This window comes from Ambystoma mexicanum, chromosome 10 (assembly GCF_040938575.1).
Source record: "Ambystoma mexicanum isolate Mex_15411 chromosome 10, UKY_AmexF1_1, whole genome shotgun sequence".
NCBI lineage: Eukaryota > Metazoa > Chordata > Amphibia > Caudata > Ambystomatidae > Ambystoma > Ambystoma mexicanum.
In genome coordinates, this window is record NC_090932.1 from 808,703,187 (window position 1) to 808,775,275 (window position 72,089).

The following is a 72,089-nucleotide window of genomic DNA, read 5'->3' on the forward strand; positions in this document are numbered from 1 at the left end:
GGTCTGGTTGGGCACTCGTGTACCACCATGAGAAGGTGGCAAAGATCGTCATGGCATGTGTCATGCTACACAAAATGTGCATCAGACAGAATGTGCCCCTGCCCCCTGAAGCAGAACAGCAACCACCTGACGAAGAGGATGAGGAGGGTGGGGATGGGGCAGCACCTCAGGGAGGAAGCGATGCACAGGAGGGACGTGACATGCGTCGGACTCTGATCAACCACATCTTCTAGCACACATGGATGGGGGGTGTCACATGGAGATGGCACTTGGGGCACTGGGTGTGTCAGGGACATGGACACTGTAGACTGTTAACCAATGAAGCACACGTACGCAATAAGCAATGTCCACACATGTGATTTCTGCATAACCAAAAAGTGTATTGAAAAGGTAAATCTAAGTGAACACACCCACCACCCCACACATCCACTCCCCCCTCCCCCCTCTACTCCCCAACACACCCACTCCCCTCTCCCCCCTCTACTCCCCAACACACCCACTCCCCACTCCCCCCTCTACTCCCCAAAACACCCACTCCCCCCTCCCCCCTCTACTCCCAAAACATGGTGTGGATGACTGTGCACAAGTGCATCATGTGGCACCAGTACACAAGACTGCGTCTATTGGCATCCCCCGCTCCCAGCAGCCGGTGCACCCCTGTCGGAACACCGCAGGTTCCTGCCCGATCTGCGCTTGGGGCTGGTTCTGGTTGAACTGGCAGCCGAGGAAGAACTGGGTTGCTCACTTGGACGCATGTCCCGCATTGTTTGTACTAACTCGGAAAGTACGTGCCGCACCACGACCAGTTCAGCACATATGTCCTTAGAACTGGACTCGATAGCAGACCTAAGAGTAGCAGCACAATCACGCATTTCCCCCCTAGTGCTGGCGCATTCTGTGACATGCTGTGTCAACAGGGCTGTAAATTGCTGTTGGCGCGTAATGATTTCCTGCATTGCCTCTTGGGTGTTGTGGCCTGTGGCTGATGGTTGTGGCGTGCCCATTATACTGCTGCCCTCCTGCACATGTGCGGTTGGGCTGGGAGTAACCCTCAAAGAGTTTCCAGGAGATAGCCCCTGTATGATGTTGTCATGCTGGCTGCACGGGGACAGGTAGGTGGAATGCAGGGGGTCAGTGGGGGGACTCACAACATTATCAACATCCCCTTCCTCGTTGTCCGAGATCGCTGCGGTGGCAGCAGTTTCACCGATGGTGCTGCTTTCTGCGGATCCAGTGCCTTCGGCGGACAACACTGGGCAGATGGTGGATGTTGGTGGCGCCGAAGTGGTGGACTTGGTAGACATCGGTGCTGTGGCCTGTGCTGTGCTGTGGGACATTTCCTGTTGTTGGGGTTTCCTTGTTCCCCCTGAGGTGGAGGGACGGTGTTGTGCCTCTTCGGCCCTGGCCTTCTTAGCAGAGGTTGCACCTGTGTCATCATCGGCGCTGTCCAAATGTGAGCCTGTGGTGGACCAAAGGAGGGAGAGGGTTAGTGATGGGTCTACGGGCATTGAGCAGGCATTGTGATGGCTGAATTCATTTTGATTGCTGGATGGTTCACATTGGAGGCAGTGACATACAGGTAGTCTCACTCTTAGGTGGCTGATGCATGGATGCATGTGGGTAGCTACAGAAACGGGGAGCATTATGCATGTGTACAAGGTGGAGGTCAGCACTGCCTGTAGGCAGTCTTGTGCTAATGTGTCCGGTGGACCCTGGTATGCATCATTGCACTTCCCAATCATCTGGACATCATCGTGGTGAGATTGGCATAGTTGGACTTGAGGCACCTACCTGCATCGCCTGATGTCGGGGCTCCTCTCTCCATGTCCCCAACTCCCTCAATGCTCTCCGTGGCTATGGTGGCGGCACATATCTCCTCCCACGGCTGTAGTTTTAGGGGCGACTCAGCACCTCCACCAGTCGCCATGCCGAGATTCCGATTTGCCGCCAGTATGCTCCTGACGCGGAGACGTAGATCGTCCCACCGCTTGCGGCATTGTTTGGCAGTGCGGGGTGTTGTGCTGACAGCACTGGCGCTCTGGGCGACCATGGCCCATATTGCCTTTTTCCTCTGCAGCGGCGGTCTGGTCATCTCTGTGGCGAACACAACATCAGCATGCTCTTGGAGTGTTTCGGCCAACATTGTTAGCTCATCCCTTGAAAAGCGCTCCTGGCGCAGCCGATCTCTGCTCTTTTTCAAAACTTTAGTCATCGTGATGTCAAAGGGGTGGTGTAGGAGGTTTGTGGAAGTTGTGAGGGTCAGGTGTCTACTGGTAACAGAGGATGGCAATGGATTGTGTTTTTAAAGATGGCCTCCGTGCTCTTTCCCGTTCCTGTGCGGTGACGCTACTTTCGGATCCGCTTATTTAGGGTCACCGCTAATAGCGGTTCCCGCTAATTTCGGTTACCGCTATTAGCGGTGACCGCTAATGTCGATGGCTAGGGTGGCGGAGGTGCTATTTGCACGGCATATGATGCCGGTAAGTGGGATTTTACGCCCTTTCGCGGCATGGCGGTGATTCCATTACCAGCACTGCGCAATGCTCATGCCCGAGAACTCGTAATGTGCCGCTTTTAGCGGTCTCTGGCCAGCACGGACAGGTTATTTGCGCCATGCTGGTAATGGCCGATACTTACCGCCAGGGTCGTAATGAGGGCCTATGTGTTTTAATCACTTACAAAAGACACACAGAAAGACATATGCATCCACGTACATTTTTTCAAACAAATGTTGAATTTTAAAACTTAATTTCTTTTCTATACATATACACATTTAGAGTAATAACCACTTTTTTCAATACCCATTTATGGAAATAAAAAATATATCCTAATACATAGTTATTCCTTGCTTTAAAGCACTTCTCATGTCATTAAGAACATTAAATGTGTACACATCTTTCTTACAATAAAACAATTGAGTATTTACATATGTTAATTTTAGAAATGTAGTAAATAATTAGGGTTCAACACGTGTCTCTATTTCTAATAATTCTTTTTGTAACTGTATATGCATATTATATTACAGTGAACATATCTTACATACATTTGGCACAAACAGGAACATTCTAAGCAGTGTACTTTTTGCTATTAAAAGAAAGTAAAGATATTTTCAAAATATTACCTACTAGCAGGTGGACCGGTGCATAGTAATTCCTAGGGCTTGTAGTGCCGTACCCGTACGTGTACGGCTGAAGCATGTAAGCTTCTTACTGTTGAGATGGCATACACTCATCAACTTACATGGGAAATTAAGTTTCTGTAATTGTCATGAGAGATTTGCCACGATGTGACGGACGCCATTGCACACACTATTGAAGAGACATGCACCGTTTCCTGTCCCCCGCATTACTACAAAAGAACTGTATTGTGTCACCCGCATGACTTCAAATGTGAGTGCTGCTACTGTCAGCTAGAATGCTGATAGTGTGGGAAGTTTAGGAACAATGAACTGCTGAAGTTTTAATGAACTGCTGCACTTTAGGAACAATGAACGTAAAACTAGGGCAGAAATACGATGCAAAGAGCCATATGGCAGCGGTAAGCATTGCAGACTGCTTACAAAATAACTAAATCTGGAAAAATGTATATTTTATACTTGTTACATTGTCTACACCATGGAACCTACCCACATGCCGAATTTCAGATATGTAGCATTTTGGGAAGTATGCTGAACATTTCGAACAGACACACACACACACATATCCACAAATGTCCCTTTTATATATATAATACCCTTGCATGTGGCTTTGCCCACGTGGATTTGGGGATTTGGTACAACAGTGGTTCTCCCCTCAGGTGCTAGGATTACCAGAGAGTTAGGTGACCTCACTTTGGAGCAGGCCACGTAAAACTGCCCATGCGAGAAGCAGTCTTCCTTTAGGTCAATCCCTGCTACCTTTAAAGTTTACCCCTGAAATTTGTTGATGGTAATGGCGAAACAAACCTTCAAGGGAAACTGAAGTCTTCTGAATTCAAATGGATATTCTGAAGGTATAAGATGTATTTGTGGTATAAAAACGGACTCCCCCTGGCCAGAACCGGTTAGCACCATAGCCTCAATCACATTTCTGTTGAGAAGTTTCACTCACAACCTGGTGCCATTACAGAGCTAAGGTGGGTTGAGGTTCTGCAATAATGTCACAGGTGCTCCCATTTTGAGTAGATGTTTGTGTTCGGGAACAACAGGAGGATTTAAAGTGTTCAAGAACTCAACAGGATTGTGGACTGCGTCATCACTTTGAACCTTGAGTTTACAGAGCTGTAATGCACTTGGACTCCTCTGTGACAATTAATAAGTATCTTATTGATTATGGCAGCCATGCTGTTCTTTGCCATTAAAATGGCACGCTCACATAACCATTCTGTAGATTTCTTGATTAGATTTTTTATGTCAGGGTACATTTTGGATGTGAGGTCTGCTAGGGAATTGACAACTGTGCCCAGGTCGGAAGGGATGACAATTTGCTCTCAAATACGGGCCACTGTCCATTACCAATTTTAAGAAGCAGTTTGGAAACTTACTTTATTACGAAGATTGAAAATGTAAATGTTTGCTTTTCTAACATCTTCGGTTTGAGAAATCTGGGTATCCTTAAAAACAATTCACCCCCCCTTCCACCTCCCTTTACTGGATTTTCAGAAAATCGTAAAACACGTGCTTCTGTATTTTTGAAGAAGAATCTAAATACCAATTTTTCACGTTTGTAACATCTTCTGTTTTTGAGATATCGGAATCCTCCTAAGAAAAATCCTCTGCCCCTTTTTACCCCCTTTGGGATGGAATTTCCAAAAATCCCTCCTTGGTGGGTACTGTGAAAAACCTGAAGGTGTTTCATGACTAAGTCCCCGGGGATCCCTTATTCAGGTGGCCAGGGAAAGGCCATCGCTATTGGATCCCATCCCTGGGGGTGGACAAGCAAGGGAGGATCACCTGGGTAGGGGGTACTCGAGGAGTGGGGAGGAGACACCAGAAGGTGAGACATGGTATCCCCTATTTCCTGACAGTTATTCACCCCATATTTTCTCTACCTTTAAGGGATACTACAACTCCCATAACTCCCCTGTTTTCCTAATCACCTTTAAGGGATACTACAACTCCCATAACTCCCCTGTTTTCCTAATCGGCTCAACTACTGAGATGAGGAAGAGGAAGACTGAGACTAGGAAGATTACCACTAGTAACATGTACTGGCCTTGTCCCACTAATAAGGCCAGGCAACCTCAGGCACTCAGTCACAATCACACACACTTGAAACTCATGGACCGTTTTTCAAACTATAAACGGTGTAGAACGGGAATACACAGAGAGGAAGGTAGAGTCTAAGAAGGAATGGAAGCTGGATGGCGAGATGGAGCAGCAGCTGACAGAGAGCTGCAGAGAACAAGGCCAGGAGAACGGGATACTGAGATGCTGACAGGCTGCAAGTTGAGGCAGGAGAAAGCGTGGCAAGCAGCCATGTCTCCAAGAAGCCAGAAGGGAGTCGGGGCCTGCTAGTCCCTTTTCTCCATGTACCAGCTGACTGCGTGTTTCCACCCTTTGGCCGTGAGGCCGCCCTGGAGTGTCTGAGGGGCAGGTGGGCTAGACCCTGACCTTGATGCGTTGAAAACTGAAGGATGCACAAAGGCAATCAATCACAATCTGTGAGTTCAAAGAAAGAGAGAGCCAGTTTTGTAATATGCACGATTGTGAAAGCTGCCTTGTTACACGCAAGGCTACGTGTTGAAGGATAAAGGCACTGGATTGAAAGCTTGGAAGTATTTAGCCGGTGAGGGAGCCAATGAGAAACAAAGTAACAGAGCGGTGTTGTGTGAGAAGGCACGTTATTGAATGCTTAATGAAAGATAAAAGAACAGTGAATAATGAAAGTGAATTATGTTGAAAGCTAGTGAAGGGAAGGGCACGAGGGGAAGAGAGCATGCAGAGATCCCAAGAGGCTATTGTGAAAGTGAATTGACATTTTTGTAAAACGAGGAACATGGTCCCATCCTAATGAACTGTTTGCTTTTGTGAAATGAGAACCAGAGTGGCAGTGGGCCTGTTCTGCCAAGTGCAAGTGGCATGGATATTAATAAACAAACCCTATTGTCAGAGTGGTCACGCATAGGGGGAGAATATTATGCGGTTGCCAAGGTCTCTGGCAAAGTGAGAATAGTAAGGACACTGCTGTCGGAATAGTTACATATGGGGGTGATAATACTATGCGGTTACGAACGGTCCTGACAGGTGAACATTGTAAAAGAGAAGTACAAAGGTTGGGGAAGGGTGTTTCCCGAGCACTGAGAAGTGGAGCTGTTTAGATGGAAAGTGTTTCAGCCATGTTTAAGTGTATGAAGACAGGCAAGGCCAGCCTGTGAAGCACTGAGAAGCAGAGCTGTTTGAAGTCAGGTGAGGGAAGCCCGAAAGAATCCCCCGAAAGAGAATTGTGATGATGCATATTGAAGTGACATTGAAATAGGTGAGGAAAGCCTGACAGATTCATGAGAGATCTTTGAACTGTGCATAAAACCCACCTTGAAGGAACTCTGTAAGAACCCCATTGAACTGAACTTGGAGAAAGGAGTGGTGAGCCACTTTCATTGCCATTCTGACATTTCTTTTAATACACTCTTTATTTCCTTCCATTTTCCCACACTCAGTTATTGTGAAACGTTAGGGCAAGTGTAGGTTTCTGACACAGACTTTTTACTTTGTTTGACTGAATGACTTGGACCATTTTATTTTAATTTGATGGTAAAGGATACTCCCATTATAGAATTCGAGCCAGGTAGGAAGTCTACAACCCCAGTTAAACTTACTAAAGGTGTTGAAACTTGTACCTTTTGTGTCAGTGTCCTTACTTGTGATACCCTGCCTGCCTCACAGTGCCTACGTCATGAAAACAATGTACCTTGCATATTTCACATTTCTAGGTTCAATGGTTTGAGCAGGGCATTGAGGAGTCAGTTAAAAATTCACCCCCCCTTTTTACCCTCTTATGGACGTAATTTCCCAAACTCCTTCCGTAGTGGGTGCCTACGTGATGAAAATAATGTATTTTCCAAAATATACGTTCCTAGGTTAAACGTTTTGAGCTAGGTGTTGATGAGTCAGTCAGTCAGTCAGTCAGGACTTCTTTTATATATAGATTTATAATGTAGATATAATCTTTTACCACAGCACTAAAAAGTAAAGCTTCACAAGTATTAATATGATGCACATGTAGCTATTTACAGTTTTCAACAATGTAAGCATTGTTATGAACTATTATAAAATGCTAATATCACAAATGTAGAAACGTAAGGGTGGCCCAAATATGGGCAAATACCTAGGGTGCTCTTATGTCTGATGCCATTAGTTAAATAATCTTTGATGTCATAAATGATGATATTAGCGATATCACCAGTGATGCCATCAGTGATGCCGACAGTGATGTCATAGATGTAATTAGTGATGTCACCAGTGATGCCATTTGTGATGTTATCATTGTGGTCATAGACTACGCAACAGATGGCATGAAGTTAAGGTGACTTTACCTTAATTTCAGGTGTTATGTTGCACTATGTTCTCACCTTAACATCCCTGCAACAAATGTTTTTCCCCTGAATATATATATATATATATATATTCCGTGAAAACACATTGTTAAAGGGACGTTATGGTTAAGTTGCGCTAATAAAAACCTATCAAATTAAGTGAAAAACATTGTTAAAGGGACCTTATGGTTAAATTGCATTAATAAAAACATATCAAAACCAGTGGAAAAAGTGTCTTAAAGGGATATTATGATTAGAATTAATGAAAAATCCCAGAAATTCGCCAGTTATGGTAAGCTAAGCAACCATAACTTGCGCCACCACCGTGCACTGCTAAGATTAACACCCATGACATCACTGATGACATCACACATGTCATTGATGACATCACTGATGACATCACATGTCTGGCCCCTTGTTTTTCTTCACTGACATATCTTGGCCAGGTGGTTTTGTTCACTGACAGTTAGAAACTGAAAATTCAAAAAGTACTATATTTGTAGTCGTTACCCTTCTGATATGTTCTTACAGTACTTTCCTTAGGGTTCAGTCAGAGCTTGTGGTGCATATGATATGATAGGTTATTTATAACGTGCTTAATACCCAGAGGTTTCTAAGCGCGGACTCAGGATCGAACCTGTGTTGCTCTGTGTCGTCTTGTTTCTAAGGCAAGCAAGTTGCCCTGAGCTATCCTCCCGAGCCATGGGGGAAGAAGCACGTCTGAAACACAGCAATCAATTCTGTACATTAAGATAACCGTTTAGGTTATGAACAGTTTCTGATGATACGGCTTCCTTGCTTTACTTTCCCTGTATATGCCTCAGATTTGTATGCATTGTGGTTTTTTATGTTTTGTTTGCAGTAGTACAAGTGTGCAGTAAGAAATGAATTATTAGCTAGTTATTGCATGTTTCACAGTATGCAAAAGTGTGATATGGAAGCATTCATTATTTTACTATCCAACATTGCAAGATTATAAATATTGCACCTCTATGGTGCATGCTGCAGCCAATGCCTATGGTTTTGTATGAGTAGGTTCCTGTACTAGAAAGAACACTGCAATGGAATGTTGTTTAGAGCAATAGATTGTTTAATAAAGTATTTAGTTCATGATACATCACCCCTGGCAGTTTTTTGCCAACATTATAATCACAACATCTTGTAGGCACTTTTCATCAAAACTAAGTGCACATGTGATGTCATTAGTGATGTCATCAATGACATTTGTGATGTCATCTTTGATGTCATGAGTGTTAGTTTTAGCGTTTTAGCATTGCACAGTGGTGGCGCGAGTTATGGTTGCTTAGCTCACCATAACTGGTGAATTTCTGTTTTTTTTTTATTTTACTTGTAACCAGAATATCCCTTTAAGACACTTATTCCACTGGTTTTGATAGGTTTTTATTATACTGCAATTTAACCATAACGTCCCTTTAACAATGTTTTTTCACTAAATTTGATAGGTTTTTATTAGCGCAACTTAATCATAACGTCCCTTTAACAACGTTTTTTTCACTGAATTTCACAGGTTTTTACCAGGATACCATTAATTTGTGTACATGTGGCATACAACATACTGACCCCTAGCCCAACATGATAGCCACATAGTCTGCATCCACACTGCCCAAAAGCTCAGGGGTTATCTTACATTGTTGTAGCATGCAGCGAACCAACAGAAGATGTTTAAAGGGCAACACATATGTATACGACAAGACAAAATGAAGCAAGTCTACAAACTGTGTACTTATAAAAGCAGAAGTGCAATTACATAGGTTGTGCAACATAATGGAATGCACCAAGCCGAAAAATAACCTGTGTATCTAACAATATTACCTCAGTGCAGCTTTGCATGCACAGTGAGAAGAAACTGTCACAAGGAAGTCCAACGTATTAAGAAGAGAACCATAAGAAAAAATAAGTACACTATATTTCTTCCTGTAACAGTGGAGTCTGTTGTGTGTACATGACTAGTAAACAAGTATAATTTTTTTTACACATGAATGGCAAGCATCCTGGAGTGGCTCGAGGAAAATTTCCCCCATGATGAAATGAGTGACGATAGCAACTCTAATGGTACACAGTGCAATTTTTAAAATAGAAAAAGTAATGCACATTGCTGCATATGAAACATGCTTCTTTTTTAACAGTACATACTGCAAATGGGCCGGAAGCACCAGCTAATGTGCAAGAAGATGGGCACAAACAGACCCAAAGTGCAAATGTGGGAAATTAACTGATAAGCCTGTGTGCAAAAATGAATCAGCTGAACACCAGGTTTGCAGAATTTTAAGCATTTGTAGAAAGGCATACAATGGACAATATTACGTACCACTGCCCCACTTGTACCTGTGCCCCTTCACCCTGTCCCAGCCAACCATCCCCACAAATTCCCTTTAGTCAAAGACACTATGATGAGACCTCAATCCCTTCCTCCCGTGATGACCAGCCTGTGCAAAACCCCAATTCCCCTGTATATGTTGCCCTTTTCGCTACCCCTTCCCTTTCCTAATTGAATGTTTTTGGTCTGTGTTAATACATTTCTATGAGTTTACTGTTGATGTGTGTTTTTTTTAAAAAAAAAGCCCTGTTTGGAGTCCGTGGCAGCGCGATTCTCTGGCCTGTCCGTAATCAAAATGGAGGTAGCCCCGAACTGCGCGCCTGTCCGGGGGTGTGCGCAAAATCATGATGGACTTTTATATGATTTGGGGGCCCAGGCCCTGTCCTGCGGACACCTGGGTGCATGCGCATCCGATCCCCTGCCCTCCTAACACCGCGCCTGTCCACAGATGGCCGTACAATTGTGGCGTACTTTTAATTAGTTTGGTGGTCCTGCCCCTGTCCTACGGACACCTGTCACATGCTCATCTCATCCCCTGTGCCCTCCGACCACTGTGCCTGTCCGAAGATGTCTGTACAAACGTGACATACTTTAATTCGTTTGGGGGTCCTGCCCCTGTCCTAGGGACATCTGAGCGCATGCGCATCTGATCCCCCCTGTGCCCTCTGAACACCGTGCCTGTCTGCAGATGTCTGTAAAGTTGTTGCCGTACCTTAAATTAGTTTGGGGGTCCCGCCCCTGTCCTATGGACACCTGGGCACATGCGCATCTGATGCCTTGTGCCCTCTGTACAACGCGCCTCTCTGGAACTGTGTTGCACTTTAATTAGTTCGGGGATCCCGCCCCTGTCCTACGGACACCTGGGCGCATGCGCATCCCATGTAATAGCTGTCCTACGGACAGCTGTCACATCCACGAACATTTGCGATGTTACCATGTGACCGCACCCACGCTCAGCGTCGGTCTGTATCCACGGACACTGTTTGTACCCCCGGATACCTAAAAGGCCACACCCCACTGCTGCTCCTCATTCTGTTTCTGGCTGACCAGGGCTACTGAGCACTGCTGCAGGTTACTGTGTTGCTGGTTTCCTGATTACTTGGATAATGGCATCCATGGCTGCTCCTGCTGCTGCCTCTACTTCAGCACCACCCCACCCCCACCACCACCACCACCACCTTCTGGAGGGCATGAAGAGGGAAACAGGCGAGGTGATGCAGAGGGAGCTCAAGAAGAGGGAGAGGATGAGGTAGTGGAAGTCCCTACTACCAGCTGCAAATGTTAGTCTTGGGTGTGGAGGCTCTTTCCCACCATTGGGGGGGTACCCAAGGCACGTGCAGCCAAGGTTCACTGCACTGAGTGCAATATGGTACTCACTCATGGCAAGCCTGGGCTGTACAGCTACGGGACCACCTCCATGTGGCGACATCTGAGGTCGAACCACAAGGCAGCAGTCCGGAGGGTCATCCCTGTCGAAGGCGGTAGTAGGTTGAGTTTCCCTATCACATCCTCCGCATCTGCTCCTGTCACTACAAGAGACACTCCTGTGGGGCAGAGGGTTACTGTACTTTGTATGTACTGTGATGCAGTACTCTGCAGGGGGGAACAGTTCTGAAGTGCTTTCGAGGCTATGGTCCGAGAGCACCAAGAACATTGCCCCCCTACCTAAGTGAGGCCCACCCAACATCTTCCTTTCTCCGCCTGCCCCTTCATCCCTGTCGTTGGTGCTCCTTCCCTACCCTCCATTCCCCTCCCTCCCTTCTGTGTCATGTCAACAAAAAGCTAAAGAAATGTACAAAACACACACATAAAAAAGGAAAACGTCTCTTTTCCGAGATACCTTTCACAGTTGAAAAAAAGAAGTAGCAAAAAAATGGTGCAGGCCCCTGCGCAGCCTGTGAAGTCCGCTGACATCTAAAAAATGTGGGTGGTGCCACCATCTGAACCATTTAACTCTTTTGCAGGAGCAAAAGGTGGCTCTGAAAAGAGCCTTTTTGTTTTGTTTTTTGTTTTTGGATGGTTTTTTCAGGATTTAGAGAAAAAGTAGGCAAAACATACTGGAAAATGCTTGCGATAGTTGCAAAAGCGACTGCAAAGCATTTTGAATATTTCGCAAAAAAAGCTGACTGCCAGTATCAGTTAGATGGACTCCATCTCTGTGAAAAGTATTGGTGTTACGAAATGTTGTGTTTTCATTGTGGCAAGACGACATGCCAACATCTCTCAAAAATGCGCAAACAGCCTTGTTGACTTTACCTCTCGCTTTCTCCATTTGCAGACCAAATGAAGAGGAGTGCAGCCACATCTGTCTCTGGGCAATGAGTGAAAAAAGTACTTGGGAGTTAGGAAACATGTCCATGACTTTCCCAATTGCCTCCTTCATTGCAAACTACAGTGAGATTCTGGTAACATGGCCTAAACTGTTCCCTCCACAATGAACAATAATAATGGCTGGATGATGGTGCATCACCAAAGTGGCGCAAAGGGGAAGCAAGTCCACCCACTTCATGCTGTGCAATCCATATCAGTGCACATCCGCATGATCAAATCCAAGATGTGCGGCCACTCCACAGTGCTCTGCGTACACCTGCAACCAATGTATCCATGAATCCCCCAAAATCCACACACTCTGTCTCCTGAAAGACACAGCCATAGCCATAGCAATCTGCACTCCTCTCAGCAAACAGACCTTCTGCCACACTCTCTACTTGCACACCACACCCAGTGAACCTTATTGGCCAATCCCATGGCCTCCACAGTCCCATTTCCATGCCTGCCATCCTCAAAAGCCCCAGTTGTGGCACGTGCGGTCCACAGACTACTGCAGTGTCTGCAGATAAATCGGCTAATTCAAGGGGGTGGGTACAGAAATTTAACCCAGGGTAGGAGATTTTCACTTTAGTGGTGGCTCTGCAAAGAGCCTTTTTTTAATGTGCTTGTAAACAAATGCATTGTGTTTTGTATGTTATTTTGGCCTTTTCTCTTCTTTTCTTCATTATAGTCATACATGAACCTATTCTAAGCATCCCGTAGATTGTAAAAGAAAATGGCATTTCCAACGGTGGACAAAGAAATTGCATCTGCAGTCAAAAAGTTCACACTAAGAGAAATAATGTTCTCATTGTGGAAAGAGAACATCACAGCAATACGCAAAAATGCAGGCATGCCTCTGTTTACAAGGCACCTTCCACCATCCATACTGCTCTAGGTGGTATCTGTGAGGAAACCACCCTTTTGCACTGGGAAAAAGCAGCATCACTGTCTTCACCAAGTCCTTCAGTGCACAGAGCAAACTTGGAGCACTGATATAACCCAAATGCAGTGCTCCACAATGCACCACTACACCATCAGGAGTACTGAAAGTGGCCATATCTCTGCAAAGTGCAAGCACTCCTTGCAAATTGCGGCCAGGCACACCGCACCACAAAGCCTCCACTCCCTGAAAACCAAGATTGGCAACTCTTCTACCAATGCATATGAACCGAGTTCCTGCAATTTACCCTGCATAACCTACTCAATAATAATACTCTCATTTGTCCCATCTCCTGACATCAAGTGTCAGTTACTTACAATGCTGTGTGCTTTGAAAGATTTCTTTTAATGCCCACTTGCATAACAGTTTCAAATCGCATATTTCAATTTTAGTAGCACTCTCTATAATTGTTTTGTAAAAAAAAAAAAAAGAAAACCTCATTAGGAACATTTCCAAAGCCTGTTCAAGGACAAGCTCCTATGTGACACTTCAATATATTACCACAAAATGCATGCTTGCCCATATCACCCATTGTAATTTGCAAACTCTTATTTTCTTCTTTCAGTCTGTCACTTTTAAAACCACTTCTCCCAATAACACACCTGCAGTAATACACCCACAATGCACAAAGAAAACAAAAAGTGCATGTATGTTACCAAAGCATGCCAAGTAAATAGAAAGCAAAATTAACAAAATGGACTGCGTTTACAACTACTTATTTCAGCACCATTTGAAGGAAACCAAATAAATGCATGAGTACATTTGCAACAGTGCTAATCTGTAAATTTAATAAATAAATTGAAAGGAACAGGAAAGGATGTCTCAAACATACTGCAATGGCACTCAAGTAGCAAGCACCTATGTCTGGGAAAGTTAATAAAATTGCACACACTAACATTCTTCTTTATAATCTGTACATATGCTTGTGCTTCTGCCTTTTTCTCAGCATACTTGGACTTGCACTACTCCATTTCCAATGCAAACAGTGCAACAACAACTCTCACACTTGGAAAACTGCAGCCCTGTAGGGCATAATTATCACAGGACCACCAGCCCCAATACCAACAATGCTGATGCTCCCAGGTCCCCATTCCTATACAGTGCTGTACAATTGCACACGCATAAAGACTAACATTTTCCAACACCTGACTTTCCAGGTCATCATGGCCTGTAATATCCTAGTGACACTGGGAAGCTTTCACCCAAACAAGCATTAGGAATCTAGTGGCAACCCGTCTACACCAACAGCTGTTTTATAACCACATTCGTAATCATGTGCAATGTTACCAACTCTTCTTCCCAACAAATCCCCCTACAGTGTAAAATAATGTGCTCTCCTACTACAATTATTTTGCCATTAACACACATACCCACTAATGTTCTTCTTTCGCAATTGCAGTGAAGAACAGTCTCCTGAAATCCAGAAACGTCTCTACTAGATGATAAACCCAGAAGAAAACTACTCTTCACATCCAACAAAGTAAGTGCAGCAGTGTAGTAGTATTCTTCCTGTTACTCATATAGTGCAGTGTTGTTTTATGGTAGCCTACAACATTCTATTCAATCCAACAGCATTTGCTTCACTCTTACTCATTTCACCTCAGGAGGTACACTCTTTGTATTCTCATCTGAACACCAATATCGTAACACCCACTAGTATCGTGAAAACATCATACTGTCCTTACTTATCCATGCACAGTAGACTGTCATACACACTGAAGCAAACTTTTCACACATCAACACACACAGCTACTAGTACAACCTTCCCAACCAGAACTAACAGCCAATTGCTCAATCACACACCCCTCTAGTTATGCCTACTTGATATTCAGACACTCATGCGCAGTGCACACAAATACAATGCACAACTTTGAAATGCACACTTTCCTTTTTTCTCCAATAGACAGAAGAGAATGCCTACCAAAAAGCAACTCTGTAGAAAACAAGGCAAAAATAGAGCAGATAAAACTAAAAGCATGCAAAATAGTCATCCACCTCTAGCAGAATTTCTGGAAAATGTTCAAACAAAACAGCTAATACAGTCACTGAACAAAACTGAACCAGCTATTAGGAAAAAAAGTATGGCCCCTCTTCCAAAATGTAAAAATAAAAAGAAATGTATTAAGAAGAATAAAACTACCAGTAGTGCTAGCACTGCATCTACCAATGTTAACGTAGCCACAGTGAAGCATTCCAAAAAATTACTTTTACAAAAACAATTCCACCATTGAGTCCTTCAGAATCTTATAAAAACAGCTGAGAAATCAGGTTCAACCCTTAAAACGTACCGCAGAAAACTAATCCTGGAAGCTCTTATTGACAGTGCAATTCTCCTCAAAAGAAAATTGTTTATATTAATTTTAAACAGAATGAAAGCACCGACAAAATTAATCAGTAAACTACAAAAAGTACTTCGCAACATGCACAATATCAACATAGATACCTTTGCAAACTTCTGTGCAGGTGAGTGTATTCAAACAACCAGCACAGAGCCATATTTCAATGAAGAGGCATACAAACAAGAGCAGACAAACCCAATTGCCATACATTGCAGTGGCTGAGGGTATGAAATGGTAGACAACACCATTATGGCAGAAGAAACCCTAATTGAAAGAATGTCCCCAACAAACTTTCAATCAACTCTCCATTCCACCGAGCCAGTCCGTCCTGTCTACAAATGGCCCTGAACCTCAATGTGTAACGTACGAAAACAATCCTTCAAATCTTTGTGGCAATTCCTCAATCACTATTTAAAAGCGAAAGAGAAAATGAGAATGAAAACGTTGCAAACCATGGACTCCTGTCCAGTGCGCAAATACACAGGACTGCAAGGACATTCATTAGCCTGCATTTCCGGGTCTGCTTGCAAAAGCACCTTCCACCACATCAAAATGTTAGTGGCACACCATTCCACTATACAGAATCTTGTCCAGAGACTGTACTATGCAAAAAGTCCTGCTTTAGAACTGGAACATTTTAATCACATTCTCCTACATGGCACAGCCAAAGAACTCCTTGAAGAAATATACCACATCCAAATCAAATATTTTGGAAGTGAAGAGCAGTTAGAAAATCCAGTAACTTTAGAGAAGAGAAGCGACAACCGTACAGATGCCAACCTTCTAATACACACGTACAAAAAGAAATAATAAAGTTTAAAAGCACATCTGCTGAAGTACCAAACCAAGTATGTGTGTGTTGTTGCAGAACTTTTTATTCAAAGAGCACCAAAACTGTAGATACAACATACAAAATAGAAGACATCGAGGAATCCCAATGGTTCCAGTTAGCTCTCTACCTTATAGCAGAAAACAAATACGAAATTACTAACCCCTCAATACTTTGCACATACTGCACTACAGAGCTTGATAATAACCAAATGCCTTCACGGGCTATCGCTAATAACTTGGAACTATTCCCACTCCCAAAACTGCTCCAACAGCTTAATTTGTATGAGAGCATTATAATCCAAACAGTACACCGATTTCAAGTTATAATACGCCTTCAACCAACAACAGCCAAGTTGCCTCCTTCTGAATTACTAAAAGGCATTCGTGGCAAAGTAGTTTATTTGCCATTGGATCTAAAAGAAAATGTAGACACTCTGGGAGTGCAACGGCCAATAGATCAATCTTTGATTATCCTAGTGAATGGTGTACCTACGAAAGACAAAAGAATTTGGCAACAACTAGTAGACTTGAACAAAGATAGAGAAGCCCTACAATATCTTAAAGAGAACAATGAATACTACAAAGAAATAAACATTGAAGAAAACCTAGGGGAAACCACTGAAATAATTCAGTATTCCTAATCAACTGGCCAATTTGAACGTGTAGATCCTATTACAGCATCCAATATTTTACACCAGTATACAATTCACCCACTGCACTCCAAAGACAGCATAGATGACGCACTTAGCCACCCCTACGCCATTGGCATCATGTGAGCTCCTCTAAGTTAAGTTCCAAACCTCACCTAACAGTACTATCACACTACATATCATTTATAGGCTTCCAGGACCTCCTGGGTCTTTCGAAGAAGATATCACAGCCCTAGCAGCCGACACCACCAAACCCACGGCACAAAATATCATTTTAGGAGATTTCATCCTCGGTTTCAAGGACACAAGTGACACTCACGCCATCTCTCTAGCCTCTGCACTACTAGAACAAGGCTATACTCAAATTAGTACCAAACCTACACATGAAAAAGGAAGGATACTAGACTGGGTTGCGGTTCTAAATTGCACCATCACCCCACTAGATCCGACTCCACTAGTATGGTCAGACCACCACCTTATCACCTTTGAAATGTATATCAACAACTTGGAAAAGAAAAAGCCCATCATTGCTCCCCCCTGCCTCACAAGAAATAAACGTAACATCACAGCAGATGCTCTAGTTCCTTTGGTAGCCCCCCTACTCAATGCCCTACCGGATACTAATGATCCCAACACTCTAATTAACATATGCAATGAGACCATGACCAAAGCCATTGATGAGATTGCCCCGCTAAAACTTCGTAAAAGCAAACCCATAGCCCACCTTAACTCATGGTTCACTCCAGAGCTAAAATTACTCCGTACTGAAAAAAGAAAATGGGAATCACGCTGGAAATCTTCCCCTGCACCTGAAAACAAAACTAACCTGGCCACCATCACTGCCACTTACAAAAATAAGATAATCCAGGTCAAAAAAGAAACCTATAATGACAGAATAGCCCAAGCCAGTTCCAGTACTAAAGAACTATTCAACATTCTAAGAGAACTAGAGAACCCCAACCCACCACCAGATACATGCACCAAGGATAAAGCCTGGTGTACCAGCATTCAAAATGCCCTCTCCAATAAAATCAAAGGACTGCAGACCAAAATAGCTGACAAAAGATCCCAACTAACAGTCACTACACCAGCCCCTACCCCTCACATAAACTCAGGTTTCACATTAAAAAAGTCACCATTCCAGAAGTCCACAAAATTATTGTGTCACTTAAACCATCTAACTGCAAGGGCGACAGCTGCCCAGCCCAGATTATAAAAGATGCAGCTAGAGACCTTGCCCCATTCATCACTAAACTTGTAAACTCCTCCTTCTCTAATAATGCCGTCCCAAGTAACCTCAAACAGTCCTGGGTTCTACCACTATTAAAAAAACAGACCCTTGACCCGGCTATACCCACTAACTATAGACCAATTTCAACAGTCCCCTTTCTATTGAAAATATTGGACAGAATAGCCTACTTGCAAATACAAGATTATCTTGAAGCTCACAAATTACTCGGCACCCATCAATCTGGCTTCAGACTTCAGCATGGAACAGAAACCGCACTCGTCGACCTCAAAAGCCAGATTGATGAACTAAAAGACAAAGGAAAGATGGCCATCCTACTCGACCTTTCTGCGGCCTTTGATCTGGTGGATCACTCCATACTTTGTAACCACCTATCCTCTGCGGCCCATTTCTCGAGTTCTGCAGTTGCTTGGATCCAATCTTTCCTCGCCAACAGAACCATGCGCGTGTTCTCACCTTCAGCAGCTGCTGACCCCATCCCCATCACCTGCGGAGTCCCACAAGGATCCTGCATCTCGCCCACTTTGTACAACATTTTTACAAAGCCACTATTTGACAAACTGGACCGTCTGGGTGTCACCTACACAAATTATGCGGATGACACCCAGATACTCCTACCCATCTCAGGAACCTATGATATAGACGTCGCATTCAGGCATGGATGGCCACACATAGCCGCTGCCTGAATGATGATAAGACTGAATTACTCCTAGTCAGAGCATCTAACAACCTCCTCAAACTAAGTCCTCACTACACAAATATCGTCATTGATGGGAACAGCATACCCATTGCCAAACATGTAAAAACTTTAGATTTCTACCTCGATGCCCAGTCTAACCTAACTAAGCAGATTAACATGACCTCATCGGCCACAGCCTACACCGGCAAGTTGATCAGAGCCTGTAGACCTCTACTATCCCCCACTAGCTGCCTTACTTTGGCGAGAGCGCTCATACAATCCAAATTGGATTATTGCAACAGTCTTTATCTAGGAGCGAACAAAACCATCTTAAATAAACTACAGATCATGCAAAATAACGCACTTAGAGCCGCGTTGAATATTCCCAAAAGAGAGCATATATCAGAATTAGAAAGCACCACAGGTGGCTCTCTATACAGGACAACATTGCCCTAAAAACTATCTGCCTCACTCACAAAGCGCTTAACCACCAAGCCCCCCCCTACCTCACTGATAAGTTCACATGGAAGGTATCCAACAGAATCACCAGATCCTCCAACATACCATGTCTGGTGGTGCCCAGATACATTCCAAAAAGAGCCGGAGGCTCTAGCTTCCCAGTATTAGCCGCCCAGCTTTGGAACACTCTCCCCCAGAATATTCAAACCATTCAAACCTTTAACAATTTCAGAAGTCATGTTATCACTTGGTTACTAAATAAAACATAAAACAACAGCTTTTTGATACCACTAACCATCAGGTGTTGGACACATACTACTGCTATGACCTAATGTATAACAATGTATAATATGTATAATGATTAATATGTATAATGATCAATATGTATGTATGCACCATTGTATAACCAGGTTACTTTACCTGAATGTTCAAACTGTACTCATGCACATAACTGTCTATTCTATGCCTGTAACCATTACTTTCTTATAGCGCCCAATTACCTCCGGGTCAGGTGCGAGATATAAATAAAATAAACAAACAAACAAACAAACATATCAAACGCGGCAAGCCAAAGGATCTCCACTCAGCATATGGGAAAAAAGTGTTGAAGCACAAGCCTTTCCTCTGCTCTTTCCTACTGGAACAAGGGGAAGGTATGATGAATGATGCATACAAATAACAGCATCTGAATACCGCTCTTTACGAATGTATTCTGAAGACCGCAGATTCAGACAAAATGTTGAATACATATTCCACCTCCTGATTGAAAGTGAACTAGCAACTCTATGTTATGGAGTTGCACACACTATTTTTTAAACATGTCTGCTACGCATCTACTTCAAAAGATACAAGACAAAGATGAAGTTTTGCAGTCAAGTATCACAAATCTCTTTGCAAACATGTGTGGTACGAAAGAATACTGGTTCTGACATCACGCAGATGTACAGTGTATGCTACGGAACCTTGGCCCACCCATATGGTTTGTCACTTTAAGTTGTGCAGAGTATGCATGGGAAGGCTTGCTCAACTTCCATACACATAGCAAACGAAAACAAAGCAGGGATAGGCATAAAAACACCAGGATAATTCTGCTCTCTTGACCCTGTAGATGGATCAAGGTACTTTCAGCAACGCTTTATTGTCATGCTGCGCTTCATCTGTGATAAAGCAATTCCTCCCCTCCGAGAAGTGCAACACTTCTTTTGGAGAAAAGAATATCAATCCAGAGGAGCACCACACATCCACATGCTTTTGTGGATAAAAGATTCTCCTAAATTTGGTCAGGACAGTGATGCCACTGTTTTGCAGTTCATTCACAAAAATGTAACTTGCGACATCCCTTCAGAAAGCACGCATACTGATCTACATACACACATTTTACGGTTTCAAAGACATAAATGTGGCATGCAGATATAAAAACAAAGGCAAATACTACACCAAATGCCACTTTGCTTTTCCTAGACCAGTTTCAGGAAAAGGACAAGTAAAGAGCTACATGTCTTCGAGTAGAGCGCTCGCTTTGACACCTGTGCAGAGCCTGTTGACGCAGGTTCGAATCCCGGCAGGGCCAAACTCAGCCTTTCATCCTTCCGAGGTCGATAAATGAACACCACACACCGTGGGTAATAATAAGCAGCGCTCAGATACCTGAGGGTTCGTAGCACTATATAAATGCTAAATTATTATTATTGTTATTATTATTATTATTCTGTTAGACACAGTGTGAAAGGGAAATCGGCTAAGAACACATACTGCATTAAAAGAAGCAAAGCTTCAAAGTACATCAATGATTACAATGCAATCATTGCCCCCTTGTGGAATGCAAACATAGATATACAGTACATTGCAGGCAATTCCACTACTGTCGCACATTATGTCACAGCCTACCTAACCAAAGCTGAGAAAACAGAGCTGAAAGACCTCTGGGATGACATATCATCTGACAATACACTGTCACAAATATTATACAGCTTTGGCATAAAAATGTTCTCCCATAGAGAATGTGGTTGCTACAAAGCTGCAGACCATTTAACAGTCACAGCCTTAAATGGGAAATCTGAAAACATAGACTGGCTAAGCCTTGGTCCTGCTGCATCCAAAAAAGGAGTGCTCAAACCATACCAAGACATAGGGCCTCATTACGAGTATGGCGGTAAGGCAACAACGGCACCGGTATCGGTACCGGCACCGTTGTTACCATACCACCATACTACGAGTTCTGCTCGAGGGTGCCCTTGCAGCCACTTGGTCTGACCAGGTGGCCGTACCGGCACCCGCAAGCAGAACTTGATGGTAAAACCAGTACCGTTATTAACGGCATCAGTGCTACCACCCTCCCCATTCACATTGAGCCCTATGGGCTGAATGGGGATGGGGAGTCCCCTATTACCAGCACCCACGAATGGGCAATTACCGGGTCTGCCAAACTCGGCATGACCTGGTAATTGCCCATTCGCGGGTGCCGGAAAAAAATGGATACCGGCGGCAGCCGTGCCTGTACTACAGGCAAGGCTACCGCCAGCCTCGTAATGAGGCCCATAGAAACAATAGCCAAAAACGATCCCAATAGCCCGGACATTTTGAAAAACAATTTATTGGACACATACTACCCAAACAGGAGTACTGCTTTGGAAAACATGTGCTTATACCACATAGCCCACAATTTCTCATACAAGAATAATATTAAACCAGATAAAAAAAGGTAAATACATAGGGCCTCATCACGAGTCTGGCGGTAACCCTTAAATGCGGTAGTAGCGCTATTACTGCTGCATTTAAAGGTCCGCCAGATCATGGCTTTGGCGGATTTCCCCCCAGCTAAAAGCTAAAAGCTGGGGGGAAATCCGCGGCAAAATTGCGATTTTCGGCGCTATTACCGCCGGCGGGAAATCCGCCGGCGGTAATAGCGCGAAATTTCCCCATGGGACAATGGGGAATGAGGAACTCCGGAATGGGCACAATGGGGAATGGGCACTAACTGCTCCGCCAAACCCGTGATCCGGCACTAATAGCGCCGGGGGTTTGGCGGTAGGGCTAATACCGCCCAACTCGTGATGAGGCCCATAGTCAAAACTTGTGAAGGCAGCCTCATTAAACTTACCAAACCCAGCCTCATTAATTATATAAAGCTATCATTTAAAACTCCTCAACATAGAGAACTTTACTACATGTCCCTACTCCAACTTTTCAAACCATGGAGAAACGAAGAAGATTTATTAGGCATGCATGACTCCTATGAAGATGCTTTCAATGCAAATGAAAGCAGTATTACAAATATCAATTTCAAGCAGTACAAAAAGATGTTGGACAATGAACGCCAACAAGAGGAAGAAGTTCAAGCACAACTAAATGAAGACACTCCTGAGGGCAGTCAACCTTCTGTTACAGGAAACCAAGGACCACCTGCAGAACCACTCATAGTAAATGAAGCAGAATTAGCCATGACTGAAGTAGAAAACACCATGTGTCAATATGAGGAATCTGAAGAAAATGTTTGCTCTGCTGAAATCAATTCTCAATGATGAGCAATGTAGCATTATCCTGGAAGTAACTAAAGAAATTGAACATGGTGTGCAGCATGAAACTAAAACTTGTAGCTGTTAAAATTATAAACCTGTACTCCTGTATGTAAGTGGTGAAGCTGGTTCACGCAACACATCTTAATAAAAATCATCAGCAAGTTCCACCAAAAATTAACAAACAACAGGCTTTCAGATGTTGTAACAGCCCCCACAAGTTTAGCTGCCTACAACATAGGTGGTGTTACTTTACACCGACTGCTGCTCCTTCCAGTAGAACACCAACATAAATTAGAGTACTACAAACTTTCAACAGAAGCTGCTATGGAGCTATGCAGAATTCTGAAACAAATGAAAATGCTCCTAATAGATGAGGTGAGCATGGTTTCCAACCTAATGTTGGCTTTGATTCACCTCAGATTGCAAGAGGTCCTTAAAACGAACAACAAAGAACTCTTTGGAGGAAAACACATTATTGTTTTTGGAGATCTCCTACAATTAACACCAGTGAAAGGTGAACCTATTTTTAAAACCTTTGGATGCAAACTGTGCCATAACACACTCGGCAGCATAGCAAATGCAAATCTCTGGCATCATTTCCAATACAGAGAACTAACTCAAAACATGCGTCAGTCTGCAGAACTCACCTATGCTAACATTTTAAAAAGCATTGGGACTGGTCTTCTTAGGATTCACAATCTATCTTAAATAGTAGAGTCATCCATGAGCTATACGGGCATAACACATCTGCTTCTGATGTCATGAAAGCATTAGCACACAAAAAATGTGAAATGTATGTCCATAATGCCAACCCTAGCAAACTGTACACAATTCACTGAGACAACGTTAAAAAAAAGAAATGCAACCAATAGTGCAAATTAACTCCACAGACAAACTGGAAGTGCACAGCATGACACTCCCTATGTGTCAACAAGTTACAGCACAACTAAATAGCTTAGAAAACTGTATCTCTAACACAACTAGTTTGGAGAAAATGTTAACATTGTGTTTAAACTGTAGAGTAATTCTAAAACGTAACCTTGATGTGGAGTAAGGTTTAGTAAATGGAGCACTTGGTACAGTTGTGGTATCCAGACATAACCACGTGACAACAACATTCAGTTTGTCAACATACACTTTGACAAACTTTCAGAAGTTAAAAGGATAGGACACCCAACAGCATGATTCCTTCTGTTCAAAGACATGTATATATGCAGAGAACAGTTCTCTCTGTTTCTTGCATATGCAGTCACTATTCATAAATCGCAAGGTCTAACCCTAGATCAGGCATTGATTGACAATGGCAGCACAGTCTTTAAAGAAGGTATGAGTCACGTAGCACTGTAACAGCTACGTACACTTGACTGACTATTTCTAGTCAATTTTGATACAAACAAAGTCAAGGTTGACATTCCTTGCATCGTGGAGTACAACAGACTACGTGCACTCTACACACCCCATCCTGATATGTACCCTGTTCCTCAAAAAGAAAAACTTGTTAAAAGAAAAGTAATGCAAACAGAACTGAGAGATCTCCCAACAGTACCACCAAAGAAAGTGAAAGCAGCTGCTACTGCTTCAAGTAGCACAGCCACAAAAGGATGTAGTGCAAACGCACATCCAACAGCACAAACAAAGAGAAATATGTCTTCTAAAAAAACAAGTGGAGCTCCAGCAAAGGACACAGATACAGAACTCTCGGGTCCATTCAAGTTTTCCAACACAACTGGTGTAAATTGCTATGCAAATGTAGCAATCAATGTTCTGTTCCAATTGCCACCAATTATTCAAAACATTACTTGAACGGCGAGGAGCAGTTTTGTTTGCAAATGCTCCTCCTTCAAAGAAATGCAACAAACAATCCTGATAACACTTAGAGTGTCTCAGGAATAAGGCAGGATTTGGACTACTGCGCGGGAGTGGTGAGATTCACCATAAACACACAAGAATTTCTAATGTACTTACTGCAAGTGCTAGAAAGCAAAAATATAACTATATGTGGAAACATACATGCACTCTCTGCAACCATATTGAGTAGGAGCAAGTCCCTAATGTTAGCTTTGTGTATGTATCTATACCTAATTGTGAATCCATTCCATTCAGCAGCTAGTGCAAAATGCAAATCATGGCATATCATGTACTGTTTGCAATTCAGACAATCGTTCTACCTTACACATAAATTCACATAGCCAATACGTAATAATACGGCTTTTAAGATACAACGCAGATAGTACCAAAAACAATTGCAAGCTTACTAGCTTCGCACACGGGCAAGTATCGCTTGGCAAGAAAACCTTCCCAACAGTAGGCATAATCTACCACACGGGTGCCACAACCAGTGCAGGTCACTATACTGCATACATTAAAAAGAAATGTGGGTGGTTTGAATGCAATGATACTTCTGTTACTCTGAAACAGAGATTACCAGCAAATCTAACAAATGCCGACTTAATATTCCTCAAACCTAAATGTACTGACTTACCTGTAAAAGTAGCATAACCTACTGCCCAATAGACACCAACAGGTATGTAAGTGCAAAAGAAAAATACCCTTCTGACCTGTGAAACTATAACAACTTAGCATACACCAACTGTTACGTGAGTACATTCAATGCTTTTTCTAAAATGGAAAACAGTTTCAATAGGGCAACAAATGTGCATGTTGTACATTTTTCATAATGCTATACAGTTTTTTCCCCCAATGACCCAATGATTGTAGACACAGAAAAAACAACTGTGGAAAACATGCACTAATATTGTTTCACGTATATTACTTAAAATGTACTGAGTATGAGGGTCTGCAAACTTTATTCACTAACCTGTAAAACTAGCATCTGTTAGAATATGCCAACTGCTGTCTAACTGTGCCCATACCAATGCAATGAATTCAGCAACTGGCATATAACTGCACCCAGAATACTGCAATATCACTTGCCAATAGGGAAAAACTTGAAATGCACCAACAGGAATGCATGGGTGTATGGGCGTATTATGCTATAGTGGTTGTGGCTAGTCCCTAGACTCTTGGGTGCATGGCCTACGGCCTCTGGCCACGCACCCAAGAGTCTAGGGTCTGCCAACAACCACAACAGCATAAAACACCCATGCACCCAAGAATCTTTCCACTAACCACAAGAAAAACATGACATTTTGCTCTTTTTCACCAACGCCAATATCACCATATCATCTAGATAATACTCAACTAGTCTAACAAGCCGGCGTGCAGTCATCAAATAACCCCAAACATGTTCCTCCAAGTGCCCACCAAACACTACCTATTGCAATAGTTGTAGGCAAATTCTTGGTTGCATGGCCATATGATACTGCAGTGGTTGTGGCAGAGCCTAGATTCTTCGGTGCATGGCCTATTTTTAACCTACACAAACATCCTCATATCATCTACATTCCACTCCTCTACCCTAATGAAGCCTGCCTGCAGTCACCAGATAAGCCGCCCGCCCAAGGCCCTGTCTGCGGACTATCGCAGTGTCCGCGGCCTGCCGTGCCCTACACAGTCTTCTTCCACCTAAACAAATACATATCAACCATCTTTCACTCCTCCACCCGACCCAGCACCTCTTCCCAACACCAGATGCCCCAAAACATGTTTCCCAGCCCTGTTCCCCACCGCAATATCTGCAGAATGCCACGACTGTCTGCAGATGCAACATGGCGGGCGTTTTGGAAAAATATGACGCACATCACGCTTTTCACCAGCCAATCAGTGGGTGCATTGAGTGTCCGTGGACATTACGTCACCCTCTAGGCCAATTGGAGTCCTGTCCACAGAGTAAACAGGGAAATGGGTCAGCACAGCAGACCCAGATATCACTAATTGTATGGGACCTACATTTTGCCTATTTTAAAGAAAACTACTGGCCGGATTTACACCAAATTTGCAAACGCACGCTTTCGGGACCAAGCCGCCTGCTGCAAATTTGGTGAAAATCCGTCCAGCGGTTTGGACTGTAGGCGTGTACAACATTTCTTTACCATTGCATCTATGGAATAAAAATCATTTTGTGACCCCCCTATAACTTTAGCCCCCCCTTGACAAAACCTTGCCAAACTGGCCAAAGAAAATCATAGCGGCCCATATACTTGTTTTGCAAAGTTTGGTAAGGATTTGTCCAGGGGAAGCGAAGTTATAAGCCGCCCAAAAAGTGCTCTTCCTTTTAGTTGAGCAACTTAACCATAACTACACGCCCGCTAGCGCAGGCTGTGCAATATATAAGCACACACACACTTACGTTTATCAAACTCAGTGTGAGGAAAGGATTAGTCAGCCTAGCTAGAACTTGGTCTTGTGATTGGGCATGTAAACAAAGATCTCTGCATGAAATGTTTAAGTGGCACTCAAATGTATTAATATGCATTTCAAATGTGGCTGTTGCATATGATTTATAATTATAATTGGTTTTTATAACACACTTAATACCAAAGAGGTTTCTAAGTGCAGACCTGGGATTTGAATCTGTGTTGCTCTGTGATGTCTTGCTTCCAAGACGAGCGCATTGCCTCTGAGGTATACTACCCGTGCCACATAATATATTCCGCACAGAAAGGTGAAAACACTCCATGACTTCTGTTATAGTGAACACAAAGGGCCTCATTACAGCCATGCCAGTCTGGTAAAAAAAAAAGTGCTGATAACAACGGTTGCCTGCACCTTTTCAGACCCACATACTCTGTGACTGCCGGTATGGGCAGTGAACTACCAGCAGTCCTGACCTGCTGGCAGTTTAGCCCCTACCGGCAGATAATTCACTGAAGCACAGGCAAAGTTAACAGCAGTGCTGGTGCTTCAGTTGTTCCATTCCCATGGAATCCTAGGGGACTCAACAGGAATGAGAATTTAGCATACTTCCGGGCGGCAGAAACAGCAAAGGTTGGTCCTAACGGCAACCTCATAATGAGGGCCAAAATCTGTATATACCATATTGCAGGATTTATTGAGGGAATCATAACGTACTTGTGAAAACAGCCAGGCACCAAACTCAGACCAGAAACAGCTCACTATACGAAGAGTATATGTCAAATAGTCAGTGAATTGTTGATGACACCTAAATCCCTCTTGAAGTTTAAAATTGATCAGGTTGTTTGTGTGGTGGTCACGCTGACAATAGCCAATGCTCTTAGCAATGATAGAGATAGAAACATTGAGTAGGATTGGAAAAATAGGCCAATCTCTGTGATGCCCACATATAATGTGCTCCAGAATATGGGGATCTGCACCCTGAGTAACCTGCCTGCGTGCTCATTATATATGAACATAGTCTGGCAGACTCTCGAGGTACGAATAGACCTTACATTTGTTTTGTCCATTTTATCATGTTACTTGTGGGATTATGCACAATTGTCTTAATTTTCATGTCCCTGCCTGCCACTAACTGATATATATAGATCAGAAAACAGAATTGTGTGTTTGTGCACCAACTAGGATAAATCAGTTATTCACGCATCCTAAAAACAAGACCGTACTGTTCCATCAATTCCAATTCACTGTGCTCAAATTCTCTACTATTTATTTTCACACAAAGGACACAAACCTGAATCTAATCCAGTGTTGTTGTAATGTGATGCATCTAAAAATAATTCGATGTTATGCCTGTTTGCCAACACTTGTTTCAACCTGGAAAAGGTCTTTCTCAATTGAAATCATTCACATGAAAAAGTATTACACAGCGGTGCATTCAGAAAAAGTAGAGGAGTAAAAAACAAACATTCCAACAAAATGACTGTGTCGATCAAAGAGATATACGTTATACAAAAATCAAAACATATAATAATATTTCATAGACGGGAAAGAGGAAGACAAGAATGAAAAAGAAGAGAAACCCAAGATATAATCAGTATGAACTGGATGTGTTCCATACTTCCTTGAATTGACTAAAAAGTTAGATATATTACCTTACAAGATCCTAATCTGGTATTCATTTTACATTGACTTGTAAGAGAACATTCTCAATATTTTGAAACATCAATTGTGAATGTATCTGAAAACATAAAGGACAACTTTGGGATCAAGATAGATTCTAAATAATCCATTTTGTAAGTAGTCATCTTAGGACATTTTGGAATTGTAATACATTTCACGCAGGTATGTGTATAAAAGAGTCATATGTCGTAATTCCTGGAGGAAAATGTATAGAAATTCCAGTTTGGATTTCTAGTCTCATTATAAATTAGTAAATATTTGCATAGTGATGCTAAATCCTCACGAACGCGTCCAATCTAGAAATATGATTCTGATATATATCTTACTTTAAAATTGTGGGTGTTTTAACATGTCTTATTCGGCTATATTATTGGCGTACTGTGTGGTTCAGGCCGCCATTTTGTTTATTCATACCGTTCATGAGGTCATCACTGCAGAAATGCAAGACTTGATCCTGCGGTGACGTTTTCACTTTGAATAAAGAAAAAGGGATTTTTTCTTGCTGTACCGCATTAAAGAGATTAAACTCTTTATATCCCAATCCCATTATTGTTAGCAAAGTGCCAGAAAGAGGTAGTTTAATTTGTAGCCAAAAGTGCATGAAGGGGTCACTATATTTGGCCACATATTTACAGCACTGAGATTTATAAAAAAGGATAATCCTTAAAAGAGACATACGTTGTCAAAGAGCAGTTGTAATATTCTTCTAATATATATCATCTCAATAATATTGGTATAGTTTAAACAATATTCATGGGACTTAAATCCAAAGAGACGTTGTCAGTCGTTAACCAAAACATTTGTATATAGAGAGAGAACATTATAGGCTGAGGCTGCTTTAATTTTGCTTTAATTCGTTGTGCTCCCGGACCGCGAAGTGGAGCGTCTTCCAGGGCAGGCTGTTGCTTGCTGTTCCCTTGCTGTTCTAGTGAGTGAAGACTCCCTCCTGTTTTAGACTTTGACCTCAAGTCCACCGAGATCTATGATTGCTCTGAGCTGCTCTGAGTTGCCTAAACCCAGTATTCATGCAACACATCGGCGCAGCTCAGGACTGTGGACGTGTGACTTTTTCTTGAAACTGTAGAGGTGGAGGCTGATCCCTTGGGTCCCAGCCCGTTCTTAAGCTGAGGTTGAGGTGAAAATTGCATGGGGAGCCTGGATCTCGGAGAAAAGAAGAAATGCTGGACGTAACAGGAAGCGATTGGGGTCAGCAGCCTCTCGTTGCCTCTCATTTCCTTCACATGCTGAACTGTGTGAACTCTGCACTCTGCGAATTCTGAGAAGTCACACTTTTGAGGATTGATGTGAGCACCTCTTTAGAAGAAAAAAGTATAGGAAAGACAGGAAGTCTGTTCTCCTGGATACATGTGAGGACCGCGCCAGGAGTGTTGCTGGAGCTACTGCTGGCTTACCGGCCAGGCAACTTTCTGACTTGATCATTGCTAGTTACTGTTAGTTGCACCTAGGCTACTGCACACTTTGTTATATATAAGACAGGTGCAGGAGTGGGCAGCTCCAGGAATCTAGTTTTTGTGACGGACTGTAGGTTGCACGGAAGGGGAGGACTTGGACTTTGGTCTCCCCTTAAGCCGTCAGGCGTTCCCGATGTTCAGACCTCGCTGAAGGGCAGAAACCCTTGAAATGTTTAACTGTGGACACTGATGTTGCTATATATTTTAAATGGGGGTATATGAACCTACAAAAGCAGCCAGATGCATAGGGAAGAGAAAAGAAAGTGGGTCAACGAGATCAGTCTGTAGGAGCCGCACTCTTCGGGGGGTTTGTTTGCTTTGTGGGGGGCAATGAACCCGTCTCTGTTGCCTCTTCGAAACCTGTAGCAGTAGTGGTGCGAGAATTGGTGCAAATGATTTATAAAATTTGCCCGTTAGCCCGTCGGGGCCCGGTGCTTTGGTGCTTGGTAAGTCTTTAATGGCTTGGAGGATTTCCTCTTGTGTGATGGTTAGGTTTAAGGGTTCTCTCAGTGTTGCGTCTACCCAGCACAGTTCTATATCTGCCAGATATTGCTTTAATCTCTCTTGAGTGGAGGTGAAGTTGGTCTTGTATAAGTTTTGATAAAAGGCGCGGTCATGTTTCGGCTATTTCATTGTCTGTGTGCACCATGATGCCCTGAGAGTTTCGGATTTGCTCTATCTGTTTTGGTTTGCGGTCCGCTGCTATCAATCTCGCGAGGAGGGCACCTGTTTTCTGTCCTTCTCCATATTGGCGGATGCGGTGGCCATGTGATAGAAATTTTTGTTCTCGATCAGCAGTTGCTCTGAAGTTGTTGAGCTCTTTCTTCAATGCTGCCAACACGTGTGGTTCTGGTGTTGTGGTCTGTAAGTGCTCGAGCTCTTTTAATCGGACCTCGCTTGATGCCAGCTCGCGTTTTATGAGAGTGAGGTTGCCCTGTTCTTTGGTCAGACAGATCCCTCTGACGTAGCATTTCAAGGAGTCCCACAGGGTTCCGGCCGATGCCACCGAGTCTTGGTTGAGTCTGAGGAAGGAGATGATCTCTGAGCGGAGTTCATCTGCGAATACCTGGTCTTGTAAGGATCCGGGTTTGAACCTCCAGTGTCTTCTCCCCTCTGATGGATCTGGTGGGGTACATTCCACTGTGACTGCCGAGTGATCGGATATTGTTCTGGGTAGTATTTGTCTATCTGACCATCGGACTCGGCTGTGTGCGCAGACCAGTATGTAGTCAAGACGGGAACTTGTCTTGTGGGCCCAGGAGTGGAAGGAGTAGTCACGGGTCTTAATGTGTTGGCATCTCCATATGTCTACCAAGTCGTAAGCTTTACAGATTTTGATCACCTGGAGGGCTTTAGGGACGGTCGTGGATGATGAGTGGGACCTGTCCCAGTGAGGGTCTAGTGCAGTGTTCATGTCGCTTGCCCATATGATTGTTGTGGACCTCGCATCTCCTAAGTGCGTCATTACCCAGTCGAAGTTGTTGTATCCATCTGTGTTTGGCCCGTAGGAGTTTATGATAATGAATTCTATATTTTCCAGGGTCGCATGTACTAGGAGTGTCCTTCCTTCTTCGTTGTTTTTGACTTAGATTAGTTTGAATTTTAGGGATTTGTGTATGAGGATTGCCACTCCTCTAGGATATGAAGAATACGAGGTGAAGTATCGATGACAGCCCCAGTCTCAGGCCCAGCGGTTCTCTGTGCCGGGAAGAAGGTGGGTTTCCTGAATCAGAGCAATGTCTATTTTGTGTCTCCGGAGGTACTGTGTCATCTTTCTGGACTTTATCGGATTATTGCCCCCTTTAATGTTCCTGGTAGCTAACTTTATTGTTATTCATGATAGACTATTTGGTGGCTTTTGGAACAAGGAGGCTGTTGATTGTAACAGGCCAGGTTGCTACAATATTGTGCCCAGGTTTTAGCCCGCTTGTTCGGAGGCTGATTTCGGCACATCGACCAGGTGATCTTGGATACAGACGGGGGGTTGGCATCGGAGATTAGTTGTTCCGCGGTGTCTAGCCTTTCTCCATGCTTATCTAAGCGATGTTGTAGTTGGTCAACTTTTGTAGATAGGGAATCCAGTTTGCTGTCGATGTTTCCGATGCCGGCCTTTAATTCAAGAACGATCTCTCTGATGTCTGTGGTCTGAGTGGGGTCTTCGTCTTGAGGCGTGGACTCCTCCTGCCTCTCTCGTCGATCGTTTGCTTTTGGGGTTTTGACTATGGTTCGTGAATTGAAAGTCAATTTTCTTTGTGACTTGTGGGATTTCCCCATCCTGGTGGCTTTGTTGTTCCCAAATCATGTATGGTGCCTTGTCCGTGGGTTTCCCCCTTGTTACTCTTGCTTCAGGGAAGTGCCTGGTGGGCTCACCGGGGGTTCTTTAGCAGAAAGAGCTGTCTCTGTGATGGGCGACTGTAGCAGGGATGGGCTCTCTGATGGTCTCTAAGTGTTCGTCTCCTTATGTTGTCTTGCGATTGGAGGGAGGGAGTCCCGGCCGTTAGCTGTCTTTCTTCTCGCTCATGTGGGAGTTTGCTAGTGTTGCTTGCCTGACGAAGGGTCGGGGCTCCCGGGCTGGCGAGACCACTGGTGTTTAGTTGGGGCTTAGGCTGCCCCCGTTGATCGCCCCCGTTTAAATATTATGCTAGATGCAGCTCTGGGCAGTGGTGGTTTTACTCCGCAGCCTTTATTGAGTTCCTCGTCGTTGAGGATGGAGAGCCGCAGGTGTTGGGGGCTGATGCGGGTCTGCTTGTTGCCCTAGGTGGCATGGTCGGCTAGCTTGAGGATCTCAGTGGCCTGGTATGTGAGCCGGTAGCCAGGTGGACAGGGCATTGGGTCTCACCCGCTCCCCGCAGATCCCCCTCTGTGGTGGGTTGTGCGCACGGCCTGCTGGAGTCTGCAGGTCCGCCTGGGATGAGCGAGTCCCTGCCGCGGTACGGGTCCTCCCACTCAGCTACCCCTCGCTGGGGGGCTGAATGATTGGGTTGGGCAGGGGGTGACTCCTTGGCAGTGGACCGGGCTGCATTATTGTGCTTGGCCCCGTGTCTGGAGCTCTCTGTGTCTGCTTGGACTTCGCTGGGGGGGGCGGCTTACCTGAGGTGACTGCTTCTGTCTGCGTCTTTCTGCAGTGGAGTCCGGCCCTCTAGTCACAGGGCGAGCTGGGGAGTCGCTGGCTTGGTGATGGCCACTGGGAGGGCCTCGGTCCCTGCGCCTTGGAGTCTGCCCGTCTGGTGAGCCGCGCCGGAGCTCCACTCTCCCGATTGCCTCACTGGGTTGGTGCGGGCCGCCGTGGGGAGATGACGGGTGCTGGGTCTGTCCCAGGGCTTGCGCGTGGCTTCTCCGGGTGGCCGTTTGGCAGCTGCGGCCCCGCGAGGTGGGCCTCTGCATGCTGCAGATCTTTGTGGCTAGGATTTTGGGCACTGCCTTTGCAGTACGGGCAGCACCAGCGATCCACCCCTTGTTGCCGCCGCTCTCAGGATGTTGCCACGGGGAGCCACTCCGGCGCGTCCCGCACAAGGCCTCAAGCCCGTCAGATGGTCGTGGGAAGTCTTACTGTTGCCGATGAACCTCGGTCCGATGTGTATCGCCCAGGGACGTCAGCCTAGTCACGGGGGGGGAGGCGGATGGCCCCTGGAACCATTATATTTTGCAGGATTGATACGGTGCGCTCCCGGAGCTCACACAAGAGCCGCCATCTTGGTTGCGCTCTAGCGCCCTCTGTTTGTCTGATCCATTTAATGTTGAGAAGAGCATTAGACAGGGATGTGTCTTGGCACTCTACTTTCCTGCGTATCTATCAATGAGGTAATTAGTGACCTCATTGAATATTGTATGGATCCACCCAAGCTCGGTACTGATAGAGTGCCGGCACCTTTTTGGCAGCTGTTGCAGTCCTTTTGTCCAAAGCACCTGTGGGGCTTAGGCAGAGCTTGGCCGTCTTTGGGGGCAAAAACAAGAAGTTGGGTTTGCAGATAAATATTAGTAAAACTAAAACCATGGTTTTACGGCCCTCTCATTGCAAGTCCTGCCCATTGAGATTGGAAATACAGGGCCAAAGGTAGGAGCAGGTAGCCTCACATGATTATCTGGGGCTACAATTCTCTGAGAATTGCTCCTGGACTTTTCATTTTGTAAAGGTCAGAACTAGCCTAGAGTGAAGCTGTGGGGTTGTGAGAAGGTTTCGCGAATAGCCATGAGGGTGGAGAAATCTTAAAATCGATCAAGGTGTACAATGGACAGGCCAAACCCTCAGCTTTATTTGGGGCAGAGCTATGAGGCCATAGTAATGCCTATGAGTTTGCTATTATTGAAAATGTTTTTCTAAAAAGGTTATTGCTCCTTAGCCGAAGCACACCTGGTGCATCGTTCCATCTGGAGATGGATATCTGGCCAATTACTGATGAAATTATATTGAAAACTGTTTTTTATTGGGCCAGGATATGGAGCACGCCAGGAGTGGCCAAATATGAAGATACTTTAAAGCATGTCATGTCTCTGCAGGGTGGTAAAACGCTCCTGTGGCTACAACACATAAAGAGAACTTTTATAGAATTGAATCTTAGTTCTCATTGGGAAACCCTGCATGTCTTGCAATCAAGTTCTAAGCTAAAAATAAAGCAGGTGGCCACAGTCCGAGCCCAGAGTAGGATTGAATTTGTCTGCTCCCAATTGACAACCAGGAAATTGTATCTTGAATGTAAACCTGACTTTGGTTATGAGAAATATTTGCAAGTGTGCTTCGTCTTAAATTCAGGTTTAACACATGCAAGGAACCAGGAATAAGACGCGGTCACAGGGGTGTCATGGTGGTTGGCAAAAACCTTTGTTAACCAAAGTAAAAAGGGGGTTGGAGAAAATGAAAAGGGAAATGTCTCTCAGCTTGCCACTCATAGCTCTTTTCCAACATAAAGTTCCAAAGAAAGGGCTGAAAACAAAATGAAAGTTTCACAAGTTTAAGGGGGTTTGAGGGAGGGGGGCGTCCCTTCCGCTGAGTTTCTTCAGGTTTCATAAATTTCACAATCTCAAGGGGTATGGATCTTCCCTTGACCGTTCCCAGATTTAAATAATTCACAATCTGAAGTGGTCTGACTCGTCCTTCGAGCTTTCCCAGATTCTGAAAATTATACAATCTTAAGGGGCATGCCTCTTCCCTTGAGCTTTCCCAGATTTCCACAAGGTAAAGAAGCAGCTACACTTCTCTTAGATTCTTGACAGTACCAGGGGGAAATTATTCCCTGGTCACAATATATCCCAATTCCAGTTCCAGGGGCATTGACTCCCTTCCCCTGGATTCCACACAATCCAGGAAATTCAACAAGAGTGAGAGTGAGTTCCAGACCCTCCTCTGTCAGTCTGGTACTCTCTCCTATTATGCTTTCAATGATTTGAATCAACACAACTGGGTGCAGGTCCCAGACTTGCAATTCATCTGCCTGGTATACTCTCTTGCCAGAGCTTTCTTGACTTGGTTACATGTATTTGGGTACAGGTCCTAGCCTCGCAATCCTCAGGCCTGGTATACTCTCCTGCCAGGGCTTTCTATTAATGAACTAACTTTCCTTTTTTCTCAATGTTAAACAGGTCCAAGATTTGATGTTTGCTTCTTTTTCACATTGGGTCCTCGACCCGTTCTTATCTCCCTTGGTTTCTCTCAACATATGACTCTGCGTCCCAGCTCCCCTGTTCGGGCTCACCAAGCTCATACAATTCTGTTCTAATGGTACGTGATACATACCATGAAGCACCCTGGCATCCCAAATTCCCTCTATCGGCTCACTGGCTTCACTCGGCAGCTTCGGCATCCTTTGCTGTCCTCAGTTCTCCCAGTGGCATGCTTCCTTGTCTGACAGGAGTCTCCTCGGCTCTCTGGCTCCCGAGATGCTTCAAACTTCACTTGGCGGCTTCTTCCACCCATGGCATTCACACAGCAAACCTCCCACTTCAGAGCTTCTTCTGATGGCACCTCTACGAGCTTCCTTGCTCCACACTGCAGCTTGCTTCCTATGGTTTTCCTGACTCGCGTCAGGAGTAGTGAGACTCCATCGTTCCCGACTCTTGGTGCGTTTGAATGTCCCAGCACCTTTCAAATGCTTCCAACAACTAGAGCTTGTTTCTTGCTTCTCAGCCTCAGCAATCTTCATCGCTTAGGTCCTCTTCCTCGTCTCAGTACGGTCAGACATTTTCAAATAAGGATAAAGAAGCTTGCTATTAGTCATGACTGGATGTTTTTGTCTAACATTAAAATATGCCATGGAGAATTGGGAAGTTACAGGGGTATTTTCAGGTTCTAAGGGGAAAGGGGATACCATGTTCCATCAAGCGAGGCCACTTCACTGCCATGAGGGTCTTCTCCCCCCATGTGGTCCTTCCTCAGATAGCCACCCCCAGGGCCAGGATCAGGTAGCTTCTGCCTTTCCCTAGCCACATGAGAAGAGACCTTCCATGGGGAGTCATTGATGACATTGCTAGTTTCATCACACACCCAAAATGTGGCTACATTGTTAAATACATGGAAGATTAATGGATCAAGCATATGCCCTGTATACAATGCGGGAGACACATATTTAATCTACTTCATGTTGATCTGTGCTTCTTACAAAACCTTGAGACTCAGATATCTAAAACCAGTATTTAAACTAATGGTGGTCCACATGGCCGATCCGGCAATGAGGTTGTGCAAATCAACACACAACTTGAATGTTGTTCACTTTGTTGCAAAGTATTTACACCAGGCTTGGCTCAGAAGGACATAGTTGAAAAGGTTGGAAAAACACTGGGCCTCGATAGTGACTATTTCGAATTAAATAATTTCGAATGCCAAAATGTCGAAAAAATTATACCTGAAAAAAAAATTAGAATGCCTTTTTTTAATTTTTTGTTTGAAATGGGGGGGTTCTCCACCCCACCCCCCTTTTTTAACCCTTTTTTTTACTCGTGAAACATGTAAATTAAAAAATAAGATATTTGAAATTTTTTTTGGGTATCATTTTTTCCACATATTAACTGGATACCCTGGGCCTCATTACAGGGTTGCTGGAAACCCCCCTGGTAGGCAGCTGGTTGCCAGCAACCCTGTAACAGCCGCACCACTGCCTAATATCCCGGTGCCACTGGGATATCACAAGTGGCGGCAGTAATGGTTACTCACCATTCTTCCTGAGATATGTTTTAAGGACAGCTCTGTCACAAGTTTTGACACACTTCTCCCTGAAGGTTACACAATCCTCTCTGCGCCCAGGCCCAACAGGCCAGGAGGTGGGGTAGCATTGATCTTTCCTGAGTGGATCTCTGTTTCCATTATCCCCACTCAGGTCTACTCCTCCTTTGAAAGCCTGGTCTGCAGGCTCTTTCTCTCCCCTGTCTCTTCTCTTACTCTGGCCTCCTTCTATCAGCCGCCAGACCAGTCCACCCTCTTCTTCTCAGAATGGGCTGACCTGGCCTCTTCTCTCCTCTCCTACTCTTCCCAACTCCTCCTGCTGGGGGTTCTTAACATCCATCTTGACTCTCTGGACTCCTCAGGACCTTTCCGCAACCTGTGTGACTCCCTTGTTCTTTCCATTCTACCCTCTGATCCAATGTACACTGCTGGCCACACCTTGGATGCTCTCATCTCCACAGACATCCCACTCTCTATTCCTCTCACTACCCCACTCTCATGGACTGATCATTCTCTTCTCTCTTCTCACCTGAAGCTCTTTTCTCCTTTTGCAATGTAACACCTTATACCACCTCCTGCCTTCAAGGTCATCCTACAGTTGAAAAGAGTGTCAGTGGCTGCCTGTGCCTCCACCTACTCTCCACCTTCTACTCTGCAGCTGACTCCCACCCTGATACAGCCCTCTCTAATTTTCACAGTTCCATCTGCAACAATCTTGACATTCTTACCACTGTCATGAGGTTCTGACTGAAGCATGCCAAAAAGTGCAACTCTTGGTACGACTCTGATCTGGCTGCCCTTAAACTCAAGTGCAGAGCAGCGGAACGGAAATGGGAATGTTCAGGTACACCTTCTGACAACCTGGCTTGCCGCCTTCTTCACAGACAATATAGACTCTGATCCGCTCCAAGAAAATAGTCTACATTCAAGCCTGCAACACCGCAGCATCTAACAATATGGCAGAACTTTATAAAGTCTGCACGGAGCTGGCCAACCCTACTGCGGCCTCATCCTCTACTGCACCCACCCAGCCCCATTGCTCAGCCCTGGCAGCACATTTCACCACCAAAACACAGGACATCCTGTCCTCACTCTCTTCCACTCTCCCTCCTGCACCAAAATCTCTTGGGCCCCCTTGGCCACCCCTACCCTTCCCCCTCTTCTCTCCTCCCTCTCCCCAGTCACACCTGATGAGGTCTCTAGACTAGTCCGGTCTATGAAAGCCTCTTCCAAACAGGTGGACCACTGCCCCTCCAAAACCATTAAGGACAATATTGACACTCTCGCTCCAGCCTTGGCTGACCTCGGCAACCTCTCTTTTGCTATTGGAGTTTTCCCCTCTCCTCTCAAGCACTCTCGTGTGCACCCTCTGCTAAAAGAAAGCTCAGCCGACCCGTCTATTCTGGCAAACTATTGCCCGATCTCCATCACCCCTTTCCTGGGAAAACTCCTGGAGAAGCTGGTTATCGCCCAACTTAACCTCCACACTGAATCTGTTGGTTTTTTCCATTACCATCAGTCTGGCTTTAGAGCATCCACAGGCACGGAAACTGCTCATCTGAACACCTGTGAAGACCTGCTCTCAAATCTTGACTCCAACTCTCCCCTGTACTCATTCTTCTTGACCTCTCTTCTGCTTTCAATAGGGTAAACCACAACATCCTGATCACCTGCCTCTGTGATACCCTGGGCATCACAGATGAGGCCCTGGCGTGGCTCACCCCCTTTCTCTCTGACCAGCCCTCCCAGGTGGAACTTGGGTCCTTTCTCTCCTCTGTCACTCTCCCTACCTATGGTGTCCCCCATGGATCTAACTTGTCCCCCTGGTTCTTCAATATCTGCATGGCCCCCGTGGCCCACAGGATCTCTACCTTTAACTCTAACTTTCAGTGTTATGCGGATGACACGCAGCTCTCTTTCAGGCTAGCCTCAGCCTTCTCCTCGCTCATCTCTGACTGTCTATCCACAATTTAGTCTCTTCCTGAATGCTAGTAAGACAGAGATTGTCCTAATTTGGACCCCTGCTCCCGCTTTCCCACTTTCACACTGGCGGGCCTCCCTTGGCGCTGCACCCTCACCTACCAATGAGGCAAAAGATCTTGGAGTCATCTTCGACTCCACTCTTTCCTTGTCTCTGCACATCTCATACCTCTCCAAAATGTCCCACTACCAACTGCACCTCCTCAAAGGTATTCTACCTTTTCTTACCTTCCCCCAGAGGCTCACCACTTCGGGAGCCCTGGTTTTCTCCAGGTTGGACTATGGCAACAGCCTCGTTCCCAACCTTCCTACTTCTACTCTCCGTACTCTACAACTCTTCTAGAACAGAACCGCAATGCTTTTCCTTGGCCTCAAGCCCAGTGACCGCATCTCTCCGGCGCTTAAATCCCTCCGCTGGCTCCCTGTGGCTGCAAGGATCAAGTTCAAGGCCTTGTGCATAATCCACAAGGCTTTTTGGGGCTGGCGCCTGCACTATCTACAATGATCTCTTCCTAAATACTCTTTCTAGAGTCCTCCGCTTGTCCTCCTCCAACTCTGCAGATTTGGAGGAAGATCTTTATCCTCAGTAGGTACCTCCCTCTGGAACAGCCTCCCTCCCTCTCTCTGTCTTGAGCCGGAGCACCTTAAGTTCTGCAAACTCCACAAGACCTTCCTCTTCTCTTCCTCCTTCTCTCTCTCTCTACCTTGCTAACCTCTGTTCCTTTCTCCACCCTCCTTCCTCCTTCTCCTCCCTTACTCTGTTCAGTTTTTGCTGACTGGTTGCCTGGTTCACCTCCAGAGCCTTACAGGTCCCAGCCCCCCTCGCGACACCCAGTCTTTGCACTTGCCTCCGGGCCACTGCACTATGTTCAGCATTACTTCACTTTCTGCTTACACTGTATGAGCGAGGCAACCTCGCTGCACTTAACGCAGGGCCCTGTTGTGACTGAATGCATTTGTTCCCCCACACCCTGTCTCTCGCACCTCCATCTGTACGCATGCGTTACCTAAATGTACTAGGACTAGTAAGCTCGTCTGTCCTGCCCCCCCCCACCTTTTTACTGCCCCCCCACGCTAGCTGGGTTGAAATTGTAAAACTTCATGCACTTGCACTAGGAGAAATGAAACTTCAAGTCCTAATAATGATTATTGTATTTCCTTGTTCCCTTCCAACCTTGAAGCGCTTTGAAGCACTCCACCTGTGTACAAGCACTGTACAAATAAACAATTACAATTACAATGAAGTCCCATAGGACTCCATGGAAATGGGGTCATGGAAGCACCTGGACCGTTGCTAACGGTGCCGGTGCTTCCGTGACAACCATGCCGGTAGGGGGGGGGGCCTGAAAATCCGACAAGTCACGCCTGCCGGGTGATCCATGGCCCTTACCGGCATCGTTGTAGTATGGCGATCCGGAAAGGGTGCCGGTTAGCTGCTACCAGCACCCTTATTTCTGGACCATCATACTTGTAATGTGGCTCACTGAGCTGGTTGAGGGGCACTGCTAATGAATACGAATTTTATCATTAATTGCAATGATGTGGTTTTAAAGTTGTTCACTTTTATATGGTTCTTTTTATCCCTCATGTTTGTTAATGTATAGACCTGCTGTCTAATGATTGTATGTCGAATAAAGGCTTGTGAAGAAGATTATTGGAGCAGTGAGTGTTGCAATATCAATTTCTATTGCACTTGTAGTCAATGTGATGTCAATGATATGTTTCATGCAAGCATAGTCATTTGCCGTTCAACCAATGAATGTGTACATATTTCAATAGTTTAGTCAATTTGTTATCTTACATTCTTGGTGCATAAATCAAACATTACAATTTCAACAATAGTGGTTTATGTATGAAACAATGAACATTTCATACATCAAAAATTATTGAATTTGAGCATTATAAAGAGGAATTTCACACAATTCATTCACATTGGGGTTGATGGGGTTGAAGCATTTGTGTTTATAAGGGCTTCCCCCTGTCTGCCCCATTCTCATAAATTTCACTCATGAAGCAGGAACCCAATGAAACAATGACCTGGCATTTCACTGGAGGGGTTCGTGCCGCGGGTGGGAACTCCAAAGCCTCTCTGGGGGGATAAGTGTTCGTAGGGATCTACTGTGATTTTGGACGGCATGTTATTGCATGGTGGCCCCTATTACTAATCTGTGGTGTGTGTTGGGTAGGAGATGGTCCTATCCCACCCCCCTTTCACTGCAGCCGCAGTAAATAAACCATGTGTAAGCCAAGGGGGGAGCGACACCCACCCCCAAGACACGTCCCCTCATGATATAACATAGAGAATGATATGAATAGCATAGCTTATACCGCAGTGGCAAGACACCATTTTGTATCGGACCAGACGCCATCTTTTACCAGGCCCAAAAAACGTCCCTCTGTAAAATCGTATCTCTCCCATTCCCAACATCCCACTCAGAGGAACCAAGCCATTGCCCTCCCTACCCAGCACTGCGCAAGCCTTGTTGTCACAGAAGTCCAGCCATTCACTGTTGCAAATGTTTAGTATCTTTACCAACGAATGTGTGCTCTGCAGCGCGTGAGACCAAAACAGGCCCAAGCACAAGTGCCCATCCATCTCCAGTAAACTGCCTCTGCCCTCTCAACCCCCAACCCACCATCCACGACCCCTCAATCCCTTTCATGCTGATACCCATCTGACCCCCTTGCACTGACCACCCAAGACCACCCACCACAGATCTAAACCCGTGCAGCAGTATATTCTCCCAAAAGCAACACACGCCTGCTCGTATCATGAGGCACATGGGAAGGTAGACAGATCAAACCCCCAGGGGGAGGCACCTGGGAGCGGGAACCACGGTATCAATGAAGCCCTGAATGTAGAGGTCGGCAGGCTAATATATTTTTCTATTCCCACTAAGTACCCCGTGCTATGTAATGATTTGATGTTCGTCATTTTTCGTGAAATGTCTCTTCCTGTTGTTTAGCTTAGATTAGTTAGTTGTGTATCATGTTCACCCTGACCTTCACCACGGAGATGAGTCCAGCTGAGCCACTTGCACCAAGATCGTCTGGGAGGCGAAGACCAATGATATGATATGATATGATATGGCATATAAATGCACCTAACCTATACACAAATGTTTCAATAGGCGCTTGCTATCCCGTATGGAGCAGGTGCCTCCATAAGTCCACCACCAACACGCAAAGTCACTTCTATTATAGTTGACTGTCGTCATTGATGATGCACACATCTTTTATAATGTGCTGCCCGAGTCATCTTTGGCAGAGCGCTCTCGGGCAGCAGAGTTCTTTGCTGGCACTTTAATATTATAAACTTTGTCATCTTTGCAACTCATCTCTTGGTCTCATTCCCTGACGGGGAGTGTTCTCTTTATTTTTTCATTTCATGAGGACACGTGTATGAGTGGGTGCCTTCACGTGCACTCCTGCACATACATCAGAGGTCCACACAGATTCACTGTATGAAGCAGTTATCGGTGCAGGAAACCGGGGTCCACCCACATTTATGAGACTGACACAGCTTGATGCAGTGACTCACAAAAATAGGGTGGGAAAGGCATGAACTGCGGTAGCAGCCATGCTGTTCCCACCACCACATTCTTTGCAGCAATGCAACCCTAAATATGTAATTGTGTCTGGCCTAGGTGAGCAGGCTGCTAATGTAGGAAGAAAAACTCAGACATTGAAGTGCAAAACAAGGAAAGTCCTGTGCTTCTTGATTTCAACATTGAGGTGATGAGGATACCTTTGTTATAGAATTCCATTTTCCAGGACATTGACAAATACTACAACGCGTGCACTTTATGCAAATGCACGGCTAAAAAGGAGCACCTGCATCAACGCGGTTTAAACTTGAACTTGTTTGAACTTTCCATGTTTAAATACTGACACATGGTGTACGTGCATGCTGGAGTCGTAGGTGACAACTGATGGATGTTTTCTTCAGACCATAAATATTTCAGTGTTGGCTCATTTCCATCCTGCTGTTTATTGGACTGTAGAGAGTTACTCGCCAGGATTATGCTAGTTTTATTTTACACTGTTTTTCTTCAAAGGGAAATGTTCATTTACATGCAAACCAGTTTTACCTGTACCTTCAAGAATCGTATCTTTATTACTAAATGCTGAGAGCTGAATTGAAAGCTTGTAATCTGACCTGCAATGCCCTTTGACAGAACAGATACCTTTGCCTCTGTGTGAGGCTTTGAAGAGGACAACACATGCCACAACATGTTTTATGGGTGAAAAGCTTGTGATATGTGTGCCTTTCACTGGTATTTCGATAGTGAGTCTGAAAAGTCAACGCATAAAAGGGAAGTCATTGCCTGTATGGAAAATGGTTTGCACGCCAGTTTGTTTAGCAACCCTCCGCAGTACGGTTCCTGTATAGGGATGGACAACACTAGCACCCATAGTGCAGTGGAAGTGGGTGGCGGGACAGGTAGACAATCCTACATCTGCTTTTGTAGTTTGGGTGGACACCACTGAGCTGTTTCTGATTGGGCAGAATTTGCTCAATCAGAGAGGTGGAAGAAGGTACTAGCATATGAACCATACCTGCCAACATTCTGGGACCAAAAAGATGTAGGATTTTTTAAGTTTCAAAAATAATAATTCCCATAACAATGACATCACAGGAAAATACAAAACATACAGTGTTGGCACCATTGAAGCCTTTCGAAAGTACACGACCCATCAAACAGCACAAAATGGAAAGATGTTGAAATTTAAAAAATGTGTCATTCTGAATGGGAACTTAACACCAAATCCCATTACCTAACTTCACAGAAGGTAATCACACAGAGCTGTGGGGGAACGTTTGCCACTGCTTTGTAGTGGCAACCCAGACAGTAAATATTTATTGCAAGTTGAACACCAAACTACATGGCGATACCGCCCTCAGTGTGATACTCAGATGCTGTGTGACGGTGTTACACTCTGCCACTTGCCTTCACTGGTGGTTCATCTAAGGGTTGCCTCTGCAGACTAATTAATGTGATGCATGCTTTGTCCTGGAGCTTGCCTTAGAGTCACATAAATTACTTGCCACTATAAAAAGCAGTAGGATCTGTCACTGAAATCTGTAGGCGGTAGGACTGCTTAGAAAAGCAGTAGCCTACTGCCTAAATCTGTAGGGTTGTCAAGTATGTATGAACATTTCAAATAATTGGGAGGCCAGAATGTTTTGATCATACTGATTGGTTGAAGTTTCTGGGATTTCAACGAACAAGAGCACGCTGATCATTCTGGCATCCTGATTCGCTGAAATCTTTGCGCGCATCTAAAGCCAATTTGAACAGGCAGATGGCCAGAATTTCCCTAAAGGATGCTCATATGTGGAAGTGGCAAAATCTGCCACTTCTGCTTCTGCCACAAATATTTTGTCCCTCCTACAAGTTTGGCTTAGCAATTATTTGGTTTATTAGACACATCTTTTCTTTTTGAACGACTGACAGCGATAACTGAGCGAGCAGAATATGCGGCCAATTTGCAAATGAAATGCACATGCCAGAATCCCTCGCCCCACTTACAATATGTATTATGCTCATTAGTTTGGTGTACCCAATTCACCAAAGGAAAAAGAAGTGCAAAATGTACTTGAACCTAGGGACGTCATTTCACCAAAATACCAGGGGTAGCAGAAGTGACATCACATGACCCTTGACCTCTGATGACATCACACGAAGTGATGGCACACAACCTTTCACCCCATGACAAAACAGGAAGTGGCATCACATAGCATTGTTCCTCAGTACACTAAGAAAAACATGGCAAAGCTTCAGTTGCTTCAAAACAAAACCTTCTGCGTGGCACTCGGCCTTTGCAAATCTGACCACATTTCTGCAACTCGTCGTGGGGTCCATTGGCTACTGATAAAAGCACGGATTGACTTAAAAACATTATCCATTGCACACCGCTGCATCCACAATGAAGCCCCCAATATCTTAACAGTAACATTGTAAGGAAACATCACTGTCACTCCCTCCGCTCATCTAATCACCTCACCCTCACAGTCCCACGCTTTAAATGCGTCAGAGCAGGAGGGGTAAGCTTCAGTACCACTGCCCCATCTCTTTGGAACTCACTTCCTGTGCACCTGAGAAATGAACCGTCATACCCAGCATTCAAAACACTTTTGAAAACTAAGCTGTTCTATAAGTAGGACTTACTTTACTGTGTATCTACTTGGAACATCATGAACTGATCAATGACCCACTATCCTGATTGTAGGTTTTTTTCTGTTACTGCCTTACTGTACAAATGTTGTGATACCGTAGGTCTGGGCATTACACAAATGTAAAAATAAATAAAATGGTTACGCTATTGCTCTAATATGATATACATCCCCTACAAGAATGGATCACCATATTTATTATTAATGTCAATGTGTATAGGCCGATATTATCAAATGACTGTGAATATAGGCAGAAGTCCAACATAACAACGTAGACTATTGTGCATCACTGGGCCTAAATGGTAAACAGACAGAGCATCTCAAAGACGCCTAAACCCCAAAGCGCAGACATCCAGTGCCTGTTGAGTATCTGGCCACATACTGGAAACAGCAACTGGCCAACACAAGTCCAACCAGAAAAACGATGGTCAGGAGGCTTGCCCAGAGATGTGCCAGTGGTTACGAATGATTTGAAACCTTCCAGCTATCACCTTTTGTTTTATTTAGTAAGTAAGCCACAGTTTTTTTTGTTAGATGGTAGATATAGGGGACGGATGTGTTGCGGGTCACAGTAATTGCAGGGTTTTGTGTTTTAAAATGTAAACAGCAGCAGCAACTCCACCACATCACTCCTAGAAAAGCCTGCTGGGCCTACAGGCCTAGGCTACTCCTCACTGATGACACCCCAGCCAACAAGGCTGAAACATTTTTGGGGATGCTTGTGGTCTCGTACAGAGGGGATGTGACCTAGCAGTTTGGGCTGGAGTGCCCCTTTTTTTGTGGGACCAAGCCTGATTTGCATGTGGTCTTTCCCTTCCAACAGTGGCTTGGCAGGCTGAACAACAATGGTCTGCAGGGTTGCCCAGAGCTGTGCCAGTGCCTATGAATGTTTTGAAACCTTCCAACCATCACCTTTCTGTTTTGCTTAATTGGTAAGTAACCCACAGTTTTTTGTTAGTTGGTAGTTAGAGGGGAAGGATGAGTTGCAGGTCACAGTAATTACAAGTGTTTTCATTTTAAAATGTAAACAGCAGCGGCATCTCCATGACAGCACCCCCAAAAGGCCCATTTTAATATTTTATTTGGTACTTTATAGCTTGCTTAATGCCATCCTCCTCCACCTTCTAAGTACTGGAACAGGAACTGAATCCATGTTGCACTGCAAGTGTGTTGCCCTGAGCTACCCTTCCATATATATATATATATATATGTTTCTTTCTTGAGGAAGCAACAGATGATGTATTTCAAAGGCGGAGGACAACTTCATGTAAATTAATGATCTCACTTTGTGTCTGTGATGCAGGTCTGGGAAATCTGGGTCAGGTCAAACAGTGCCCAGGCAGGATTGGTGGCATAAGCCACTGGGGCACACCCCTATCATCACAGGCCCAGTGGCTCATTGGATGTGCAAAGCAGACAACAAGAAACACTGATGAGATGTGCGTTCATGCTTTGCTATCACAGAGTACTGCAGGCTGCTCTTAGCCATTCCCAACGAGCTAGACCTAGCCCCCATACCCTTCCTGTTGCTACAGTACTGGGGATGAGCTGCACAGACAGCCCCACCTCTGAACCTAACCATTTAGGTATTCTTCACTAATGGACTGCCAAACTTTTAGTGATGTTGGCTTCATGGCTTTTCCTCCATCCTTGTTATTCTCCAGAAAACGAGATCGAGATTCCAGGTGAAAAAAGCTTTGGCACATTTAGCTGCATGTACAACCACCTTTTTCAGGTGCAACACAGATATCTGCTCTTGGCATTGCCTCTCTGTCTGGTGTCCCAGGGGTAGTACAGACAGGTCTAGGGGTAGCAGAGGGGAAGCCAGGTGTAGCAATTGCTACCCCTGGCAATCCCTAAATGACATCCCAGCGAGTTTGGTGGTAACACTAATTCTTATGGTATTTAAAAAATACCTCCAGAATTACAATCCATTGGATTAATGGTTTGAAGGTATTACCTTTGGCAGTATTCTAATGGTAAAGACCTTTAGCAATTTGTTATCATATTCCACCTGTATTAACCTTCACCTCAGAGGTTGGGGTAAAAATTCCAAATTTGCCTCACAATTTTATTTGAATTTGTTTACTGTCAAGATGGGAAGCGAATAGTGCCTCCCTTCAATTAAAACATTTTTTTAGAATGGCCTAGCAGTGAAAAGGTAGGCATTTCCGATGCCACCCTCTCTCCATCCTATCCACGTAATCAACACAATGCACAAGAGGGTCACTATTGACCCTTTCCTCCACTCAAATATATTAATTATTTTAGTATTGTGAACCATTACTTCACATTGTCCATTTTCACCATCAAAGTGAAAAAGATGTGCAATTTATTTTAAAAAAAACATTCCTGGAACACTCCTAAACATATTCCAGAAATACCTGTACCAGTGGTAAACTCTGAATCAGGGGGGTTTGCATGAACACCGAATGCAGAGTTGGTATTAACTATTGGCAGTATTTCTTTAAAAAGACTGCTGAACTAGTAAGGAGCCCCTATTCTTCACCTTGTTGTGTGCCTCATGGACACCACTTTAATTATTATATCTTCCTTCAAATAATGACAAGAGTCAGCCTGCATGTCTGAACTCCTTTATTCCCATATCATAACTGACTCCTCTCCATTCCATTCCTTCCCAAGTTCTACCCACCAAACATCTCACATTCTATTCAGCTACAACACACCCCAGAGGAGTTTCATATTAAAGAACCATTTTAATCAATTAACTGGTTAATACAAGCCAAAACTGCCATGGAGCTCCAGAACCCATCATTGACCCTCTAGCCTTCTGATTCTAAATCTAAATTCACATTTCTTCAATGGCAGAAGTATCTCACAGCATTCAACTGAAGTAGCACGTATACTGGATTGACCCCTGAGGTTGCACCAAGTCACCTTTCCTAAGTAGAAGCTCATAAACTTTCTGGGATTTTTAGTTTGGTTCATCAATTGCAGTTCCTAACCCCAGATTTCATTATTATAGTATAGCTCACAGGCTAACCTTTCCCCTCAGACATGGGGCCAGCATGCACTCTGTTAGTTCAAATCCTGCGGCAGAGCCAACCCAACATGTTCTCCTCCTCAGTTCAATACATTGGGCCTCATTACGACCCTGGCGGAAAGTGACTGACCGGACCGCAACAGCGTAAATAGCGTTTCCGCCATTGCACGAAGGAGCAAAGTGCGGCCAATCACGACCCATCGGGCACGAGCATTACGCCATGGCGGAATCCGAAAGGCTGCGATGGCGGAAATGACCCCAAAACGGCCCTTACCGCCGCCGTACGCTGCACCAGGTGCAATACCGCCACCCATCTTAGCGGTCACCGTAATGAGCGGTCACCGTAACGAGCGTGCACCGCAAATTACGGCCACCGTAAATATACGGAAACGGAAGTAAAAGCATGTGGCCGGAACGGGAAACAGCACGCCGCACAACTATAAAATCCGAATCCCAACACAACCATAAAAAATCCGACCCTGACACACATCCCAACCCGTTAGCAACCCCAGTTAAAAAAATAAATATGGGAAAGGTAGCCAAGAAAGCGTGTGACCGCAAGCGGCAGGTACACTTCTCCCGAGAGGAACTGACCGTGCTCACCGAGACCCTCCAGGAAAATTCCGCTGTCGTCTTCTCCAGTCAAATGACCAGGACGGCCCTTGCCAACAAGAAGGCCATATGGGCCCTGGTGGCACAGCGCGTAAGTGCGGTGGGGACAACACCCCGCACGCCACAGCAATGTCGCAAGCGGTGGGACGACCTGCGGATCCGCGTACGCAGCATACTTTCTGCGAACAGGAACATCGCCACAGCTACCGGGGGGGGTTCAGAGTCGCCCATCAAGTTGACCCCCTGGGAGGAAATCTGCGCCTCCACCATAGGAATGGAGAGCATAGAGGGAGTCGGAGGGATGGAGAAAGGAGTGCCGACATCCGGAGAATCAGGTAGGTTGGCCAAGAGAAACAATGCGAAATCCACAAACCACGAACATGTGCAGTACCATGTGACCCCATAGTGCAATACATACTTTGCCCTGACAGCGCCCTCTAAAAGTCAGAATGAACAAACAAATCAATCAAGAAGCCATAAACAACCCCTACATGTGCAGCATGCACCCCCTAACTGCAGGCAGCCAAATGAATGCATCCTCAATCCACACGAAAATGAGACCACCTCCAAGGCCCAGTCCCAAATCAGCCTCATGTACCACCCCAATGCATTTGATACGTTGCCATTCCAAATCCGACAGACCCATAACTAACGCTCGCCCCTCTTTACTCCACCACAGGGTCCGATACCAACGACGAGCTGCAGGACACCCCTACCAGCACGCCTGCAAAGAGGGCCAGGACCAACGTCCCAAGAGCCTCCACCTCAGGTGCAAGGATCAAGACACGGCAGCAGCAGGAATCAAGTGGCAGCACACTGGAGGGGACTGCAACAGGCACCCCAGCAGCCAGCAAGTCCACAACCCCAGCACCACAGGTCCCCCCAAAGAACGTATCTGATGGCACTGCCTCTGGTGGTAGCAGCACCATAGGTGACACAGCTGTCATGCCAGCATGCTCCGACACGGAAAACAGTGCTGGCGACGTAGGTACCATCCATGACCTTTCCCAATCCCCCTGCATGTTCCATCCCCTACACCATGACGAAACCACGCAGGGGCACCCTGAAGACGACGACTGGCCAACCCCCACAAGTCCTGTGCCAAGGCAACATGTGTTGAGCAGCCCCCCTGTCACACCACCGCAAATGTCCATGGCCCAGCAGAGGCAACAGTCCCTCGACCTGCTGATCGAGCAACAGCAGGAAGCGTCCACGCTACTCAAGGACCATGCAAATGAATGCGGGGGTTCCAGGGCAGCCATGGAAACATCCACCGAGACACTCAGGGCACAAATAGAGAAAAGTAGTGAGAGCCTCAGGGGAGAAATGGAGAGAAGCACCGAGAGCCTGAGAGCACAAATGGAGAAAAGCACCGAGAGCCTGAGGGGGGAACTGCATGCGACGTCCAAAGACGTTTGTGCTGAACTTGCTGCTGTGCGCCGTGTGCTCTCGGAGCTCTCACAAACCCTCAGAGACATGCATGGACGCGAGCAGGCAGAGACATCATCCGTGGCAAGTTCCGTCCAGGGCAGCCCCCAACGCAGATCTGGCAGGAACCTGCGCTCCACGGGCAGGGGTGCCCCTGATACCCGTAGAGGGGGCTTGCAATAGCGTCTACCCACGGACAGCATGCATATTTGGACACTGGTGTTGGGGGGGGAGGTAGTAGGGTGGAGGGGGTGTGTTGGGCTTCACTGGGTGGCGGGTCCATAGGGTGTATAAATCAAATCACATTAACAATACAGCACCTCATTATCATCCAATGACATGTGTGGACATTGATATTTGCGTACGAGGCCTTCATAGGCGTACAGTCCACAATGTGCCTGTACTACACACACACAGTGCCACAGGTCCCCTTTCCGTGTAATAGGCACCATGCGTGGTTGCTAGAAGCATGCATCTATGATGCTCTGTCGGATTGCACGTACATCCTGTGCCTCATGGACTCCTTGAGGTGCCTCCACATCCCCACCCTCATCATCATCATCATCTTCAGGTGCATGCAGTACAGCGTCAGGGGGCATGGGCACATTCCTACGTATGCACATGTTGTGCAGCATGACACATGCCATGACCATCTTAGAAACCTTCTCATGGCTGTACATGAGTGCCCCGCCAGACCTGCTGAGGCTGCGGAAACGAGCCTTCAGTAGGCCGAATGCCTGTTCAATGACCACACGGGTACGTGAGTGGGCATGGTTGTAGTCCTCCTCATGCTCGTTCTGTGGGTTCCGGATTGGTGTAAGGAGCCATCTCTTCAGTGGATACCCGGCATCACCTGTATGAGACGAATAAAGGGTGTCAGTGGAATGATAGTGCTAAGTAGCCCCCCCCCCCCCCTGCAAGGTCATTGACGCATCAAATGGGCCACGATGTCATGCATGGAATGAGACTCACCGAGTAGCCAGGATCTGTGCCCTGCGTGTCTCTCCATGTAGCGTGGTATTCTTGTGTTCCTCAGGACCATAGAATCATGGGTAGATCCTGGAAATCTGGCACAACAATGCGTAAATATCTTGTTGGAGTCACACACCATTTGCACATTGATTGAATGAAATTGTTTCCGGTTGCGGTACTGGACCTCCATGGCATGTGGGACAACCAATTCAACATGGGTGCAGTCGATGGCACCAATGCAACCCGGGATGCCGCCAAGTGCATGGAATCCCACTTTAGCGTTGGTAATCTCCTGGTACGTGCGTGGTAGTGTGATGTGGTCGTCGGCGTGCTTCAGGAGGGCATCGTGCACTTGGAAGAGTGTCCGTGAGAACAGTGGCTGTGAAATGCCATGCAACTGTCCCACTGTGTGCTGGTAGGTGCCTGTGGCCAGGAAGTGGAGTGCAGACACCACCTTCAGTAGGGGTGGGATGGCGGTTGGGCTATCTATCATGCTCACGAGGTCAGCATGTGTCATGTCCACAATGGCGATTATGGTGTCCCGGTCCAAACGGTAGAGGGTGTGGATCTGCTCAGCAGTGAGGTTGAACGGATCGGCTCGGAGGCGTGGGATTGCGGGCCGCCTGCGTGGTGGTAGTGGCAGTGCTTGTGGGCCTTGCTGACCCTGCCTTGCCCTCCTCCTCCTCCTTCTCCTCCGTCTCCCCTGTGCGCCCGGTTGTTGTACCTGTTGTTGTTCGTCGTCTTCTTGTAGTTGTAGCACTTGCAGTGCTATCTGGTACCCCAGGCCCAACATCGCTAGTCCTGCCGGTAGCATTTTGGAGTGGGAGTGGTTGTGGGAGGGGTTTGGGTCTGCAATATATGTGCTGTCGGCCTGTATGGCCTCCACCTGTGCTGATTGAATGAATCTGTGGCAGATGCAATCCCTTCTGGCCGAGCACGTCCCGCACGTAAGGCTGCATTTGGCCGCATGGCATCTTGGGATTTGAATCATGTATCAAATCCCGATGGCAGTGTGATGTACTTTGACTGATCTTCATGCTATGCTCCCATTGTTACACATGCTATGATTGCAGCCGCTTACATACCTGTGAAGAGTCAGTGGTATGTAGGGCTCGATCGATGGCCGACCCTCATGCAGCACAGTAACGTACTTCACCGACGGGCGTGGCGTGCCATTTGTGATTGCAGCCAGTTAGCATCATGACACACAGCCGCACTACATTGATGTAATTGTGAATGCAAGCGTTCACAGAAGCCTTTTCGACGTAATGTTGCAAGTGAGGAATTCGAAGGCCAGCATTTTGGGTTTTGAAGTAGCGGCGAGGATACGCCCACAGGTCTGGCTGGAAATGTAACGTTCTATTGTAGAATGTCCTTGGGACATGGCCCATAACGAGCAGGCAATGAATGATATGAATTGAATGGGATGCGCAACAGCGTAGTGGACGATAAGGCAGGACGTTCCCAAATCCATCTTGCTTCACAACACTACAGATCCGGCCAGGGGCACAGTGGTTTTTGCGGACTGCATTACGCACAGACGCGATGGAAGTTTCACATATTATGTGAGTGAATATTCATGCGTTTTCATTGCGGTATGAGGGAATGATGTGTGGATGCATGGACTGATGATTCCGTTTAGGGTCTGCCATGTACATGGGTTTTTTGATTCACTCCCCTTCCCCTGCGTTATGTGATGCAAGGCTGCCATAGTGGGACATACGTCTATCTGCCCTTGTCGGATCCTCCCTGTCTCGACGCGCCTTCATACACTTGTGTCTAGGCACGTTACTAATCCCATGTCATGGGTTCTATCTTGACGGACGCATGCACAGTAACCGACGTTGACAATGGTGTATTTAGCTCGATTGGTTTCGTTATGATTCGATACTGATTTAGGGGTGTGTATATTCCTTTGGAGTGGGCTAGCATGCATATGGGTGTGGATTTGGTGTGTTGAATGAAGATTGTAATGCATCATGAGTCCCGTAATGCAATCGGTTGATTTGTGTTTCTTTTGGGTGACAGGTATCTCCTGCCCTATTGCAGATGCCATCTCTACGCCACTCCTCCAGATGGTTTTTACTCTCGACTCCTGCAGCTTCGGGTGAATCAGTGGAGCACCATTTCGATCATATGGGACGATCGCCAATGGGCCACATGCCCTTACGCTGTACTGGTGGCTAGGTGCAACATTTCGGCCTTTCAGCTCGACTAGTGCCTGCCTCATGGGACGGACCTGCGGTTCTTGCCGCTTCCATGTGGCCTTTTGGAACGTTGATGTAGGCCCTGTGTGCCATGAAGGTACAGGGCGTCACACAAGTGGAAGCCGGTCAATTATTGCAGATGCAGCCCTCGGTGATGATGGTTGTTTTGGTGGTATTTTGCAAATTGCTGTGGGGCCTTTGTCATTTGGATGTGCATTTAAATTGTATTCCGATATTTGTCGTGTTGCGTTGTTCTTTGCAGGTGATGTGGCGATTTTCGCTTTGTGGCGGTATGTATTGCGTGATGATCTGCATTGTGTTCCGGCTTCTGAGTTGAGTTGTGTGGTACAGTACTGGCCGCGTTTGCCTACGTAGCACAGTATGGTCACGGATAGGGGCTGCCATTGTGACTGTTTACATGATGTGCTGTTCAGGGGCGGGGGATTGGCTTTTGGCCGACTGGTGCCTGTCAGCCAGGTCGATTGGTGGAATGATGGGTTGTTCAGAATGTGGCTGGTCACAGGTGACTGTGTTTGCGTGCGTTTGTTGGAGGGGGACTGGGGTCATGTCCATTGGAATAGCTTCTGTATTGATGCCATCTGTGCCCTGCAGCTCCCATCGGCCCCTCTTGGGATGAGCCTGGCTGCTCAGTCACTCTGCCGACTTGTGTGGTACATGCTTCTGCTGATGGTTGGTTTGTTTACTGGCATGAGTACAGGGCTGGTGCAATCCCCCTCAGGATGCTGTTTTGGATGTTGCCTTGCGCTGGTGGCAAGCGATGGGGGACTACTGTTGTTTTGTGTCATGTGTTCTTGATTTTCATTTTGATGTATTGTAGCTTCACATGCCTGTGCTGCGTCAGTACGGCTATGGTGTCATGCCGTACATGGATGCCCACTCACGGGGCGCTTTGAGCCCCTGCATGCTTTTCTACGTTGGCATGCATGGGTGAATTGTGGATTTCACTGGTTGCATAGTGTGAGTACATTGCGCCTGCCAGGAGTTGTGCAATGAGGCCAGGGAGTGGAGTACAGGCACTCAGTGGGCCATTTACGGTTGGTTCGCGTTGCCGTATTTCTCGCCATGGCGGAATGGTACTTTACGACGTGCTTGATGGCGTTCAGTACATGTCCGCTAGGGTCAGAATTCGCGTACCGTTGCGCCATGGCGGTGATTCCGGTTTTGCAAGGCGCGCGTGCGCGTACTTGGTGCAGTTAGCGTTGCCGTTCACTGCGGTGTCGCTAATGGCATCGTACTTTACGGTGACGGGTCATGATCGCAACGAGCGGTGTTCGATGGCGGTATTGCATTTCCGCCATCATTTTTCCATTTCCGCAAGGGTCGTAATGAGGCCCATTGATTATCATTACATTGTTTATTATGAGCGTATGTATGTATTTATGCATGTGTGGGATTAATAAAGTGCAAACCTAGCTATGAAGCAACAGAGGGCTGTACATAGGGGACACACAGAGGGAGGTGCAAGCAAGAAGCAGGGGTAGAAGAGGATCTATGATGGATGGAGGGAGAGGTGAGTGAGGAGATATGGAGGGGGGAGAAGTTTGGTTGAGTGGCACGATCAGTGAAAACCTAAGGACCATTTCCCACTCATCTCAAAACTGGGCAAATATTCCCACTTCTAACAATACAAATGCCAGACCTCAATGACCACAGCAACTATCGCACCATCACCTACCTTCCTTGCCTACACAAGGTCTTCAAAAGATCTGGTGCCAATCAGCTTCAAGCATGCATCGACACCAAGAACCTTGTACAGACCTGCCAATCTAGCTTCAGAGCTAGATGCAGTACCGAGACTGTCACCAATCAAATGGAAGAAAATGCTCTCTGCATCATCAATGATATTCGTCCTTGCCTCCTTGAAGTCCTTCATCTCTCTGCACCATTCAAAAGAGTGGATCATCAGGACCTCAGTGACATAATACACAACTGCATTGAAAATGGTGAGACAGTCCTCCAGTTGTTCACTTCATACCTTTGCATACCTAAAAGACTGGCAACAGTTAGTCCAGGTGGATACCGTCAGATCACCCCCACTGTCTGTCACCAAAGGAGTCCCACAATAATTCAGCCTCTCACCCTTGATCTTGAAAGTCTACACAAAGCCCTTAGTATCCCTCCTTGCCAGCCGTAACATCGCCATTCACTAATAGTGGAAGTCCAGTGCATACCCGAAACTGAACCCCACCAAAAAGGAATTCCTCCTCCTCTCCAATCGCACCCAACTGACTCAAATCTAGTCCCGGCTCTTCACAATGAACATAGAGGGCTTCGAACCACTGCTAACACCATGTGCCAATTCCTTATGATTCCACATTGACCTGCCATCACATATTCCAAACATAAATAGTGAAGATTTATTTGTTTTATTTGTACATGGTTCAAAGAACCTTTACAAACAACACAATAAAAAAAATACCTTATATACTTCTAGTTTATCAATCAACATCTTTCCTTTTGTGCGAAAGTTAACGTACAATTCATCATGATATTGACATAATATAACTTATAAAATAGTTAATAAAATGCAATATACAGTGTATGGTATAAAACTCTAAAATACAATTAAAATTACAGTTCTCCTACACACAACATCACTATGCAAGCCTAAGATAATGCAGGGCTGAAATATACTAAATCTCATACCAAGTTCCATGGCAGAATGCATTTATTTTTTAGGCAATAGGCGTGAACTAGTTCTGTCTACTAATAATTAACCACTGTATAATATCACTTGAGTGCCCTATACAGTAACTAATACAATTCCTCTACAGACATAAAAAGTTAAAACATGAGTCCTAGACCTCTCACAATAAATAATTAAAATGATAAACAATCTTATCATTAATGGACCAATTTCATGCCTTTGTTACCATGCTAACCTCCGCCAAGCCCTTCTCCACCATACCCCAAACATGAAACAGTGCCATACTGACTCTTTCTGAATTGGAGTTTGTGCAATAATTCCAGAAGTCCTGTTGTGTTATTGATTCGTAATCATGAACTGACTCACCCAATAGTGTCATATAGACAGTACCTAATTTTATATATTGGGTGAGGACATGTCTAGGGGTTTCTAGTTCCGCTGTAGCATTACATATCCTACATGTACTTTCGGCTTCGGGGATCTTAGTTCTGGCTCCCCAAGAAATCAGTAATGGCAGTGGGTTCATTCGCAGTTTCAGGCGGAATGCTTGCATTGCCGGGCAAGGACATTGCCTCAAATAACGTTGTGTCTACAGATAGGAGTGTACAATATTGGATACATATTTAAAATTCTTGAGTGTCTCTAGGTGTGTATAATTTTTGACCCAGTCCCATTTCCTTATTTTATTTTTATACAATTGGTTTAGGACAGATAACCTGGTCCCTCTGTCAAAGTCAGGTCTCCAGCCTATCTTCCCATAGATTCTGTACATTAAATTACCATAATCTGTTTTATTTTGGCAAAGATACGGCTCCCCCTTCTCACGCATCTTGGCGAGCAACTGATATTGCAGGCTGGAGTTTGCTTTTATGTGCAAGGGACCTTGGCGTATCATCTGTTGTGCCTTCAGGGAAACCAGTCCCAATTCCAGTAGCAAGTACTCTATGGGGGTCGAAGGACTCGATTTTAACATACGCTTCCAGAAATAACCCTCTAAGTGATCCAGCCACTGATAATCATCCATGCATAGGGCCTCCAGTCCTTACAGGACCATAGGGCAAAAACATTGTTTGTATAAGGTTATAATCCTGTCTAAAGTGTAACCCGCAGTCCTAGTGGAAAATGTTCCCACTAGGGCGTTCAGACAATGTTCCTTATTACTCTTTGCCTCTTTGATTCCACTGTAAGCTCTATTAGCACTTACTTTGAGCCCCAACTATGGATAACTATCCACGTAATCAATCACCCACAAACAGGTAGCAAAATTAACGTGCTTTATCCCTTTAGCAGAGATGGCCATCACCTTTGTTTTCCCCAAGTTGATTGTCAGGTCATTTGCCTTTGCATACCTGGCTAATATTTCAAACATACTGCGTGCCCCCAACAGTGTATGATTGAACATGACCGGGACATCCATATATAACTTACAGGGGATATGGCAATCATCTATCCTGGGGAAACAACCCAGGCCAATTCTGAAGCACACCCACAAATCGGCCAAGTACAGGTGGAACAAGAAAGGAGCTAGCAGGAATCCCTGTCTTACACCCTTATGTATTTTCACCAGATTAGTTATAGTGCCCTGGTCATCCAGGCACACTCTGGCTTGGGTATTCATACGGAGAACCCTAAGTATGTTCAGCAGCCACTCGGTACAGCCCCACTTTTCCATCTCTGCCCATAGTTTCTCGCGATTGACTCTGTCAAAAGCTGCATGGAAATCTACGAACATTACGTACAGCATACCCCTCCCCTTCCCCATTGCTTCATGAGCAAATACATCAAAAATCCTCCGGTTATGGATAGTACTAGAGCCTGGTCTGGACCCGGTTTGGGAGAAATGCAGGATCTGTTTACTAGTCTCCCATTTCTGTAGAGCCTCAAGGGTAAACATAGCAAAATAAATTCCTGTGACATCTAGGATAGAGAGTAATCTATAGTTACATTGGAGCCTCCTATCTACCTTCTTAAACACAGGTACCAATGTAGATTGCTGCCAAGAATTTGGTATTATTTACTCCCTACAGACTTTATCAAACAGCATTTTAAGAATTACCGCCCAGGCCCCTGGTTTCTGCTTTAAAACCACATTGACCAGTCCATTTTTCCCAGGGTGCTCTAGAGTCCTTGAGTCTCTGTATAGCTTTTTCAATGTCCTTTATTCTGATATTCAAGTGCCATCCTTTCAGCAGATAGCCAGACAAGGGAACAGTATTTACAGGTCCCCCTCTGCCTTTTATATGCTTAATCCATCTGGTTTCCTGAGTCAGATTTATTACCCTAGAACTGGGAGACCCCCTGGCTTTCGTCAATTCAGCCCATATTTTCCTAGGGTTACCCCCCGTAGGATACCAATCATTATTGTCATTGGACGTTCAACACAGAACGATTACAACCTCTAAGGCAAGTTTTGTATTCCTTTTTGATCATTGCCACTTTAGTCATCCTCCCCCTATCTGGGGATTTGGATTGGATTATGTTCCGAAGTTTGCACCTCATGGCACGTTTTGCATCCCTTATGGCGATATCAAACTTCTTAGTTGGCTTGATGCAGTGGGCCTTAGACGATCTTGGGCAACCACCCATTTTATGTGCCACAGCCCTAATCCAATCCTCCATTTCATTAGGGGCTAACTCGGCCAAGTATTGCAATGTTTCAAGCGACAAGGCAGCAATGTAATTGCTAACTCTGGTAATTTGTCTGGGGGCCCAACAAATACGATTACCACTACAATTTGTGGACATCACAGCTCCTCTCTGATTCACAAGATGAGGGGCGAAACACTGTAAACCTAATGCCAACATATTGTGGTCACTATGATTATTGAGAACCACCTCTAGCCTATCTACCCACCTAAGGCAGTGGTAGTTCCCAAAGTAGTAGTCCAATGCCGATGGGTTATTATTCCCGGTCCATGTGTAATCACTGGGAATGTCCCCTTTGGTATGACCATTTAGCATTACTAAGTCCCAGGTTTTCAAAAAATGTATCCATTTCATGCCTTTATCATTACTTTTACCTTGTCGCATAGTAAAAACCTGTGCTGTTCCCACACGAGGCACAAGGTAACTCAGCCACACATTTTGTGTTAAAATCACCACCCATCAATACCAGATAATCTAGTGTGATATAACAATTGTTAACAAAGATCTCTTCGATATGATCAAGCACATGACCCATAATTCCCGGTCTTGGGGGGGGGGGGGGGGGGGAATAGATGTTAATGAGGAGCATCCTATTTCCGTGAAGTGAAGAAAAACCAGACAGCTTTGTATCAACTATCTCTTTTGGTGAAAATCAAGCCCTCTCTTCCACGCAAATACATTTTGATCCACAGTAGATGCCATAGTCCTTTCTCACTTGGATGGTGTAATTGCCCTTCTCAACAGCCTAGCCATCTCCACCCTGAGAACCAATAAGAAGATCCACCACACTGTAGCCTGCCACATCGTAGTTGGTCCGATTGCACAGCGAGTAGAGCACTCGCTTTGACATCTGTGCAGAGCCTGCTGAGGTTCAAATCCCGGCAGGGGCAAACACAGCATTTCATCCTTCCAAGGCCAATAAATGAGCACCACACACCGTGGATAGCAATAAGCAGCGCTCAGATACTTGAGGGTTCGTAGAGCTATATAAATGCTAAATTATTATTATCAAAGGCCTCTGCAAATCTGATGACATTACTCCCAAACTCCTTGAACTACATTGGTTGCCCCTAACACAGGCATCACCTTCAAGACCAACTGCATTATTTACAGAGCTATAACCTTGCATGAACCCTCCTACCTGGGCTGCAAGGACACCGACTCGGGCAGCACAATGCTCCAAAAGAAGCCAGAACCTGGTCAGATTAGAATTTAAAAAATTCAACCATGAAAACAATGGGAAACAGGCTTTGTCTATCTACGCCCACTCGCTTTGGAACTTCATAACCATTCAAGAGACTTGCATTCACCCTCTTGTAATTCAGAAAGGAGCACAGGACCTTTCACTTCAAGGAGTACCTCCTTCGTGCAACATAACAACTCCGATCCCTGATTCCACCCCAGTCGATCCCCACCTCACCACTAATTTCTACTCCTGTTGCTTGAATGAATTGGAACTCAGCCATGTTGTAATTTAGTAATCCCTTTAACCTCTGATGAGCAGAGCTTTGCCCGAAGCCGTGCTAATGCTTGTGCCAACATAAAATGAAATGGCAAGATGTTCTTTGAAGAGTACTTATTACAGTGCTTAGAAGGTGGAGGAAACAGAATTAAGTGCTATGTTAGAATTCAAATGCAAGATTTTTATAAGTTAAAGAGTTCATTTAAAGGTTCAGAGGTGTCCATTTGTTTTTAATGCTTTTAGATGTTCTGCAGTCTTACTTCAAAACTTTGGCTTTAGCTTATTATATTCCTAGACTTTTTAAATTGCCATGGTTATTTAACCATGGCAAGCCGTGAATACAATCCTTGCATTTAGTCTGATTTTAATGCATAACCAAAGCTCACTTTAAGAATGCTTTGTTCTCTGTTTGTGATGCCAAATTACTTTTAGCACCAGCTCTTTGTGGGGGACAATCAGATCGCTTAGAAAACGTGCTATATTTGTCAGAACAAGCCTGTCTTTTGAGTAGTCTGAGACTTGATCATAAACCGGCTTCCATTTTGCTTTCCAAACCCCACACGCTCTGCATATTTATTCTTTATTATTTAAGACACTTACCTGGAGACTGTCTTTGGTAGTCCTCTGGTGCTCTCTACCAGACCTCCCTTTACCTGACATACATAACATGTATTGATAATAGGAAGAACGTTTTTTCTATGGTCACGTGTTGCTCTTATTTTTTCATGATGGCAAAAAAATCCTAATCACTTTTCCATTAGATCCCATGGTATTTTTCCAGAGTGGTAAAAGTGGAGAACCTGTGGGCAGCCATATTGATTGATAATAGTTTTGAAAATACATGACTGCATGACGCGTTAGATGTGCCTTTATTAGAAAGGGATGTCAGCCAACACGTGTTTCGACAAAAGTCGTTTTCAAGGCAATCATCCGATGTCCTGTATTTTGTATTGATATTATAAATTCGCCACAATAAAGTCACATTTGAAATTATTCCACTGTCAATAGGAATCAATCCTCTTAGAATACGCCCCTAATTCATATTATGGTGCAGATATCTTTAAATTCGTCTTCTTGGTACATTCCAAATAAGCCGATGGAAATGAGTTATATATTAACCCGATGGTTGCAGATTCTGGCAAGTGCTAGATCCCTGTGTTCGCATGTGTGTCAGGTGCTGGTGCACCCACTTTCTAACTTTGGTGACACAGCTAGCCACATCCTAAGGACACAGAGGCCATAGCGCACACCCTAGGGTCCATACCCATACATAGTTTTTCATTGATTGATAATAGAGCTACAGAGGTAGACAATGCCTTGGCTTCGTGCACGTTACCAACCAAATACTAGCCGCCACATCTCTGTTTATCGCTTTACTTTATTTTGGTCCGAGTACTGATATAGCATTCACTTTATACTGATAAAAATTTGAGAAAATTCATCATCACAGTCTGAAAGTATAGACATTCACAAATGCATTAGAGTGGACACCAACTTTGATTAAATACATTTATCAATTATAGAGAATGTTAAATGACATTCTTAAGTGGTCACCCAAAACCTGAATTGCACAGTTCAGGACAGGTAAATGCACAAGAAAATTGGGGAGGACTCCACCAATATCAGTTCCACCGAAGTATCAAATACTAAATTTGATTTAAACCCATTTGACATGAAGTGCAAAACAGTTCTTCAGTCCTTCCATCAGTGTAGATCACCCTTCAACAGAAACGACTTGAGTGGCAGAAACAGTAGCCGTGGCCAGTACATCTTGGACGGGAGTCCTTCATCAGGGCGGAGCTAAGAGTGATGGGACCTTCCTTTCATGGTCATGTGATCCACACATATAAAACAACAGCTACATAGCTGTAGAGGACAATCCTCTTTAATGCAGGGGTCCTCTCAAGAGTAATGAAGCAGAGACTGTTAGCAAGAGAAAGTCCCCTCCAATATTCTTGTATATATGTGAAGGTAAAGACATCTCAGGATTGTAAGAATGACCGCATCCTAGGAATCCAACCAGGAAAACTACTGGTTATCAATGTATTAACATTTAGGTTCCTCTGTAAAGTACTTTCCGGGTGCCAGTCATTGGCAATAATACCAATGAAATCAGGTTCACATAAGTGATGAGATGAAGGAAGGACAATACCTCAATAAGGTTAAGTGCGTTTTAAGGCCCTGCTCTAGAAAGGCTATTTATGACTGTCTGTCAACACCACTATGCCTTATCCTTTGAATCAGGGGCGCCGACTTTGGTTTTCCTACGAGTTTCCGAGGGGAGGGGTGCCGATGGCAACAAAAAAAACATCCCATTTTAAGAATAAGGACTTTCATGTAAATAGCGTTTCCCCGGGGGTGCCCTGTGTGCTCAACGCCCCCGGCTTTCAAATATGCCAACATGGAAATAAAAGAAGGGCAATTTGGCACAAACAATCGTGGATTGTCAGGTGTAGACATGATGCAAATGCGCTTTGGGCAATATGATCCAACAACTTAGCCAACTTGAGCCAGTCATGTACATTAAAGGCAAGGGATCCCTTGCAGGTTTCCCCATTATAGTTGCTGCCTATGGATTCATGCGTGTGCTAGAGGGCAAACTGCAAACATTGCACTTGTGGAGTTTGAGATAACTGTGAACAATCACAGTAAAGTCATGAATAATCAGAATAATCGCAGTTAAGGTGATCGGCCCTCGGTGTTAAGCCAGAGCGACTGTTTTGATAAAGTCGTGTAGATGGTAACCAGTGAACTAACTGCAGAAAATTCACCACACATATTCATTGCAATGAATTCATCGAATTTATAAAAATGGAAAAAGAAAAGACGGTTAGTTGGGAAGAGGGGATAATGAGTTAAAAGGTGTGTTTGGAGGGGGGATGGAAGTTAAAGCAAGCTTTTTGGGATGCCCTCTGCAAATCGTTAACAAAAAGGTTAAACTCAGAAAAATCGGCAGTAAAAAAAAATGGGGTTGATTCGGCAATGAAAGCCACATGGAACCGTTCACATGAGACACATGGCCCAGGATGCACCGGATATTAGCTGCATTATCTGGGGGAAGGTAAGGAGAGGGGAGGACTGTGCTTGATATTTTTCCCCTCTCTTGCTGGTATGGCCATCTTGACTCCTTCGACAGGCCGTTTTCCTCGTGCTTTGTGTGCACATCTTTATTGGAAATGATGGCAAGCACTTGGCATTATGGGCTAAGCTTTCCCTTTTGTTGTGAGGCCTCTCTGCTTCTTGTTGTGGGGTGACTGTGACAGAGAGTATTTGAAAGTGCGGGGGCTCTGTACTGTCACAGGCATGTCACATACCACCCGCTCCTCAGACACACACAGCCCAGGATGCACCGGATGTTGGCTGCATTCCTTGCGTGCTGCCTGTGAATACGGTGCAGATTTGGACACGTCTGCAAGCGGCCGGAAGGGTACCGGCCTGGCATAGTCTACACTTCGGGTTCGAGTCTCAGCGGTGCTGACTCGGTCCTTCATCCTTCCTAGAGTGACGCATTGGAACCATTTAGAGCATGGGGCTACCAACTACTGGATACAGGGCTCAAGCCACCTCTCAGTCATGTGGTGTGTTAGTGGTGTGTTTGGGTCTGTGCTAGCTATGGACGCAGACTCCTTGTCCTGCCCTCTTCCTCTAAACTATGTGAGGGAAAGTCAAAGGAGTTAATTTACTTTTCTCTTGTCCGGCATGGGATTATGGAAAATGCATCATGGAAGTAACGACCATGCAGGGGGTTCCCAGTGTCTCTTCTTTTAGGGCCTAGGTTCTCCGGTGCCGACGTGTTGCTTTCACGCCTCCTCTCAGACTTGTGGTAAGTGATAGGGCACATGGTAGCACATGTCTGTGCTTAGAGGGGTTCTCAGAGCCCCTGGCGCCTGTGGAGGGGGATGTCACTTCAGTGGGTTTTCCAGTATAGGCATACCCCAGGTAGGGGGTTGCCTTTGATGTCTGCTATCTGGGATGGATTGCTTTGCACCGCTTTGTGACAGTACTCTGCCCTTTTGATGCCAGCCTGGTGGCTCCTCTGTCGGCTGAGGGGGCCATAGTCTGTTGGACTTCTGGGCTGTCCTGTATCTTCCTTTTGATAAGTCTGATCTTTTTGTGGGCTGACAAGCATGCTGTTATATTCTGGCGCAGGCCTGTTTCAACGTCTTGTGATTTCCCTCTGGTGCAAGTGCAGTGACTGGCGGTTTTCCCTGGCTCCACGTCTCTATCTTCTCGGAGGTGTATGGGAACGGTGGGGTTCGGCTTCCTGGGCAATGGGCTCCATCCGGAGGGGGGTATCAGTTGCCGTTCCTGTCCAGGTTTGCATGGTTAGGACTTTTGTACCCAGTTCACGGTCCAAGTAGTTGGCCATGGGATCGTTCTCTCCGAACGGTTGTTGTGGGTTACCGTCTTGCCCGTTCCTCTCCCTGTTCAGGGTCAAGTTTTCTACTTGCGGGTGTTCCTGGTCCCTATGCCTTCTAGGATGTGTCACCTGCTTATGGGTCTCAAGACCCTGCACTACTTGTCCAGATGTCTGGGGAGAGCGTACTCTGGATGTTGTGCAGGGGGGGGGCGCTTGCTGGCTGTTCTGGGCTATGTTCTCAGAAGGCAGTATGTCTCGGCTCGCCTGTTGCTGAAGTTACGGGGCACGTGGCGTCTTGCGTGTTTTCCGATTCATTGAGCCCGTCTTCGGTTACGTCCCCTGGTGTCTTATACTCTCTCCCACTGGCTCCCCACATCTCGGCTTTCGTAGTTTTGTTTTCAGTGTCCCCAGTGATGCGAGTCTCCCTGCTATGGTGGCAGGGGGGTTTCAGGTTTACAGGTTGAGGTGTGCATGGTCCTTCCTCCTCTGGCCTCTCTTACTACCAACACCAGCAGAAAGGGTCTACATTGGGGGTCCTCTCAGCTCAAGGGTTGTGAGATCTGGGGATAGCCGGCGATCATCCAATTGGCAAGAGTTGTGCCATTGTCCAAGCTCTGGTGTACTTCGAGGAGTTGCTAGACGGTCGGCGGTTTTTGGTCCGATCGGACAATACGACGGCCTTGGCATATGTCAACTGCAAAAGGGGTTCCGGGCGCTCCTTGAATGCTCTGGCAGCGCTGATAGGAACCTGGGAGGAATCTCATCTGGTGTCTCTGGTGGCCTCACGTATCAGAAGGGTGAACAATGTTCAAGTAGATCTTCTCAGACGCCAGTTTTCATTCCTCTACGAAACTGGTGCTGTTGGCCTAGGTCTTTGCGGTGACCTTTGTCAGATTAGGGTCCTGGTTCTAGACCTGTTTGCATCCCTGGCCTCAGCAGAAGTTCCCCTCTTCTGCTCTCGGTTTCAGGCCGAGGGGTTTGGGGGATGGATGCCCTCTCTGTACAGTGGCCTTGGGGTTTTCCTTTATGCCTTTCCGCCTATTCCCTTTCTGCCCCGGGTGGTTTGGCGCATCAGAGTGTCCAGGGCAACTGTGTTGTTGTTAGCTCCGTTCTGGTCCCGCCGGAGTTGGCTCCCCTCTCTGTTGGAGCTTCGGTTCTAGGAACCTTGGCTGGTTCCGAGGTGGCCGCGTCCCCTTCAAGGGGATCTGCGGTTGGAAGTCCACCGGATGCAATGGGCAGTGTGGCTATTGCTCAGTCTAGGTTGATATCTCAGGGGTTCTCAGATCCTGTAATTGAGTCCATAATGGATGCACTTAGACCCTCCACTCTGAAGGTGTTCGGCAGACATTGGGGTCATTTCCGAGACTGGTATGGGCGGTCTGGGATCCCTCCCCTGCGTTCTGGCCTCTCTGCTATCCTTCTGTTCCTCCAGGAGGGGTTTTGACAGGGGCCTGGCAGTTTTTCCAGGCTTCGTTCTCAGTGGGCCTCTATGAAATTCCTTTTGGGGGACTCTGATGGTCACTTGGATAGGGAGGTGTTTGTGGGGAAGTTGATCCAGGGTTTTTCTTCTTCCCGTCCTTGTGCTGATAAGGGCTTCCCCCTTGGGATCTCCCTCTTGTATTACGGTTCCTTCACGTGCCTCCTTTTGAGCCCATTTCCGAGATTGATATCAAACATCTTACACTGAAATCTGCTTTTCTTATTGCCCTCACTTCTGCCCGTAGACTTGGGTAGATTGGGGCTCTCTTATGTCACGCTCCTTTCCTAAGGGTGCTGCCAGACTCGGTGGTGCTGGGGTATGGTCCGAAGTTTCTCCCTTAAATTGTCTCTCGGTTTTCACACCTCTCAGGGTGTGGTTCTCCCTGACTTCTTTCATGATCCAAGAACGCCTGAGTAGGTGGCTCGGATTAACATTGATGTCCGGCAGGACATGTTGGAGTATTTGGCTTGCTTTGCTTTTTCCACCAATCTGATAGTCTTCTGATTGCTTGTGGTCCGGCTGGGGCTGGGCATAACGCATCTGTGGTTTCCTTTTTCCGGTGGTTCCGGGTTGTAATCTCCAGGGCCTATGTGGCTTCTGGCCTTCCTGTGCCTGCGCACGATCAGGGCCGGTCCACCAGGGGTTTGGCGGCTTCCTGGGCTGATACAAGGAGGGTTTTTCTCTGCAAGAGATTTGTATGGCTGCCGCCTTGGCTGGTCTAGGCATTTTCATCAACCGCTATGGGTTGAGTTTCTCCCACTCAGGGGTTGGTTCCTTTGTGGTTGGAGTTTTGTCCGTGGGGATGTGATTTAAGAGTTATTGTGGGTGTGTTTTGCTGCACTGTTTTTGGCTCTGTGTCTCATTGGGACCTTTTCCCCCGTTGCTGCTTTGGTATACCTCATGAAGTAAGTACTGGGACGAGGAAGAGTGGACCTGGAGGTAATGCTCTGATTACTTACTGGTAATCTTCATTACTCCTAGTCCTACTCTTCCTTGTTGCAGTACTGACGACCCTCCTCACCCTCCCTGCGGGGAAGGTCCCATGCTCCAGCTTGGTAATATGAAACTGAGTGACGTGGATGTGGGGGAGGAGTTATAGGGATTTAAATAAATAGAAGAAGGTCCTGTGTCGGAGGCAGGTGCCTCATGAATTAAGTACTGCGAGGAGGAAGAGTAGGACTAGGAGTAATGAAGATTACCGGTAAGTAATCAGAGCATTACTAGAAGCTTCCACTTCTTTCAGAGGTTTGACTTGAAAAAAGAAAATATTCACAGCTTTATTTTGTGCCTTCGTTCTGGGGCAAAATCTCTGTAAATGGGATCCTGTGTGGTGTGTTGAGCACCATCAAGAATGCAGCTTTCCTTTTGCTTCTTGCGACACAAGTGAGAGGTGCTCGCTCACAATTCTGCGGTGTTTTCCATTTTGACCTGATGCACACATCACACTTTTTAGTGATAATCTATTAAATGTAGGCTGCCTGATAAGGGTTACTCGCTAGACAGAGAGAACCACCCAGATTGCGTAATCTTTACATTTGATTTTCTGACTCATGCCCAACCCTAGTGTACATGTATTTACTGTGCTTATCATATCCACACATACTGGAAACTTTGGAAATTACCTCCAGCTTTCTCTGTCGAGTTTCCTTGTAAGTCACAAGTTTGAGCATGAGCGCTTCATTAAGAGTTCAGCGGTGCAGTAAAAAACTGTCAGTCATTCAGTTACCAGAACTTTTATTGGCGGTAACGGAATTGCCCCCGCTTTTACCGCATAGATGAATTTCGAGTTCGGAGCAAAAGTGGAGGATTTAGCATCAGCAAAAAGCTGGAGGTAAATACTTCACTTTAGCTCAAACAATTGGTGGAAATACAGCAGCAAAATTACTGTTTACGTTAATTCTGCCAAAATCACAATGGAATCCTGTGGACTCCGAAAATTGTGTTTTCACCACCCTTCCACCGCTTGTAATCCCATGGTAAACCCACGGTACAGAGCGGGGTTAACAGTTAATGAATGGAGCGGTAATTCAGCAAATTTCCTGCCAAATTACTGCCAAACTTGGAATGAGGCAGTAGGTGCATTCTGAGAGATGTTGTCCAGGGCATCATGGCCTGTGCATAACCTGGGTGGGTATATTTTATGTCTAGTGTGAGCATTTGTGGGGACCAAGCAGGTCTCATGCATGCGTTTGAGGTTGGGGTCAGGGGAGTTTGGACTTCCCTGCTACAGTGATGTGGAGGGGTGAGTTGATGGTTAGAGTTGGAGGCTGGAAGGTGAGTTAAAAGTTAATATTGGATTTCGGAGAGGCCATATTATGTGACGCCTTCCATCTATCTGGTCTACTTATGGGTGGTTGGTGCACTGATGGTCCTGTAAACACTAGAATCGCTCCTGTTGTATTGTTAGATTTTGTAGCAGTTCGGCTCGATACATACAAGTAACTAGTTGATCAGCTTCTCACCTGTTCAAGACTATTTTGAAAGGTTCTGTTTTTACCTGAGCTCATATTCCCCAGCTAAAGATTTATTTTGTTTCTTAAGAAGTTTAGAAGAGGTCAGAATGTGGGTATTTTACTGGCTGGTGGCCATATTGATAATTATAGTTTCCATGGCATGCTTGCCTTTCTAGTGTCTAGTGAAGTGCAAGGTTCAGAGTGCTTTATGGAAGTCCAGGGTTTTGGCAGCTTGTGGGCACGTAGTTCCAAAAAATGGTGGTCATTATTATGAATAATGAGCCTCTTTGGTGCTCCCTGTTGTTTTAGGGCCTTGTTAGGAGCACTGTGTTGCTAGATTTTAGGACTTCAGGATGTGATTTTCTTTTGAATGAATTCTGCCCCCTGCCCTGCAAGGGGACCCGTGGACGATTCTGAGAGAGTGTTTTGAATAGCAGTCTTTGCTTGATGGGAAGCTAGTGCAGGGCTTGCGGCAGTGGTGTGATGCGATCGCTTTTGCCCAGTTGTAGTAGCAGTCTCAGGCCGTATTGTGTATGCCATGCCGCTTCGTCAACAGATGTTCTGGGATTCACAAGTAGATGCGGTTTATGCTGACCAGCTTTTACAGGGGAGTGGGCAACATGGATATGATTGCTAGGGAATTATCGTCATGTGTCACGCAGTTTCATATCTCCTCTGACTAGGGCATGGATACAGGGTTTGCTGATTTAGTTGGACACATAATGATTTCCGTTTTCTTGTGATCGTGTTTATGCCAGTTTGATCCGTCGCTATCCATGAGTTGGTTGTAACATATGGTTAGGTCATGTTGGGCTTCTGTGCTGTCATTGGAGAGGTTAACAAATATTTGAGTTAGGTATGGCATGTGAGGTCATATCAATTTGTTATTATTGAAAAGGAGTAGTGATAAACACGAACCCTGAGGTACTCCACTGCGTTTGTTTCATATAGCTGGTTGAAAGGAGGTACAGAGGTGGTTTCTCGTCTTTCAACTGGAAATAATGGCTTCAATATAGGGCAGTACTGGTTAGGACAGGTTCTTTTACTCTTTCGATGAGGGTGGTTTCATGTAGCTCAGGAAGTTGCTGTAGACATTACTCCCCGGTTCCACCCTTTACTCCAGTAAATGTATCATTTTGTGCAAGCTATATTGTAGCAAGTGCTTTTTGAGTGTTGATACTAATCTTTATGATATTCGATGGGGAAGAGACATAACAAGAAAAGAAACAAACTGATACTCTTTTTTCGGTTTTGGAAGCGTAGAGTTAGGCGCTGTTAAGAACGCTACACAGATTTGCCTGTATCCTCAATAGACAGCCAACACAAATTGTTAAAACAAAGATATCTAGTGGGCTTCCGTCTTATGAGGCCCAGCTCTGTTTGCAGCCAGTACTCTATTTATTTATTTATTTTTATTTTATTGGTAATTTATTATGCGCCTATACACGTGTGTCATAATGCGCAACAAGGAAAGGGGGTTAGAAACAATCCTACTAGGCTTTGTACATTCGGATCTTGCAAGTGCAGGTTATTTATATAACACACTTAATCCTGAGATCGGTTTCAAGCAGGGGTGTTGCTAGGTCTGGAAAAGACCCGGGGCTACGCTGATGTCGGAGCTGTTGGGACTGGGGGCTAGCTAGTCTTTTGGTTGTAGCTCCTGAGATTCTATCCGGGGCTACAACCAAAAGACCAGAGGCTATAGCCCCCTTATACCCGCCTAGCAACGCCTCTGGTTTCAAGTGTGGATCCGGGATTCAAACCTATGTTACTTAGCGTGGTCTTGCTTCCAAGACCCACGCGTTGCCACAGAGCTATGCTCTCTTCAAAAGGGCAATAGTTTGTTGATAGTTCTGAAGATGCTAATTTTAGGTGGGTTTTTAAGGAAATGACCATTCCCTAAACTTGATTCCTGTGCCAGATTTGGATGCATCACATAAAATATATGCTGGATTCACTAAACCTTGTCAGTGAAGTGGCTGGAGATGGTATTACGCGGCTCTTGCAAAGATGGTGTGTGGCTGCAGGAGGTTCGAATCCTCAGTTCCTGGGTGTGCATGGTGATTTCATTTTCTGTTAAGGCTGCTTTTTTTTTTATTTATCTGAGGACTCTGTAGTCTCATAATTGGCATTGATGGGATTCTTTGTCCTCAATGTTTCAACTTCTCCAAACTAATATCTCTTTTTGTTGTTTTTGTTCAGTGCCTTCGGTTGTGATGAGTGAGACCTGGTAACTTGTTTTTTGTCCAAGGGACTGAACTTCTATAAGGGTGCCAGTTTATCCACGGTGTTCAGGGTCCACCTTTGTTTGAAATGAATTCTTGGCGATTAGGGAGCTCTTTACCTCTGCTGTGGATGCAAGGACTAATGTGGTGCTGAGGAAACAGATGAACACATGGCCAGTCCTTGGCAGTGGAGTGAGATAGCTACTGTTGTTATGTGCTATGTGCAGAGGGTTCACTCATGGCCTGCTCTGTGTGTGGCTGTTGTGACCACCCACATGAAAAGGTCTCCATATTGAGAGATAGTGATCTCACTTCTGGGATGATGTTTTGCTAAAAAGAATGCAGAAACATGCAAGATGTTTGCGGTGCACAAGGTTGGATTTTGCTCCTGAGAGAAAAGCAGGTACATTGGTGGGAGATTAGAAGAAAAGTAAGAGTTCCCCTGCAAGCCCCTAAATGAGGGTTACTAGCTATACCTAACTATTGTCTTCTTACCACCCTGGGCATTTCTTAGTGGAGTACATGCCCTCACACCAATAAGCTCAGTACCAGACGGTGTCTGACTCCATTTTACTAGAAAGCCACGTGGGGAGGTGTTCTGTCTTGATGGTCGTGCAGATATGAAATACCTCCGTCCCCAAGTACCACACGAGTAGAAGGAAAACCACTACTCATGCAATCTTTGAGGCCACAGGTATAGAGTGCCATAGGCAAGGAATGGTTATTACACAATTGCAGTAATAAGTACTCAGAGTGATAAAGGGACAGTACCCGGGGCTTACCTAATGGGAACGGAAGGAGGCTCTGATGGATAGGGCAGGAGAATAACCGGCAGCAGCAGTAGTCTGATGAAGTCGTAGGAGCACTCTGAAAACACACCTGAGCTAGTTGCAGAGCAAGGTTGTAATCCGTGATCAGTCCGTAACGCAATCCAAGGTCGAGAGCCAAAATAGCAGCCAAAGTTCAGGAAGTCCAAATTCAGTATCCAGAGAACAAGCCAGGGGTCGGTTTCCAGAAAACAAAG